Source organism: Triticum aestivum, chromosome 4A (assembly GCF_018294505.1).
Source record: "Triticum aestivum cultivar Chinese Spring chromosome 4A, IWGSC CS RefSeq v2.1, whole genome shotgun sequence".
NCBI lineage: Eukaryota > Viridiplantae > Streptophyta > Magnoliopsida > Poales > Poaceae > Triticum > Triticum aestivum.
Window position 1 is genome coordinate 20830230 of NC_057803.1, and position 72089 is coordinate 20902318.

At 47.9% G+C, this 72089-nt stretch overlaps 2 protein-coding genes across 3 annotated transcripts; both read left to right on the top strand.

The window, feature by feature from the left end:
* The first annotated feature begins 43170 nt into the window (after window positions 1-43170).
* LOC123081607 (uncharacterized) lies at window positions 43171-43862 on the top strand. The gene has a single exon (XM_044504154.1). It carries the CDS (start codon window positions 43311-43313, stop codon window positions 43518-43520), a length of 210 nt encoding a protein of 69 aa, XP_044360089.1. The 5' UTR covers window positions 43171-43310; the 3' UTR covers window positions 43521-43862.
* A 25460-nt stretch (window positions 43863-69322) lies between these two features.
* Window positions 69323-71666, top strand: LOC123081608 (protein IQ-DOMAIN 19). 2 transcript variants are annotated; one of them, XM_044504156.1, is made up of 5 exons: window positions 69323-69606; window positions 69705-70182; window positions 70252-70494; window positions 70586-71248; window positions 71356-71666. In XM_044504156.1, the coding sequence occupies exons 2-5, from the start codon at window positions 69742-69744 to the stop codon at window positions 71374-71376; spliced, it is 1368 nt and encodes a 455-aa protein (XP_044360091.1). In that variant the 5' UTR covers window positions 69323-69606; window positions 69705-69741; the 3' UTR covers window positions 71377-71666. The 2 variants fall into 2 exon arrangements, with proteins under 2 accessions (XP_044360091.1, XP_044360090.1); XM_044504155.1 differs by having other exon boundaries at window positions 69373-70182.
* The last annotated feature ends 423 nt before the right edge of the window (window positions 71667-72089 follow it).

Genomic DNA, 72089 nt, shown 5'->3' on the forward strand with positions numbered 1-72089 from the left:
ACACAACTCCAGCCCCCGAGCCTTCCAACTGTCTGGACCCATCAAAGTGAATCATCCAATATGTGTTGTCTGGTTTCTCCTCTGGCATCTGCATCTCTGTCCAGTCATTAATAAAGTCAACCAGCGCTTGAGATTTGATCGCAATACATGGTACATACTTCAACCCATGAGACCCAAGTTCAATGGCCCACTTGGCGACTCGTCCAGTAGCTTCTCTATTTTGAATGATGTCTCCCAAAGGAGCAGAGCTAACCATAGTGATTGGGTGACCCTGAAAGTAATGTTTGAGCTTCTGGCTTGCCATGAATACCCCATAAACGAGCTTCTGCCAATGTGGATATCTTTGTTTAGATTCAATCAACACCTCACTGACGTAGTAAACCAGCCGTTGGACCGGATGTTCCTTGCCAGCCTCCTTGCGTTCCACCACAATCGCCACACTAACAGCACATGAGTTAGCGGCTACATATAACAATAGCGGTTCCTTCTCAACCAGAGCAGCAAGAACCGGCGGCTCAGCAAGCTGTTTCTTCAGATCCTCAAAGGAAGAATTTGCAGCTTCACTCCAAACAAAGTCATCTGTATTTTTCATCATCTGATACAAAGGCATCACCTTCTCTCCTAACCGGCTTATGAACCGGCTCAGAGCAGCAACACGACCCGCCAGCCGTTGAACGTCATTGATGCATGCTGGTTTGGCCAAGGATGTGATTGCCTTAATTTTCTCCGGTTTAGCTTCAATACCTCGGTTGGACACCAAAAAACCGAAGAGTTTGCCAGCTGGGACTCTGAAAACACACTTGGCCGGGTTAAGCATCATCTTGTAGACCCGAAGGTTATCAAAGGTCTCCTTCAGATCAGTTACCAAGGTTTCCTCTTTTCTGGACTTCATCACTATATCATCCACATAAGCATGAACATTACGCCCAATCTGATTGTGAAGGAAATTCTGCACACACCGTTGATAAGTCGCCTGGGCACTCTTAAGCCCGAAAGGCATAGACACATAGCAGAAGGCTCCAAACGGAGTGATGAAAGCTATCTTCTCCTGGTCCTTGACTGCCATCTTAATCTGATGATAACCCGAATAAGCATCCAGAAAACTCAAACGCTCACAACCCGCCGTAGCATCAATGATCTAATCAATACGAGGGAGCGCAAAAGGGTCAGCTGGACAAGCTTTGTTTAAATCGGTGTAATCCACACACATACGCCAGGTGCCGTTCTTCTTGAGTACAAGCACCGGGTTAGCCAACCACTCTGGGTGAAAAACTTCCACAATGAACTCGGCCGCCAAGAGCCGGGCCACCTCTTCTCCAATGGCATTGCGCCTTTCCTCGTTAAACCATCGGAGAAACTGCCTGACCGGCTTAAACTTTGGATCAATATTAAGAGTGTGCTCAGCGAGTTCTCTCTGGACACCCGGCATGTCAGAAGGTTTCCATGCAAAGATGTCCCGGTTCTCACGGATGAACTCGATGAGCGCGCTTTCCTATTTTGGATCCAAGTTGGCACTGATGATGAACTTCTTGGATGAGTCACCAAGCACAAAATCAATCGTTTTGGTGTCATCAGCTGACTTGAATTTCAACACCGGTTCATGCTCCGTTGTTGGCTTTTTTAAGGACATCATGTCTGCCGGGTCAACATTATCTTTATAAAACTTTAACTCCTCTGTTGCACAAACAGACTCAGCATAAGCGGCATCTCCTTCTTCACATTCCAGGGCTATTTTCCGGCTTCCGTGAACTGTATGGTGCCTTTATAACCCGGCATCTTGAGCTGTAGATATACATAACACGGCCGAGCCATGAACTTGGCGTAAGCCGGCCGTCCAAACAAAGCATGATACGGGCTTTTGATCTTAACCACCTCAAAAGTTAACTTCTCAGCTTTGGAATCATATTCATCCCCAAAGGCTACTTTCAGTTCAATCTTACCAACTGGGTATGCCGACTTGCCAGGGACAACACCGTGAAAAACGGTGTTGGATTGCTTAAGACTCTTATCAGTCAACCCCATCCGACGGAACGTCTCATAGTAGAGGATGTTGATGCTACTGCCTCAATCCATGAGCACTTTAGTGAATTTATATCCACCAACCTGAGGTACCACCACCAAGGCTAAGTGACCCGGATTATCAACCCGAGGAGGATGATCTTCTCTGCTCCACACAATAGGCTGTTCTAACCACCTTAAATAACATGGAATCATCGTCTCAACGGCATTGACAACCCTCTTATGAAGCTTCTGGTCCCTCTTGCATAAACTAGTGGTAAATACATGGTATTGCCCACTATTCAACTGTTTTGGGTTGCTCTGATATTCGGACTATTGCTGCTGATTACCTTGGCCAGGTTGTGGATTATAACCTCCCTGGTTACCCGTATGGCCCTGACCGTGAAAACCGCCTCCACCTGAACCGGTGCCCGGGCCATGAAAGCTGCCTCCACCTGAACCGCCGCCAGGCCCGTGATTTCCATCAAATGTGTTTGAATTTTTAAATGCCTTCATGATTGTACAATCCTTCCACAAATGGGTGGCTGGCTTCTCCCAGGTGTCGTGTCTTGGGCAAGGTTCATTCAATAGTTTCTCAAGGGTGGGACCTGACCCACCGGACCAAGGGGGTTGCCTACCCTTGCGCCGTTGATTGTTGCCCTGTGCATTGGTGTTAGCCACAAATTCGTCATCCTTACGTTTATTACCTCCTTGATTCGCCAGGTTATGCTGGTGACCCTTGTCATTGTCATTCTTCTTTCCCTTCCCTGTCTTTTCTTCATCAGACACGGGGTCCTTGGTACTATCAGAATCAGCATAATTGAGCCGCCCCAGCTTCTGCTTCAGAGGTTCAAAACGGCAATTTTTCTCCAACATTAAGACTGTCGAGCCAACATCCATCTTATCAGATGAGTGTATTATCTCCGGCGCACCCAATGGATTGTGGACTCACCTTCCTCTTGCTTACAATTTGTCAGGTCCATGATTGACATAGGTTGTTTGCATGTGTCCTTGAAGTTCTGAATGAACCGGGCTTTTAATTCCGCCCATGAGCTGATGGAATTGGGGGCAATCCTTTTAACCAAGTGTGAGCCATTCCATCCAACATCATAGTGAAATACTTAGCCATTGCTGCATCGCTGACCTCCAACAGCTCCATTGCCATCTCATAACTCTCAATCAGGCCCTAGGCTGCAAATCGGTCGTGTAATTAGGCACCTTACAAGGACCCTTGAAGTCTTTTGGCAAGCGCTCATTACGTATGGCCGGCACTAGGCAAGGGACACCTCATGTTCTTGTGGCTACTCCTGCCTCAACAGAGGTTGCTGGATAAGATGGAAAAGTTTGATGAGCCGCCTGCTCAGCTGCCAGTTGAACCGCCCGCTCAGCTTCTTGTTGGATCCTCTCATGATCCACTAAGTTAAGGACTCTATCATGTACCGGCTCATGCCTGCGCGGTTGGTTGCGGCGTTGAGCGTTGCTTGACATATCAGCTGAGTCCATATGCATGTTGTAGCTCGGGCTCCGGCTCGGGCGAGGGGTTGAATGGATTCTATCTCGACTGTAAGAGTACGCATCCTGCTGTGCCAGAGCCGTCTAAAGAAGTTCTCTCACCCTTCGTGTTTCGATTGCTGTCGGAGAGTCACCTTCCATCGGGAGAGCCGCCAAACGAGCCGACGCAGCAATGAGGTTTTCCAAAGGATTGGATAAGTGACCCGGTGGTGTTGGCGCATAATGAGGCGGAGCGGTATACATGCGAGGTGGTTCCATGGCCCGCGGCTGAACCGGTGCTCCGGGTCTCGTGATCCGATTTGCCTCCGGCGGGTTACTTGGGCCAGCCCCGGGTGTATGAAAAAGGTTCCTAGGATCGAGCGTCAGAGGTAGACGTGACTGAGTTTTCTGATGCCTTCTCCTCATGACCTCGTTTGACGCGTTCAGATCCACCGAGAGCCGGAAAGTCTCTGCTTGAAGCTGCTGAGCACGAGCGTCCAAAGCCACCCGCTCCACGGCCATCATGACCTCTTATGCTGCTAAATTTTCCTCGGCTTGTGCCATCTCTTCGCGTACCCGTGCCACCTCCGCGTCATGCTGAACATTATTCGCCGACTCCAGCACGGTTGTCAACAAAGCTGTCAGCTTATCTGTGAGGTCCATTAGTATCTGAGCCTGGGGGCGCACGGGGTCTCCTGACCCGGCCGCTGCCGACCCGGTGGTGGTTGCTGCTGCTGCTGCCCTGGAGTTTTGCCCGGGCTGAGTGCCTACCATGAAGACTCCGACTCGATTCGGTGGCTCAAAGGGGTCCGGAATACTGCTGCCATCGGAACAGCCCCCAAGCATGCCATCCTGTAGCTGATACAAAGAATCTGTCTCACCTATTGATGACGTAGCATCGGAACAGATGGTCGTCTCCATCCACTGATCCTTCCGAGTATTCACCTCCATGGATGCAATCCACGAAGGCATGCTTTATGGCGGGTCGGGCCCGGGCGGGCCTCGCGCGCTGAGCCGTCTCGATGATGTTGGTGCAGATGTCTGGCTCAGGGCCCGATTCACCGATCTGGCCAATGAAGACATGAATCCCACCGAAGGGGACCCGGTACCCGTACTCAATTGAGCCGGCCTCGGGGCCCCAGCCTTCGTCGTTGATGTAGAGCTTGCCGCGACGACTCTTGGTCATCTGGCCCACAATGTATCCCTTGAGCCCTTCGAAGTTTCCCTTCAAGAACTCAAATCCACCGTGCGCTGGCCCCACGGTGGGCGCCAACTGTCGTGGAATTGTCACGGCGGATGTCCTAGCAAAAGGACTTAGTCGTAGGGCCATCGCAACTAGGATGCTTAAAGGGGTTAATCAGGACAAAGGACACGAGAGGTTTTATACTAGTTCGGCCCCTTACGATGAAGGTAAAAGCCTACGTCTAGTTGTGTTGGAATTGTTGGGGTTTCGATCACCAAGAGGCTAATCCGTCGGCTTGGTTATCGATCTCTTGTTTCTTGCCCTAAGCCGCTACCGGGTCGTCCCCTTATATACACGGGTTGACGCCTGGCGGCCTACAGAGTCCCGGACGGCTCATAAAACGTGTCTGGCTTGGTGACTTCTTTACATGCCTTTCATTACAAGTCTTTCCTTACACACGGCGGTTTACAATATTGGGCCTTAAGCCGCCTCTGGGCTTAGGCCTTCTACAAGTCTTAATAACTATCACCTTGAATACTACTGGGCTCCTTTTGTAACCCGTCGTTGGGGTTGACCCGGCCCCTCCTGGGCGGGTCTTTACCGGTTAGCTATATTCCCAAAACTTTTGGAGTCTATCTTTTTTCCTTGAGCTTTTGGTTCTCATCATATTCGCCGTTCCTCCTTTCTACTCGAGTGTTATCGACTTTGTTCTCCTTCTCTATTCAGCTCTTGTTTCACCTCATCCCCTTTTTTATTCCGTCTCGTTCCTAAGATCTCGAGACAAGATCTCTTGTTAGTGGAGGAGAGTTATAATGCCCTGAGCCTGATGCGCCAGGTGTCTTCCAGGTATTCGCTGTCGTTGCCATGTCATTTGCTTGCGTGTCGCATCTTTGCCATGTCATCATGTGCATTGCATCATCATGTTCTTCAAACTTGCATCCGGTCACTTTCTTCGTTGTCCGTTTCGCCATCCGACACTCTCTCTCGCACCCGTTGCACCTTCCAGATCTTGTTTCATGAGCAGGAGAAAAATGTTCTCGGAATTGGCCGAGATTTGTCGAGTGGCCTTGGTATATCACCGGTAGACCGCCTGTCAAATTTTGTTCCATTTGGAGGTCGCTTCATACCCCAACGGTTAACCATGTAACCGCAAAACCCCCTTCTCTTTGCAGCCCAGCACCCCTTCATAACATCCCACTAGCCCATCTAAACCCCATCCATGCTCTCCATCGTTGGATCACGATCGTGTGGGCAAAAACCGCACCTCATTTGGACTCTCCTAACTCCCTCTACCTGTTTAAACACCTCCCCCGTCCAAACTCGCGGTCCAAACCCTAGTCTTCTTCCTCCTCGCGCCGCCGGACGTGTCTGCTCCCCCGTCGGACATGTTCGCCACTGCCCCTCAGCCACTCGTGTCGCGACACATGTCCGCGCCGCGTCCCACTTCACCGCTGCGGCCCGCCGGGCCCCGGACAGGCCGCCAGCCCGCGCGAGCCCGAGCCTCCCTGGCGCCCGAGCGCTCGGCTCCTCGCAGCTCCCGCCTGAGCTCGCTCCCGAGCGCCCGACCCCGCCGCCTCGTCGCTGCCCGCCTCCAGCGACCGGACCTCGCCGGAGATGAGTTCTCCGCCGCCCTGCCCGTCGTCACCTTCCTCCCTCCGCTCATTCTTCTCTCCCTCACCTTCCTCGTCCTCTCCTGCTGGAGCTCCTGCCATGGTCGTCCCGCCGTCACCGCGACCGCATCTCGCCTCCACGAGCACCACCGTCGACCACCGCGGCCGGATCCGGGGTCCCCATGCCCGGATACACCCATTCCCGGCCTCCCCGACGCCTACCGGAGTCCCACGCCACCCCACCATCGTCGTTGACTTCTGTCGGAGCCGTCCTGTACGAGGAGTGCTGTTGGCCCGATCTAGATCTCATTTCTGCGCTGGGTAGTTTTTCCACTAAGTCCTTTTTTTAGCATCATATTGCATTTTGTGAGACATGTAACGTTGTGCATGCTTGTCCGAATGATATGATCCATATATGCAATTTGTTGTACTCTTCGTAAACTTCATGATGGTAGTGGTTGCATTCATATTAGAGTTTATATTGATGTCTTAATCATCGTTGCAAAAGTGTTATATGATGTTAACTGCTGAAACTTGTCATAACTTGTTGTTTTGTCTTTTTCATTGCATTTTGTGTGTGCGTCTTTTATGCATCAAGTCTATATGTTTTAGGAGAATTTTCATGCCATCTTTACAGTGGTGCAATCCATGTATTTTTATGTGCCTTGTGGTAACTAGCACAAGCTTGTGAAGTGTGCTACTTAATGTTGCTGATTTCTGAGACTAGGTGATCTTTGTCAAGTGTGTAACTGTTACATTGTGATGCCTTGTTAACTTGAAGCTAATATCATTTACATGCATAATCTAGAGGTGCCTACTTGACATGTTTTGATTTCCTTGTTATGATCGATCATGCCATGCCTTTGGATGCCTCATATATGTCCTGTAGCATATGTTTTCATTGCCATGAACATGCCTAAATGATGTTCCAGTTTTCTGTTAACTTCATGATGCCATGTTGTGAGCTTGTTATTGATTGATGTATGCCTCTTTTGGAGTTTCTCCAATTACATGTTTTGTAGTATGATATAAGTACTTTGTCCACATGCCAAGTTTGTTAATTTTAGACTTCCTATGACCTCTGTTCCAAGCTTGCAAACATGTTATGTTGTTGTTGCTGATTTACACTTGCTGCAACTGTTATAACATTCAATTTTGTCTTGATGGTTCCCACTAGTCCATGAGTCATATGTATATGATGCATTGATAATATTTTCTCTTCGTTATGTGTACTTTGGTTCCATGCCCTTGGTTATAATTATAACTTGTTGTAGCTTGTCTCTTTCTTGCTCTCAAGTTGCCTTCATGCTAAATCTGTCATCCTGTTGACAACATGTTCCTTTTTGCATGAATCATTGTGATTACTCCATGCTTCATATGAACTTGTGCCCATGGACTAAGTTGAAGTATATTACGTCTACTAAATGTCCATGTCTTTTGCATGTTTATTAAAGTTGCTATGCTTGCTGTTATGTGCCTCCAAAGTCAGCATCATAATGTTATGTTTTGCATTCCCAAATTTCTTCAAAGTCTGAGAATCAACTTATATCATGTTGCATCTTGTCTTGTTGATTGCTATTGATCTATGGGTCATATGGAGATGCTTAGTAATAATGTTTTGCCATGTTTAATCTGTGCTTGAGTGCCATGCGCTTGCTTGTTATGTTCTTGCACTATATCATCTCTGTTTTCATGTCTCCAACATGTCAATATGTTATTCCTGCTCACATGTATGCCATGTTTTTCACTAAGTCATAATCTGTGTTATCAAGTTGCTTTTTGCCTTGATCATCTTGGATTAATCTTGATGACTATGAACTTGAACCTTTAAGATATTTTGAAGCATGGTGTCTTTACTTTAAGTGCATGTCAAGTTTGTGCTTATATGTTTCTTGTAGCATGTTGTTTCCTTGTTTGCAAAGTGCTTAGTTGCTGTTTTGGGCAGATTGTGTTTGAATCTTGTGTTGACTGTATGTGTTGAACTGTTGCTCCATTTTGAGCATGCTCTATATGAAACTTGCTTAGTTTTGCATATAGTTTCATGTTACCTTGTTGCATCCATATTTTGAGTGTGTTTGCTTGATGTTTGTATGCCTTTTGCATCAATGCCATGTTTAACTTGTTGTGCTCATATCTTCTAGGCCGTAGCTCCGTATTAAATGAACTTTATATGTAACTTGACTAGAAACCATGTAGATCATCTTGGTGCATTTTGACTTGATGTTTAACAACTTCAACATTGTGTTCTAATCAAATATCTACCAATTTCGAAATTTGCATATGAGGACTTACCGGATTTGTTATATGTTGTTGTCGGCCTCATTTAAACTTGCTTTGATGTGTGGCTCTTGTATGCATCATCTCTTGCCATGAGTAGCATCACGTAGCATTGTCATGCATCATACTTGGTTGAGCATCATGTCTTGTCCATGCTTGTGTGTTTACCTTGTTGTTTGCTTCTTTCCGGTTGTGCTCCTTCTCGAGAGTTCCTGTTTTGTTGCAATTGTGAGGATTCGTTCGTCTACATGGCTTTGTCTTCTTCATGCAATCGTTCTCTTCCTAGCGGGATTTCAGGCAAGATGACCGTCACCTTGGATCTCACTACTATCTTTGTTGTGCTAGTTGTCTCGATGCTATCGCTATGTCACGCTACCTACCACTTGTTTATCAAGCCTCCAAAATTGCCATGATAGCCTCTAACCCTTTTCACCCTTCCTAGCAACACCGTTGTTTTGCTACGTTACCGCTTTGATCAGCCTCTCTTATAGCATTGCTACTTGCAGGTGCAGTTGCAGGTTGTTCCATGTTGGGACATGGATTTCATGGATATCATGGGATATCACAATATATCTTATTTAATTAATGCATCTATATACTTGGTAAAGGGTGGAAGGCTCGGCCTTATGCATGGTGTTTTGTTCCACTCTTGTCGCCCTAGTTTCCATCATACCAGTGTTATGTTCCTTGATTTTGCGTCCCTAATACAATGAGGGGTATGGGACCCTCTTGACAGTTCGCTTTGAATAAAACTCTTCTAGCAAGGCCCAACATTGGTTTTACCATTTGCCTAACACCACCTAAAACTTGCATAGGGACTTGCCGGCCCCCATGGATTTTTATTAGCCCCCCCCCCCCCCGGCCAGTGCTCCTCTAAGTGTTGGTTCGAACCGAGTAGACTGCGGGGCCACCTCGGGGAAACTTGAGGGTTGGTTTTACTCATAGGATGTTTCATCCAGTGTGCCCTGAGAACGAGATATGCGCTGCTCCTATCAGGATTTGTTGGCACATTCGGGCGGTCTTGCTAGTTTTGTTTTACCATTATCGAAATGTCTTGTGCACCTGGATTTCGAGTCTGATCGGGTGTCCCACGATGGAGGATTGTCTCTACGGATCGTGAGCTTGTCATGGGCTAAGTTGGGACACCCCTGCAGGGTTTAAAGTTTCGAGAGCCCTGCCCGCGTTTATGGGGCAGATGGGAATTTTTTAATATCCGGTTGTAGAAGACTTGAAGTAAAATCTTTCAAAATACACCAACCGCGTTGCGTAACTATGAAGGTCTCTTTTCGGGGAAGTTCGAGAAGAGAACATGGTTGAGTTATGTTTGGACATAAGTAGTTCAGGATCACTTCTTGATCATTTCTAGTTTGCGACCATTTGCGTAGTTTCTCATCTTACTCTTGTATTCGTAAGTTAGCCACCTTACTTTGCTTAGTAGCTGATGCAACCTCACCACTTTACCCCTTCCTTACCCATTAAGCTTTGCTAGTCTTCATACCCATGGTAATGGGATTGCCGAGTCCTAATGGATCACAAATTACTACACCAACAGTTGCAGGTACAGGTAACGTGATGTTCATGACGCGAGAGCGATGTTTTGCTTGCCTTGGAGTTCTTCTTCTTCGTCGATCTTGGGTTAGGTTCCTGATCGGCAGCCTGGCCTAGCAGGGTGGATATCGTTTAAGCTTTTGTTTTGTGTTTCATTCGTAGTCTGATGTCATTCTATGTATGATGTATTGATGTATTCTTGTGGCATATTGTATGTCTTGTATGTATCCCCATCTATTATGTAATTGATCGATGTAATGATATCCACCATGCAAAAGCGTGTCAATATGCGGTTCTATCCTTGGTGGGACCTTCGTGTATCTTTAGGATAGTGTCGCATATTGGGCGTGACAGCAGGCCTCCCTCTGCTACCTTCACCACCAAGAAGGAACGACGACCACCACCAGGTCGAGGGGGCTTGGGGCTTCCAGGAGCCTCGCAGCATCACCCGCATCTTGGGTGGCACTTAGGCCCCAGCCTCCCAGCGCATCTTCAAGCAGTTTGCTCGTGAGGTGAACGCGGCCCTCCCCAGGCTCGAGGCCACGCGTCTGCTCACGTGGTCCAAGTGCACTATCACCTTTAGCTCGTCCGACCAGCTCAAGTGCGCAGCAACTGCCGGCGCCCTCCTGATGCTTTTCTCGTCCGTCATCAGCAACGTCCTTGTCACCAAGACCCTCATCGATGGCGGATCGGGGCTCAATGTTCTTTCCATCGAGACGTTCGACCGCCTCCAAGTGCCATACGATCAGCTGCAGCCCACCAAGCCTTTCTCAGGAGTGACCGACGGCTCCACCACCCTGATAGGGCAGATCCGCCTCCCTATCACCTTCTTTCAACACGACAACTATCGCACCAAGCTCATCGACTTTGACGTCGCCCACATCCGCCTTCCGTACAATGCCATCCCTGGATATCTGGCCCTGGCAAAGTTCATGGCGGTGACCCACCATGGCTACAACGTCCTCAAGATGCCAGGGAACTGCGACATCATCACGATCGCCTGTGAGGAGAAGGACGCGGTGTGCTCCCTTGAGCGCGCCTACCAGGCTGCGATGGTCGAAGACCCAGACAACGAAGGCGCCATCTACCCTCTTGAGGCTGTCCCAAGAAGAAGAAGTAGTTGCTCCGCCAAGAGCCTCAGGAGAGCGGTGTCTCCAGCCGCACCACCTTAGGACCTACGCCCACGGATGGGGCGCCTCCCTCCCTTGCATAGGAAGGTGTGCCTGGCACCCTCCTCAGGCTGGGCTCGGGGGCTCTCTTCTAGAGGGCCTCTGACTTAGCCAATGTCACGAGGGAGGCGCTCGGGCACCACATGGAGGCATGCTTCATCGCACGCTTCCCTCACAAGGGCACAAGGCACGGGGTGCCAGGTGCTCAGGAGTTCATCACCAAGGCGATCGAGGATCTTCAAGAGGCGAGAGCCATGCGCGGCGACCGCCACCTACCACCTGGCACGGCCCCTTGTCCTGGCGAGGACAATGAGCTATGTGTCTGCGTCAACATTCCAGGGCTCAACAGAGCCACATCCCAGGAGTGCTTCCGGCCTTCACGCGTTGGTCGGTGTGAGGGTCCACCTCACAGCTGCGTTCGCATGCCCTTTGGCATGCCGAGCACGGCTGCTACCTTATAGCGCCACCTACGAAGCGTCATGGCGGCTCAGGAGGCCAGGCACCACGCGGTCCTGGCGGATATGGCGACGGTTCTTCACGAGCCTCCAGAGATTCCAGAGCCTCCCAAGGTTCAGGACCCACGCGGCTCATGAGGAGGAACCTCTTTAGCACGCATCTTTAGCTACTTCAACATCTCTTCAGCAATGGTGCCAGGTAATATTTTCCGGTTTATTCAGTTGGGGGCTGATACGTCTCTGTCGTATCTATCATTTTTGATTGTGCCATGCCATTATTATACAACTTTCATATACTTTTGGCAACTTTTTATACTATTTTTTGGGACTAACATATTGATCCAGTGCCCAGTGCCAGTTCCTATTTGTTGCATGTTTTTTGTTTCGCAGAAAATCCATATCAAATGGAGTCCAAATGGGATAAAACTGATGGAGATTTTTTTGGAATATATGTGAATTTTGGGAAGAAGAATCAACGAGAGACGATGCCCGAGGGGGCCGCGAGGCAGGTGCACGCCCCAGGGGGTCAGGCGTGCACTGGGCCCTCGTGGCCACCCCGTAAGGCAGTTGGTGCCCTTATTTCGCCGCAAGAAAGCTAATATTTGGATAAAAATCATGTCCAAATTTCAGCCTAATCGGAGTTATGGATCTTCGGGAATTTAAGAAACGGTGAAAGGGCAGAATCTGAAACGCGGAAACAGAGAGAGATAGAGAGACAAATCCAATTTTGGAGGGGCTCTCGCCCCTCCGCCGCCATTGAGGCCTTGGACCAGAGTGGAAACCCTTCTCCCATCTAGGGAGAAGGTCAAGGAAGAAGAAGAAGAAGAAGGGGGCCCTCTCCCCCTCTCTCCCGGTGGCGCCGGAACGCCACCGGGGCCATCATCGTGTGACGGCGATCTACACCAACACCTCCGTCATCTTCACCAACATCTTCATCACCTTTCCGCATCTATCTATAGTGGTCCACTCTCCCGCAACCCGCTGTACCCTCTACTTGAACATGGTGCTTTATGCTTCATATTATTATCCAATGATGTGTTGCCATCCTATGATGTATGAGTAGATTTTCACTGTCCTATCGGTAATTGGTGAATTGCTATGATTGATTTAATTTGCTTGTGCATATGTTGTTGTCCTTTGGTGCCCATCATATGAGCGCGCGCGTGGATCACACCATAGGGTTAGTTGTGTGTTGATAGGACTATGCATTGGAGTGCAAGAGTGACAGAAACTTCAACCTAGCATAGAAATTGATGCATACGGGGTTGAAGGGGGGCCGATATATCTTAATGCTATGGTTGGGTTTTACCTTAATGAACGTTAGTAGTTGTGGATGCTTGCTAATAGTTCCAATCATAAGTGCATAGAATTCCAAGTCAGGAGTGACATGCTAGCAGTGGCCTCTCCCACATAAAACTTGCTATCGGTCTAGTAAAGTAGTCAATTGCTTAAGGACAATTTCACAACTCCTACCACCACTTTTCCACACTCGCGATACTAACTTTATTGCTTCTTTACCTAAAACAGCCCCTAGTTTTTATTTACGTGCTCTTTATATTCTTGCAAACCTATCCCGTTACACCTACAAAGTACTTCTAGTTTTATACTTGTTCTAGGTAAAGCGAACGTCAAGCGTGCGTAGAGTTGTATCGGTGGTCGATAGAACTTAAGGGAATATTTGTTCTACCTTTAGCTCCTTGTTGGGTTCGACACTCTTACTTATCTAAAGAGGCTACAATTGATCCCCTATACTTGTGGGTCATCAAGACCTTTTCCTGGCGCCGTTTCCCGGGAGTTATAGTGTGGGGTGAATATTCTTGTGTGTGCTTGTTTGCTTTATCACTAAGTAATTTTTATTTGTTGTTCTAAGTTGTTCTCTATCTTTAGTTATGGATATGGAACACGAAATACCCAAAAAATTAGGTTCACTTGCTACTCATGGAGATGGGGAACCTCCTAAAACCCTCGATGCTCATTATGTGAAAGATATTATGTACTACTTTGATAATCCTGAGAAAACCCCATTCAACTTTATAATGGGAGTAACGTTGGATAAACGTGAATACTTTAGGGATTATCACTTGACTCAAAAAGGGAAACTATTATGGGATCAAATTTATATGTTGCATTGGTATGCTCGGCAACTATGCTTGAGATATGATTATACTTGTTGCTCTAGGATGAAGGCTCCACACCTTCCCTTTTCATGTGAATTTAATGATTATGAAACCTTGGCTTCTTATGCTAATGGTATATATAATTATTATGATGTGGAACAAATAGAAGAATTCGTTGCTTTTATGGGTGCTTATGAAATTGAATCTTTGTTTAAAGAGGTTGAAGATTTTGATGATTCAGTTTATAGACCTAAAAATTTAGCCATCCTTAAATATTGCTATGAGAACTATAAATACAATTATGATATTGATGAATTTATTGAGAAAGTATCCGCTGTCCGAGAAGAGACTAATATTTTGCATGAGTCTATGGACGAAGAAATTGATGAAACTATGAGCTCATTGGATGAAAAAGATGATGAGGAGAGCGAAGAACAAAAGGAGGAAGATCGGATTAGCTACCCGTGCCCACCTTCTATTGAGAGTAACTCTTCAACTCATACATTGTTTAATTTCCCTTCATTCTTACCGAAGGATGGTTGTTATGATCCCATTGATTCTTTTGAAATATCCCTTTTTGATGATGCTTGCTATGCTTGTGGCCAAGATGCCAATATGAATTATGCTTATGGAGATTAACTTGCTATAGTTCCTTATGTTAAACATGAAATTATTACTATTGCACCCACGCATGATAGTCCTATTATCTATTTGAATTCTCCCGACTACACTATATCGCAGAAGTTTGCCCTTATTAAGGATTATATTGATGGGTTGCGTTTCACTACTACACATGATGATTTTGATAGATATAATATGCATGTGCTTTCTGCTCCTACTTGCAATTATTATGAGAGAGGAACTACATCTCCGCCTTTCCATGTTTCCAATATTATAAAATTGCAAGAAATTGTTTATACTATGCATTGGCATTTACTATGTGTGCATGAATTGTTCTTTTATGACATGCCGATGGATAGGAAGAGAGTTAGACTTCGTCATTACATGATATATGTTGCTTTGTGCTCACTACTAAATCACAAATCATTGTTAATTAAAATTGGCTTTGATATACCTTGGGATCCGGGTGGATTCATTACTTAAGCACCTTATACCTAGCTTAATGGCTTTAAAGAAAGCGCTGCCAGGGAGACAACCTGGAAGTTTTAGAGACTCATTTATTTCTGTTGAGTGCTTTTATATAGTTTAAAAAAATAGGGGAACCCAAAACTTTTCAAAAAGGAAAGTGAAAGTGAGAGAGACAAGCATTGTTGAAAGTGGGGGAGCTCCTTGAACTTTGTTCATGCTCATGGAAACTTTGTGAATCTTGATTACAGAAACTTTTCATCAAAAATAATTACCCCCTTGTACAATTCCATTGTATTACAAGAATAATGTTCCAAGATTTGCCTTTAGGATGTTTACATTGCTTGTTGGTTTGTGCGGTGCAAGACAGAAACTTTGGCTGTAGTGCATGATTTTACATTTTTTACTAAAATGTCAAACGGTTCTGAAACATTTTGCACTATCTTTCTATACAAATTTTTATTTTTTCCTAATTGTTTCAGAATTTTTGGAGTACCATAGGTATGGTGAATGTTCAGATTACTACAGACTATCCTGTTTAAGACAGATTCTGTTTTTGATGCATAGTTTGCTTGTTTTGATGAAACTATCGATTTCTATCACTGAATTAAGCCATGGAAAAGTTATATTAAATTATCTACAGTGCAAAAATAAAATATGAATTGGTTTGCAACAGTACTTAGAGTAGTGATTTGCTTCATTATACTAACGGATCTTACCGAGCTTTCTGTTGAGTTTTGTGTGGATGAAGTGTTCGAAGATCGAGGAGGTCTTGATGTGAGGAGAAGGAGGAGGGGCAAGAGCTCAAGCTTGGGGATGCCCAAGGCACCCCAAATAAATATTCAAGGAGACTCAAGCGTCTAAGCTTGGGGATGCCCCGGAAGGCATCCCATCTTTCTTCAACAAGTATCGGTATGTTTTCGGATTCATTTCGTTCATGCGATATGTGCAAATCTTGGAGCGTCTTTTGCATTTAATTTTCACTTTTCTGTGATGCACCATGCTGTTATGAGATAGTCCTTGGTTGATTTATAGAATGCTCATTACACTTCACTTATATCTTTTGAGTATGGCTTTATAGAACGCTTCATGTGCTTCACTTATATCATTTGAAGTTTGGATTGCATGTTTCTCTTCACACAGAAAACCGCCATTTGTAGAATGCTCTTTTGCTTCACTTATATTTGTTAGAGCATGGGCATATCTTTTGTAGAAACAATAAAGCTCTCTTACTTCACTTATATCTATTTAGAGAGATGACATGAATTGGTCATTCACATGGTTAGTCATAAAATCCTACATAGAACTTGTAGATCAGTGAATATGATATGTTTGATTCCTTGCAATAGTTTTGCGATATAAAGATGGTGATATTAGAGTCATGCTAGTGGGTAGTTGTGGATTGTAGAAATACTTGTGTTGAAGTTTGTGATTCCCGTAGCATGCACGTATGGTGAACCGTTATGTAACGAAGTTGGAGCATGAGGTATTTATTGATTGTCTTCCTTATGAGTGGCGGTCGGGGACGAGCGATGGTATTTTCCTACCAACCTATCCCCCTAGGAGCATGCGCGTAGTACTTTGTTTCGATGACTAATAGATTTTTGCAATAAGTATGTGAGTTCTTTATGACTAATGTTGAGTCCATGGATTATACGCACTCTCACCCTTCCATCATTGCTAGCCTCTTCGGTACCGTGCATTGCCCTTTCTCACCTCGAGAGTTGGTGCAAACTTCGCCGGTGCATCCAAACCCCGTGATATGATACGCTCTATCACACATAAGCCTCCTTATATCTTCCTCAAAGCAGCCACCATACCTACCTATCATGTCATTTCCATAGCCATTCTGAGATATATTTCCATGCAACTTCCATCATCATCATATACATGATTTGAGTATTTATTGTCATATTGATTTGCATGATTGTAAGATAGCTAGCATGATGTTTTCATGGCTTGTCTGTTTTTTTATGTCATTGCTACGCTAGATCATTGCACATCCCGGTACACCGCCGGAGGCGTTCACATAGAGTCATACTTTCTTCTAGTATTGATTTGTATGTAAATAAAAGTGTGATGATCATCATTATTAGAACATTGTCCCATGTGAGGTTATCAAAATAAAAGTGGCCAAATAAGCCCCCCCCCCCAAAAAAAGAGAGAGCGGCCAAAGAAGCCTACAAAAAAAATAAAAAAAAGAGAAAAAAAGAAAAAAAATGAGAGAAAAGAGAGAAGGGACAATGTTACTATCCTTTTAGCACACTTGTGCTTTAGAGTAGCACCATGTTCTTCATATAGAGAGTCTCTTGAGTTATCACTTTCATATACTAGTGGGAATTTTCATTATAGAACTTGGCTTGTATATTCCAACGATGGTCTTCCTCAAATGCCCTAGGTCTTCATGAGCAAGCAAGTTGGATGCACACCCACTTAGTTTCATTTTGAGCTTTCATACACTTATAGCTCTTAGTGCATCCATTGCATGGCAATCCCTACTCCTCGCATTGACATCAATTGATGAGCATCTCCATAGCCCATTGATTAGTTACGTCGATGTGAGACTTTCTCCTTTTTGTCTTCTCCACACAACCTCCACCATCATATTCTATTCCACCTATAGTGTTATGTCCATGGCTCACGCTCATGTATTGCGTGAAAGTTGAAAAGGTTTGAGAACATCAAAAGTATGAAACAATTGCTTGGCTTGTCATTGGGGTTGTGCATAATTTGAATATTTTGTGTGGTGAAGATGGAGCATAGCCAGACCATATGATTTTGTAGGGATAACTTTCTTTGGCCATGTTATTTTGAAAAGACATGATTACTTTATTAGTATGCTTGAAGTATTATTATCCTAATGTCAAATGATAGACTATTGCTTTGAATCACTTGTGTCTTAATATTCATGCCATGATTAGATTACATGATCAAGATTATGCTAGGTAGCATTCCACATCAAAAATTATCTATTTTATCATTTACCTACTCGAGGACGAGCAGGAATTAAGCTTCGGGATGCTGATACGTCTTCGTCGTATCTATAATTTTTGATTGTTCCATGCCAATATTATACAACTTTCATATACTTTTGGCAACTTTTTATACTATTTTTGGGACTAACATATTGATCCAGTGCCCAGTGCCAGTTCCTGTTTGTTGCATGTTTTTTGTTTCGCAGAAAATCCATATCAAACGGAGTCCAAATAGGATAAAAATGACAGGGATTTTTTTTGGAATATATGTGAATTTTGGGAAGAAGAATCAACGTGAGACGATGCCCGAGGGGGCCACGAGGCAGGGGGCACGCCCCAGGGGGTCAGGCGTGCCCTGGGCCCTTGTGGCCACCCCGTAAGGCGGTTTTGCCCTTCTTTTGCCGCCAGAAAGCTAATATCCGGATTAAAATCGTGTCCAAATTTCAGCCCAATCAGAGTTATGAATCTCCAGGAATTTCAGAAACGGTGAAAGGGCAGAATCTGAAACACAAAAACAGAGAGAGACAGAGAGACAGATCCAATCTCGGAGGGGCTCTCACCCATCCGCTGCCATGGAGGTCATGGACCAGAGGGGAAACCCTTCTCCCATCTAGGGAGAAGGTCAAGGAAGAAGAAGAAGAAGAAGAAGAAGGGGGCCCTCTCCCCCTCTCTCCCGGTGGCGCCGGAACGCCGCCGGGGCCATCATCGTGTGACGGCGATCTACACCAACACCTCCATCATCTTCACCAACATCTTCATCACCTTCCCCCATCTATCTACAGCGGTCCACTCTCCCGCAACCCGTTGTACCCTCTACTTGAACATGGTCCTTTATACTTCATATTATTATCCAATGATGTGTTGCCATCCTATGATATCTGAGTAGATTTTCATTGTCCTATCGGTAATTCGTGAATTGCTACGATTGATTTAATTTGCTTGTGGTTATGTTGCTGTCCTTTGGTGCCCATCATATGAGTGTGCACGTGGATCACCCCATTGGGTTAGTTGTATGTTGATAGGACTATGTATTGGAGGGCAAGAGTGATAGAAGCTTCAACCTAGCATAGAAATTGATGCATACGGGATTGAAGGGGGGTCAATATATCTTAATGCTATGGTTGGGTTTTACCTTAATGAACGTTAGTAGTTGCAGATGCTTGCTAATAGTTCCAATCATAAGTGCATAGAATTCCAAGTCAGGGATGACATGCTAGCATTGGCCTCTCCCACATAAAACTTGCTATCGGTCTAGTAAAGTAGTCAATTGCTTAAGGACAATTTCACAACTCCTACCACCACTTTTCCACACTCGCTATACTAACTCTATTGCTTCTTTACCTAAAACAGCCCCTAGTTTTTATTTACGTGCTCTTTATATTCTTGCAAACCTACCCCGTTACACCTACAAAGTACTTCTAGTTTTATACTTGTTCTAGGTAAAGCGAACGTCAAGCGTGCGTAGAGTTGTATCGGTGGTCGATAGAACTTGAGGGAATATTTGTTCTACCTTTAGCTCCTTGTTGGGTTCGACACTCTTATTATCGAAAGAGGCTACAATTGATCCCCTATACTTGTGGGTTATCAGGGGCGCCCCTCGGGCTGCATTATCCCCAGAGCGCATGGGCCTGTCCCTGCGGCATTTATATTTCTTGCATCTTCCAGCCGCTCTATTGGGGGTGCCCCTTGGGCTGCATCATCCCCAGGCCGCGTTGATCTACCCTACAGTATGTATCGTTCTTGCATCTATCTGAACTAGCTTTACCTCCTCCCATAAGATGATTTATGTTGTCACCTGCTCTCCTGTCACCCTTCACGGCCTCCCGCGTTGCTGGTCGGACATCCTGCTCATCCTGCAATGGGGGTTGCACATGCTGGCACGACGCTTGTGCTCGGGTCCATCCCTACAACTCTGATAAACCTGAGAGATCGAGCTTTGGCTCGCGGCCCGTCTCGCGCACGTCACCTCACCAGATCCTCGGTGCCTTCATCTTCTTGTAGAAAGATCGGAGGTAGGGCAGCAAATGCGATTATGAGTTATGATCTCCCTCCGGACTAACCCATAGGAACCTCCAGAGCTTAGCTACAGGTGGCCCCGCCAGCTGCCCCTTTTTCACGCGATTCGCTTGCACGTTAAAGGGGGGCTCCCGAGCATCGCACCTCAGGAGCTCCTACTGACTCTCCAGCCCTCACCCCTGGCCTTGACCACCGCATCGTGACCTAGCATACCAGCGGCGGTAGAGATTCGCTCGAGGGTCGGGACCCATGGACGTAGAGCACTTAGATGAGCGAGTAAAGGGGACGTTGGCGTAAGCCTACCTGGTAGCACTATCACTGAAACGCAAATCGGGCGATGCACAAGGAATCGCCTCGGGCTAGTTAAGATAAGTCAGCTGTTCATGTTAATGCGACGCCATTGTCTGGAATTTTTGACTCTTGCAGCCTTGCTCCGGCAATGCCGCGTTCCTTTCCAGCCTTCAGGAAGCTACTTGCACGCCAAAGGGGACCTCTTGAGCATCGCACCTCAGGAGCTCTTACCAGACCTTTGGCCGCTCACCTCCTAGCCTTGACCACGGCATCGCGACCTGGCATACCAGGGACGGTCGAAGCTTGCCTGTGGACTGGGACCTGCCGGCGTAGAACGCTAAGCTACCGCGAGGATGAAAAGGGGGACAATGTTGAAGCAAGATACGCAGCCGCAATGTTATAACGGGAATAATAAACATTGGAGCAAAAGCATTACAGGTTCTTTACATACCCCCATGGGGTTGTGTCTCAATTCCTCGCAGGGAACAAAAGAAGAAAAACCTCAAGGGGCCCTAACTACGGGCATCGCCATCGACACCATCATCGACATTGGGCCACGAGAGTGTAACGCCCCGAACACACCCGCCGGTGGTCGTTACTCCTGGCGGGATCTAGACTGGCCCCACAGATCAATACTAGTCTTTTCTGCGCACTTTGTCCTCACTCATGCGCACCCGGAAGCAACTTCTCGGTCGGTCACCCATCCTGACACTACTCCAAGCTGAGCACGCTTAACTTTGGATTTCTGTCCGAATGGGCTACCAGAAAAGAAGGAATTCCTTATTGATATGGCTAGTCTATCATCCCTAATAAGCCAGGCCATCACATACACCCCCACTCAGAGGAACCGACGTCCTCGTCGGGCCACAGGAACATTTCCTCTTGGCACAAACGTCTGTGCATCTAGTCTGGTACATGTACCATGCCGTGTGCCACGACGGGTCACAAACGTCATGAACAACATGACCGCGCACCTGTCCGCAAACATCCGTGTAACCGCAAGGGTCGGCTCTGATACCAACTTGTAACGCCCCGGACACACCCGCCGGTGGTCGTTACTCCTGGCGGGATCTAGACTGGCCCCACAGATCAATACTAGTCTTTTCTGTGCACTTTGTCCTCACTCGTGCGCACCCGGAAGCAACTTCTCGGTCGGTCACCCATCCTGACACTACTGCAAGCTGAGCGCACTTAACTTTGGAGTTCTGTCCGAATGGGCTACCAGAAAAGAAGGAATTCCTTATTGATATGAGTAGTCTATCATCCCTAATAAGCCAGGCCATCACAGAGAGGCTGATGCCAACCCCGTCCAGGTCATCGACGATGCCGAGCGGATGTCACAACCGCGCTCCGGGCACGACGGGAGCTCGGAGGCACATAGCTGTTGTCGCTTGACTCTAGGGACTCGCTAGGCTCGGGAGAGTCACTGAACTCCCAGGAGTCGTTGCTGCTAATGGAGAAGCTAGCGGCAGGACCGGGAGTAGGCTCAATGCCCATTATCGCGCCATGTTGGCGGCTTCCTCCGGGGCAGCACTCCAGGCGGCGGCCTTCCTCGTCGAAGACCTTGAAGAACAGCATGGAGGCGCCGTCATACTCGGAATGGATGGTGAGGGCCCCCTCCGCGCGGCAAGTGCGGGCAACCTCACCCCATCCTCGGGTCATAAAGATTTTACCCGGGGAGACGATGTCAACCTCCGCCCCCGTGGCCAGACTGCAGAACCCGGCGTGTTGCAGCCAAAGCTCAAGTGGCCCCCTCGGCGGCATCTCCTCGGCGAAGAACCGCGGGAACCGGATCCAAGTGCGCGGCGGCATCGTCGCCCACATCACAAACTCACGTGAGGAGCCTTCGGCGTGGGTTCATGGGCCGGTCGGCCGCATAGCCCCAGCCTGGTCGCCACGGTCGTGGCTCGCGTGGTGTGGGGCGCTACCGCCCTCTCCTCAGCCTTGCGCCTGGGCATACAGAGGGAGTGGAAAACCAGGCGGTGGCCGCTCGTACCAGGGTCGCGTCACTTCCTGCCTCTCCCCGGCATCATGAGGACGCCTGGACCTTTTCTTCGATGGGAGCGGTTCATGCTCCTCGCGGGGGGCCTTCCCCTTCTCCGCCGCGGAAAACCTCCTAATCGGCACCATGGAAGCTACAGAAAGATGGCGAGGCAAAGAGGGAGAAGAGAGAGCGGGTGAGGGAGTCCTGGATTAGGGGGTCTCCGGACATCCGGACTATATCCTTTGGCCGGACTGTTGGACTATGAAGATACAAGATTGAAGACTTTGTCCTGTGTCCGGATGGGACTCTACTTGGCGTGGAAGGCAAGCTAGGCAATACAGATATGTATATCTCCTCCTTTGTAACCGACCTTGTGTAACCCTAGCCCCCTCTGATGTCTATATAAACTGGAGGGTTTAGTCCGTAGGACAACATACAATCATACCATAGGCTAGCTTCTAGGGTTTAGCCTCCCTGATCTCGTGGTAGATCTACTCTTGTACTACCCATATCATCAATATTAATCAAGCAGGACGTAGGGTTTTACCTCCATCAAGAGGGCCCGAACCTGGGTAAAACATTGTGTCCCCTGCCTCCTGTTACCATCCGCCTTAGACGCACAGTTCGGGACCCCCTACCCGAGATCCGCCGGTTTTGACACCGACATTGGTGCTTTCATTGAGAGTTCCTCTATGTCGTCGCCGTTAGGCTTGATGGCTCCTACTATCATCAATAGCGATGCAGTCCAGGGTGAGACTTTTCTCCCCGGACAGATCTTCGTGTTTGGCGGCTTTGCACTGCGGACCAATTCGATTGGCCATCTGGAGAAGATTGAAAGTTACGCCCCTGGCCCCCAGGTCAGGTTTGGAAGCTTAGACTACACGGCCGATATCCGCGGAGACTTGATCTTCGACAGATTCGAGCCTCTGCCTTGTGCGTCACGCGGTCACGATGAGTACGATTTAGCTCTACCATCGGACAGTGTTGAGATCGCACCGGCAGCCGCTCCGAGCCTCAATTCGGGGCCAGCTGCGCCTTCCGCGGACGGGTGGATGGACCCCGCCACAGAGGCCTCATCCTTAGCGGCGATTGAGCAGAACGTCGACCTTACCTTGCACGAGAGCCGTGTTGTTAAACTGTTGGATCCTTCTCCGGCCGCGGACTCCGAACCGCCTGCGCCCGTTCCTATCGAATCCGATTGGGCGCCGATCATGGAGTTTACCTCCACGGATATTTTTCAGCACTCACCCTTTGGCGACATACTGAACTCATTAAGGTCTCTCTCCTTGTCAGGAGGATCCTGGCCGAACTATGTCCGGCAGGACTGGGATGCGGACGACGAAGAAATTCGCGGCCCACCCACCACCCACTTAGTAGCCACTGTCGATGACTTAACCGACATGCTCGACTTCGACTCCGAAGACATCGACGGTATGGACGACGATGCGGGAGACAAAGAGGAACCACTGCCCACAGGGCACTGGACAGCCACCTCATCATACGATATACACATGGTGGATACACCCAAAGAAGGCAATGGCGACGAGATAGTGGAGGATGACCCCTCCAAGAAGCAACCCAACCGCCGACGTTAGCGGCGCCGCTCTAAATCCCGCCAAAGCAAAAGTGGTGATACCGGCACAGGAGGTAATAACACTCCGGATAGTGCCGAAGACAACAACAGCCCCCTCCAGCAAGATTTAGAGCAGGAGGACGGAGGAGCTAGCCCTCCTAAGAGAGCGGCATACGGAGAGGCGGAGGATGATAATTACACGCCCCCTCCGAAGACGAGGCAAGCCTCGGCGATGACGAATTCGCCGTGCTAGAGGATCCCGTCGAACAAGAGCGCTTCAAGCGCCAGCTTATGGCCACGACAAATAGCCTTAAGAAAAAGCAGCAGCAACTTCAAGCTGATCAAGATCTGCTAGCTGACAGATGGACTGAAGTCCTCGCGGTCGAGGAATATAAACTCGAGCGCCCCTCCAAGAGTTACCCAAAATGCAGGCTGCTACCTCGACTGGAGGAAGAAGCGTATGATGCGGCTGATCGGCCACCTCATGGCCGTGATAGAGAGGCATTCCAGCCAAAAGCTCAGCCCACACCCCGACGCCATTCAAATAAAAAAGCATGGGGAAACACGCCAGACCTGCGAGAAGTATTGGAGGACAAAGCAAAACATGCAAGATTGATCTACGGATCACGAGGGCGCGCCACTATGCGAGACGATAAACATCACGCCGGATACAGTAAAAGTAAATCCGGCCGGGCCGAACACAACGGGCAAGACCCATTTGAGCTATGTCGCGATATAGCCCAATACACAGGTGTCGCACACCCCTTATGCTTCACAGACGAAGTAATGGATCATCAAATCCCAGAAGGTTTCAAACCTGTAAATATTGAATCATACGACGGCACAACAGATCCGGTGGTATGGATCGAGGATTTCCTCCTCCACATCCACATGGACCGCGGTGATGACTAACACACCATCAAATACCTCCCACTAAAGCTCAAAGGACCAGCGCGGCATTGGCTTAACAGCTTGCCAGCAGAGTCCATCAGCTGTTGGGAAGATCTGGAGGCCGCATTCCTCGACAACTTTCAGGGCACTTATGTGCGACCACCAGATGCCGATGACTTGAGCCACATAATTCAGCAGCCAGAAGAATCGGCCAGGCAATTCTGGACTCGGTTCCTAACAAAGAAAAATCAAATCGTCGACTGTCCGGATGCAGAGGCCCTAGCGGCTTTCAAACATAACATCCGCGACAAGTGGCTAGCCCGGCACCTTGGTCAGGAAAAGCCGAAATCTATGGCAGCCCTCACAACACTCATGACCCGCTTTTGTGCGGGAGAAGACAGCTGGCTGGCTCGCAGTAACAATATGTCAAAGAACCATGGTACCTCGGATACCAAGGACGGTAATAGCAGGTCCCGTCGCAACAAACATAAGCGCCGCATTAACAGCGATAATACTGAGGATACAGCAGTCAATGCCAGATTCAAAGGCTCTAAACCTGGTCAGCAGAAAAAGCCATCTAAACAAAGTACGCTGGGCCCGTCTAGTTTGGACCGCATTCTCGATCGCTCGTGTCAAATACACGGCACCCCAGACAAGCCAGCCAATCACACCAACAGGGATTGTTGGGTGTTCAAGCAGGCCGGCAAGTTAATTGCCGAAAACAAGGATAAGGGGTCATATAGCAATGACGAGGAGGAGCCCCGGCAGCCACACACCGGAGGACAGAAGAGGTTTCCCTCACAAGTGCGGACGGTGAACATGATATACGCAACCCACATCCCTAAGAGGGAGCGGAGCGTGCGCTCAGGGACGTATATGCGTTGGAGCCAGTCGCCCCAAAGATCAACCCATGGTCCTCCTATCCGATCACTTTCGATCGCAGGGACCACCCCACTAGTATCCGTCATGGCGGATTCGCTGCACTGGTTCTAGACCCAATCATTGACGGATTTCACCTCACTCGAGTCCTTATGGATGGCGGCAGCAGCCTAAACCTGCTTTATTAGGACACAGTGCGCAAAATGGGTATCGACCCCTCAAGGATCAAACCCACAAAAACGACCTTTAAAGGCGTTATTCTAGGTGTAGAGGCCCATTGCATAGGCTCAATTACACTGGAAGTGGTCTTCGGATCCCCGGATAACTTCCGAAGCGAAGAGTTAATCTTCGATATAGTCCCGTTCCGCAGTGGTTATCATGCACTCCTCGGGCGAACTGCATTTGCGAGATTCAATGCGTTACCGCATTATGCATACCTCAATCTCAAGATGCCAGGACCCCGTGGGGTTATTATAGTCAATGGAAACACAGAGCGCTCTCTCCGAACGGAGGAGTACACTGCGGCCCTCGCAGCAGAAGCGCAAAGCAGCCTCTCAAGGCAATCCACCAGTTCGGTGTTTCAAGACCCAGACACCTTCAAGCGCGCTCGGAGCAATCGGCAACTAGACCGCCTAGCATGATCTGAGCTCGCGTAGCAATGCGGCCCCCACCCCAGTCCTAGCCAAGCGGTGAAACTCGTGCCACGCGTAGATAATTACGCATTAAAAATACCATGGGCACAGGCAGGGAGGGGGCACAACTACGGCACGCCCCAAGACGCGGCTTAAACCGCACTAGGGGCTTCCCGCTTGGTTATTTTTCTCTTTTTCAGGACATTAATCTCTAGAAACACTGTCCGGCAGCACTATTGCCGAACACATGATGCAGCAACCAAGGAGGTAGAAAGCTATGTCACACCATGGAATTCCCAGGTGGATTACAGTAACGAGCGAAATATTTGATTTAACACTATTCCTCAGCTTGCCCTTGGAAGGGACATAGTCCTACTCTTTGCTTATCGCACTATCTGTATCATTCTGCTTTAACGCACCTTTTTGAATAAACAATGCATAACATTACAACTATTATTGCATTCATGTTTTATACATGTGTTCATTAATGACGCCTTGCAACCGTACACTTTGGTACGCCCAATACACCAGGGGCTTACATACCCCACAATATGGTGTGAAAAGTCTGAACACTTTCACAAGTGCGGCACCCCGAACTTATAGCATTATATGCATCAGCTCTGAATCATGTCTTTGGTCAAATGTTGGGTTTGCCCGGCTCCTATGTTTTGGTACCTTACGTTCCGCTCTATCAGCTAAGGTAGCGCTAGGAGAACTACTGCGATTGTGCCCCGGTTCTGCTGGGTTAAGCACCTCAGTAGAGAAAGCTAAAACTGACTGTCATGATAAGGCGAGAGACTGGTCGCTGTTCGGCGAGGTTTCGAGTCCCTAAAGACTTATGCCACTTAGAGCGAGGGGCCGGCCCTATCCGGCTTAAAGGCGTGTATCGCGCCCCGAATTCGGCCTTCCGAATACCAGGGGATTCACCGAAATTTAAAATTATAGAATTCTATGGCTAAGTGAGAGTGATAAAGCATTATTAGTCCGGTTGCCTTGTTCGTTGTGCTGAGCACCTCCCTCGAAGGACCCAAAAATGGGAACAAGAGTGCTCAGGTTTATCCCGAACACCCCAGCACTCGCGGCATGGGGGCAGAAGCCGAGGACTAGCCATCTCTCGGATTGGATAAACAGCCAAACAGAAGGTAATATTTTAAATTCAAACAAGCGTTGCATAGCGCATATGAAACAAGTTTTCATCATACATGATCACACGAGCAAGTTCATTCAAACATTACATCCTTGGAACACTCGTCCACTACAAGACGGGCACCCTTCAGGACACCCTCGTAATAAATTTCGGGGGTGCGATGCTCCTTGCCCTGCGGCGGTCCTTCCTTGATCAGCTTCACGGCGTCTAGCTTGGCCCATTGCGCCTTCACACGGGCGAAAGCTCGGCGTGCACCTTCGATGTAGACGGACCGCTTGACGACCTCCAGCCGTGGGCAGGCATCCACAAGCCACCTCACCGGGCCGAAGTAGCTGTTCGGAAGGACGTCGCCAGGCCACAGCCGAACTATAAAGCCCTTCGTGGCCTGTTCGGCCACCTTGTGTAGTTCGACCAGCTGCTTCAGCTGCTCGCTCACAAACACTGGGTGTTCGGTCCCAGTATACTGGGCCCAGAACAACTTCTCCGTCGAGCTTCCATCCTCGGCCCAGTAAAACTTCGCGGCATCGGACACGCTGCGGGGCAAATCTGCGAATGCTCCTGGAGAGCTCCGAATTCGGGTAAGTATCGATAATTTACTTTTGCATGCTTGCTTTGCATATAGAATGCCTTACCTGCCGCTATCTTCTTCATTGCATCGATCTCCTGGAGGGCCTTTTGGGCTTCGGCCTTGGCACTTTTTGAGCTCTCAAGGGCCGCGGCAAGCTCAGACTCTCGCGTCTTCGAGTCAAGCTCCAACGCCTCGTGCTTCATCATGAGAGCCTGGAGCTCTTGCTGCACCTCGCCCACCCAAGCCTCTTGCTTTTCTTGCTCGGTGCGCTCCTTGGCCGCTTTATCTTCGGCCTCGGACAACGCTTGCTTTAGGGTCGCCACTTCGGTCATGGCCCCTGGTAAATTTATGATGATCCTGTCATTTTGCAATCGCATTCCTTTTCATACATACCCATAGACTAGGTACTACTTACCTTTGTTCTCCTCGAGCTGCCTCTTGGCAAGGCCGAGCTCCTGGGACCCTTTAAGGTCCTGCTTCAGTACGGCGACCTCCGCAGTCAGTACGGCAGACGCCAGCAGCGAAGCCTGCATATGCATATTGACATCTTATATTAGACTCCTGCGATATTGTTTGATCCTCTGTCCGGCTTTTCTTTATGAACACCGAACAGAGCATCAGGGGCTACTGTCTATGCGGTAATATTTTTCCTGTATTTTAAATACTTACCTCAAAGCCTATTAGAAGGCTGGCACAGGCTTTATTCAATCCGCTCTTAGCGGACTGAACCTTCTGGATCACCGCACTCATAATAGTGCGGTGCTCCTCATCGATGGAAGCGCTGTGAAGCGCTTCCAGCAGATTGTCCGGTGCCTCTGGATGGACAGAGGTCACCGGTGCAGGCATCTCGCCCCTCTTAGAAGGAGGCCGCCTGCCCGAGTCCGGAACCACTCGAGGTTACGGCACGGTGTTCGGTTGAGGGCCGAACTCAGAGCCCTCAGGGGCCTTGTCCCCTCTGCTCCCGGAGTCCGGGAGGCCGCCTTGAGGCGCCTCCGGGACTGTCTCCCCTCAACCCGGTGCCTCTTGAGATAGCACCTCGGTGTTGTCCGCGGTATGGGGGGAGGTGGCAGTCGGAACTGGATCGCTATCCATATCGGACGATCCCAGGGAGCCGTCCGATGATACATCGATACGGGCTCGGGGCGGCATGCATTATCACATTCGGTGTTAGGTAAAGTAGTGCGAAAAAGGGGTGCTATGAGTGACTCTGGTATCCGAATACTTACGACTTCCTCTACGGTTTGACCCTGGGCAGCCACTCGTCTTCACCGTCGGCGGCGGTGGTAGAGCTGTCCGGAAGGAGAGTCCTTCCCTTCTTGGACCCTTCGGCCTCCCCAGTTGGGGCGGCCTTCCTTTTCTTGTCTCCCCCGTCTGGAGGGGGAGCATCTTCTTCTGCCCCCTCGTCTTCGGGGGAGGATTGCGCCGTGGAGTCCTCGGAGGGTGAGTCCGATGACGCCTGGCGCCGGGAACTCTTTCGGGTTCCCTTGGCCTTCTTGGTCTTCTCTGGCACCGTATAAGGAGCCGGGGTCAGCATCTTCATTAGAAGAGCATTTGCTGGGCCTTCGGGCAAAGGAGACGGACAGTCGATCTGTCCGGCCGTCTCCTGCCAGTCCTGTCAAAGGTACGGGAGTTTAGATCCCGCATGGAGTAAAGCTATGAAAGACAAGTATCCTGTAAGAGGTAAAGCAGCTTACCGCACTGGCTTGGCGCTTCGCGCTGAATCCGCGATCCTCGGTAGTGGGAGGGGGACCTCGGCGCTCTTGAAAAGCACCCTCCAGGCATCTTCGTGAGTTGTGTCGAAGAGCCTGTTCAGAGTTCGGTGCTGCACCGGGTCGAACTCCCACAAGTTGAAGGCCCGTTGTTGGCACGGGAGGATCCGGCGGATGAGCATGACATGTACTATGTTGATGAGTTTGAGCTTCTTGTTGACCATGTTTTGAATACATGTTTGGAGTCCGGTCAGCTCTCCCAAACTACCCCAGGACAGGCCCTTCTCTTGCCAGGAGGTGAGCCATGTGGGGAAGCCAGATCGGAACTCGGGGGCCGCTACCCATGTAGGGTCACGCGGCTCGGTGATGTAGAACCACCCCGACTGCCACCCCTTTATTGTCTCCAAGAAGGAGCCCTCAAGCCATGTGACGTTGGGCATCTTGCCCACCATGGCGCCTCCGCACTCCGCCTAGCGGCCGCTCACTACCTTCGGCTTGACATTGAAAGTCTTCAGCCATAAGCCGAAGTGGGGCTTGATGCGGAGGAAGGCCTCGCACACGACGATAAACGCCAAGATGTTGAGGATGAAGTTCGGGGCCAGATCGTGAAAATCCAGGCCGTAGTAGAACATGAGCCCCTGGACAAATGGGTGGAGAGGAAATCCCAGTCCGCGGAGGAAATGTGTAAGGAACACCACCCTCTCATGGGGCCTGGGGGTGGGGATGAGCTGCCCCTCCTCTGGGAGCCAGTGCGTGATGTCGTCGGGCAAGTACTCCGCTCTCCTCAGCTTCTTGACGTGTCCCTCCATGACGGAGGAGACCATCCACCTGCCTCCCGCTCAGGACATGGTTGGAGAAGGTCGAGGTGGGGAATGCGAACTTGGGCGTTGGGGCTCGAGTGTGCGAAGGTGGATGAGCAAAGGAGGAAGAAGGCGTGGATGAGAAGGTAAATCATTATCCCTTTATATGGACGGACGAAACTATGCGTCCCCACTAGCCTGGTAAAACTTGCTTGTCCCGCAAGCGCCGCAATCGATGGCGCGGTTGGGTTACCCACACCTGTATTGATGAGAATCCCGTGATAAGGGGAAACAATCTCTGCTTTGACAAGACGTGTCAAAAAACCGCCTCGCATTATGTGGCCGTGACATAATGTCGTCTTGCCAAAACAAGTCAGCAAATTAGATTTGTGGAAATACTATTCTCTCTATGGTGGTATGTGGAACTTATTTTGCAGGGTCGGACACTATCCTTGTATTCAAATTCTTCCGTGGTGTATTCAGAGGAGGAACCCGCCTTGCAATGCCGAAGACAACACTGCGCACCGGACTCATCGTCATTGAAAGCCTGGTTCAGGGGCTACTGAGGGAGTCCTGGATTAGGGGGTCTCCGGACATCCGGACTATATCCTTTGGCCGGACTGTTGGACTATGAAGATACAAGATTGAAGACTTTGTCCTATGTCCGGATGGGACTCTACTTGGCGTGGAAGGCAAGCTAGGCAATACGGATATGTATATCTCCTCCTTTGTAACCGACCTTGTGTAACCCTAGCCCCCTCCGGTGTCTGTATAAACCGGAGGGTTTAGTCCGTAGGACAACATACAATCATACCATAGGCTAGCTTCTAGGGTTTAGCCTCTCTGATCTCGTGGTAGATCTACTCTTGTACTACCCATATCATCAATATTAATCAAGCAGGACGTAGGGTTTTACCTCCATCAAGAGGGCCCGGACCTAGGTAAAACATTGTGTCCTCTGCCTCCTGTTACCATCCGCCTTAGACGCACAGTTCGGGACCCCCTACCCGAGATCTGCCGGTTTTGACACCGACAGCGGGCGACGGGAAGAAGGAGATGAGCAAGGGGGGATCTGCCCCTCTCCTCATTTATAGCCAGGCGGAGGCCAACCGCCAGCCTCCACGATCGCACGTAATGATGGCTTATCTTTGCATGCAGTAGAGTCTCGTCAAGTCGAACGGTTGTCGAAGCAACATGGGGAAGCGGAGGCACCCATGCCCCATCAATCACCACGCGTCGACCGAGGCCGCATGCGGTTGGGGCCTGTAGCGCTCCATCCTTGCCCTTTGGCTTTGCCTCGAAGCCAAGTTCGAGCATGCCTTGGGCCCGGGGGCTACTGTCGGTGTCCTGGGAACGGGGGTGCCCAGACTTGCTTGCCTGCGACCCACGGCGTGGCTCCGTTGACGGCCCGGTATGGTCCAGCTTCAGCAACAACAACCCAAGACCCTCGCGAGGGGCCAAGCTTCGCGAGGCGGATGACACCAAGACCTCCCTGGGGCGGCTTCACTAGGCTGGCTCCCGAGAAGCAGAGATATCAATGCAAGGTGCACCTCACGAGGTTCACATGACTTGAGCCATGACGACCAAGGCCAGGCGGGCGCCAGCGGGCGCAGTGTACCAGTTTCCTCTTTGGTGCTAAGGAGGCAAGCGCAGGCGAAGGGTCCTAGGAATCAACTAATGTTTCCATATCGGTGCAACAAGACCAAGACCATCAAGACGACAGGACGGAGGTCATCACGGATCCCACTGCAGCGTCATCACTAGAGCCTTTTGCAGGCGAAGACTACTTTTGTCAGGAAAGCTTGTACTAGTTGTCCCCCTTTAAATTTGGCCGTTGGATCCCTTCCCGCCTACATTTTGGAAGAGGACCAAGGCCACTATAAATAGGACTTAGCCACCACCATAGAGGGCGACGGATCGTTCAGATCATCCACACACCCACCAGCTCATCGAGCTCAAGAACACCTCACCTCCTGAGGTTGTTCATCCACTGTATTAGTTCATCCTCAGCCCCTCGAGGCAATCCACCACAAAGCTGGAGTAGGGTATTACACCGCAAGGTGGCCCGAACCAGGATAAATTGTTGTGTCTCTTGTCCCTTTGGTTCGTCGAGCTAGGACATGGAATCGTTGAGCAGGCAGACTGGGAAGAGGGAGTTCGTTGCACGCACCCCAGAGTTCGAACGTCTCAAGGGTCTGCGGAACCTCGAATCCGACAACAAGATTGACACCTTAATGTAAATATCGTAGATATAGGTTACATGTGATAGTGGCAAGACGTACACGGAGGACCCCGAGGAGAAGGTGTACCAAGGTGCAGGACAAGGAGCAATAATTTCGTGTCATGATGGAATTTCAGATTTCTGGTGTCACGGCAACCTTTCCTGAGACGGTCGTCGTGGCAACATTTTCCGAGATTGCCGCCAGGTACCTTTTTTGAAACAGTTGCCACAAGAACGGAATATTGGCCATCATGTCGCTTCAACTGGAGATTGAAGACGATCACGGAAAACTCCCGGCGCCCAGAGCTATACCATATCATGCTATTATGAATTGCCTTAGATGTTTATCCCTTTATTGTTTGCACCCTTTGATTGCACGGTATTCAATTATTAGGGTGATATCTCATAGTAAATATCAAGTTAAAAGGTGCTCTTCTCAATGTTGCAACCGTCTATAACACGCAGCGTTCCGGAGTGTGTCATGTCCACATGAGTACAAATGGGACATGAGGTATAAGATGGACATGGTCAGGCCATGTATGCAGATAGCACTTGGTTGTCTTGAAGTTCTAGGAGAATCATTCTGAGCTCGGATCACAAAGCATTGAAAGATGAACAGGAGTCATATGGAGATGATCGGCAAAAATTTGCCGACCGGTCAAAATTATTTTCATCAGTGGCTGAGAACTAGATTTGGATCTTGGATCACTCACTATCAATTATGAGAGATATTGATTTGAGCGGGAGCATAATTAATGTATTAATTAAGTTTAATAACTAGTTCAGATTAATTATGAACAATGACTATGTGTACTTTGCATTATAGTTGTACAATTATGGCTCATGGTTTCACCTTTGTTGTTGAAATTGATTGACTGTAATTTATCTAGTTGAAACTTTATGTTTGAGAGGATCATCCTCTAAAAGTGCCATGAAGTATTTTTGTCCTACTGCATGTCTACAATACTTTCTCGCTGATGTTGTGGATGACGAGACTCGCGTCCTTTGATCCAAAAGCTAGAATTTCATTACGGTCTGCTTGCTTCCAAGAAACCTAAACTTCATAATGTTTGGGATAGTTATGTGATATTCTTGGAACTAAAAATTGTTTTCAGAAACAAACAAAGGCTAAAAGGATATGCGATATCTAAATAAGTGTTTTATTTGCAAATTCTAGTGAAGTTTTCAACTATGTTTAAGACTGGAATGCTTAAGATCCAGAAGAAAGCCAGTCATGCGTTGATGGTGAAAACTTGTAGAGAAAGAACAAAACCAAAGGATGTAATGAGACTTACAGACGTAGGGAAGTTCAGGGCTCACGCCACTCTTAAAGTTGTTGTTTCTTCTAAGAGTAAGAGAAATATTGAAGTAAAACTATAAGTAAAAGCCAGAAAGAAAAGAAGATTGGAATGTCTAGCTCGGGTATGAATGTCATACAAGTTATGAGATGTATAGGTGGTTGGTCAAGTAAAGTGTAGTTCTTGGGAAACATGATCAATTTGTTGATCACTGATTCTTTGGTATTGTGGTTAAAAGGTTAATCACAAGGATATCGACTCAATTACATATTATTGCAAATCATTGCAAAGAAACTTCGAACAACCTAAAAGACCAACATATAATGAGGTTAAAATATTTTGATGGACTATAAAAGGTTATAGTATTTATATCGGTGTATTTTCTCTGTATTTATTATCATAATTCATTTTAGAGTTTTTGTACACTCTAGCCCATTGCATAGAAGTTGCAAGGAGGTTGTTCATGAAACAACAATAGTTGTTCGATGTTATGAAGGAGGTTGTTCATGAGAGAACAATACTTGTTCGATGTTATGAACAAAAGGGCATACTCTTATTTTGAATAAGATGTATATTATGAATATGGATAATAAATTGAACATACATAACACTAACGGTAAATGTCGTAAGACTAAAAGAATACCACATCTGTGTGACACTCCATTTAGTCACATTGGAGAAACCAGCATGGAGAAATTTCATAGTGATGAATTTTGAAGTCATCTGATTGAGAATCATCTGACACTTGCAAGTTTCATCCAATTAGTGAAGTAAACTAAAATACCGTTCACAGGACATAAAGAACGAGTAACAAAAATAATTGGAGGTATGCATATTGATGTATGTAATCCAATAAGTGTTGTTGCAAGCAGTGGATTTATCTATCTTCAAGATGACTCTAGTAGATATTTATATTTACTAATTGAGACATAAATCTAGATCTTTTGAACTGTTTCAAAAGTTTTCAGAATGAAGTAGAAATTATTGTAACAAGATATTATGTTTCTACAGTTGGATTGCAGAAAAGAATATTTGAGTTACAAATTTAGCGAATGTCTAATGAGCTATAAAAGAATTTTATAGCTTGCACCTCCTAGAAACACTACTGAGAGTAGATTGTTTTAAGTAGATGCAATCAAACTATGTATGACATGATGAGATTAAAGATGACATTAATTATTTCACCAATATGCTTTCAAAAGTGATGCTTTAGGGACCGTGGCTTTGACAATGAAAAAGGAGCGCCATCAAATTTATTGAAATACGTGCTACTTTGTAGGTTATTCCAAATAGTTGGATATTCCTCTATCACTACGCCGAGGCAAAGTGTTGCCACAAAGTGCGGAAGTTTTGAAGAAAAATATTTTCTACAAAAGAGTGAGTGGGAGGACAGTGCAACTCGACAAGATTGCATAATCTTCGTAATCAGCTCAAAGAAAAGAAACACTGGAAGTAATTCTAGAATTTCTTACTCCGATTGATACAAAATCCTCTACATGAGATATAAAGGCATGGTCAAACTTGCAGCTGAACTATATAGGTTGGGAAAATTCGTGCAGACCTTTCTGGTACGCAGGCAAAATATTGTTGGGAAAACAATGAACCTATAAATCACAGAGAAGCGTTGATGGGCCCTGACTCCAGAAATTGGCTATATGCCAACATAATCCGAGATAGTATCCATTCACATAATTCAAGCTTAGAAATAGATGAACCCTTCGAAATACTTAGAGTCTAAAGACTAGTAATCATCTATAAACTAACAAAGATAAAAAATGCTTTATAATACTTGACTTGTTACGAATAATTTATGACGAGATCAAAGAATTGACTATGACGAGATTGTCTCATCATAGCAATACTTAAAGTCAGTTCAGGTTAAATAGAAATTATTAAATATTTCAATTATGAGATAAAGATGGATGTCAAAATGATTCCAATGAGATGGAAATAGAACAAAGGTTGTATGTTTGATATGATCCAAGGGAATTTTGTCGATCCATAGGATGCTAGTAAGTATACAAACTTCAAGAGATCCTATAATGGTCTGAAGCAAGCATAGTGGAGTTGGAATCTTTGTACTGATGAAATTGTCAAATAAATTGACTTCATTGAGTAAAGTGAAGATGCTTGTATTTAAAAGAAAGTAAGTGGGAGCATGATAATATTTCTAAACACTATATGTACATGACATATTGTTGATTGGAAGTTATGTAAATTTCTTGACATGGATTAAGACTTTATTGAAAATAGTTTTTTAGTAAAGTACTCAGGCAATATAGTCATTGTATTAGACATAATAATCTATGGGATAGTAGTGTCTAATCGAGCTTAGCCAAAATACATATTTAGAAAAGTACTAAAGTAGTTTAGTAATAAAAATGTCAAGAAGATTTTCTTATCAATGTCACATGGAAGGAGTCGGTATACTGAACTAATAATGAGCGAAATATGATTTCAACCAAACTTGTGTTTCATGGTATGTAAAAAAACCAGATATTTTCAATACTCTAAGTTAGTTGTAAGTAAAACTTACTAGTATGGTCAAATTGTTGATCATAGGACAACAATGAAAATGTCGTTAAAGATTAACGACATGTTTCTCACACACGAAGAAAAATGAAGAGATTGTTGTAAGGAGTTACATCAATGAAGGCTCGTTGTAGGTAGTACATCGATAAAATCTTCATATGTGCTCCAAGTGATTTTTGATTTCAAATTAAAAGTGATTTATGGTGGCACAGTAAGTTGGAATTGGTCCAAGAAAGTTACTATGGTGAATTCTATAACAGAAGGTTGAGTATATTATTGCTTCAGAAGCAAAAATGAAGGGTGATGAATCAAAAATTCATTTATGAGCTTGGTATGGTTTCTAGACGATTGTATCATTGGAACACTATTCTTAATAGTGGTTCCATAACTCAGTCTAAAGAATCAAAGGTTCTACCAGTGATTCAATATATATACAAAACCGGTTTCACACAAATTATGAATTCTTGTGAAAGCATGATAGATGCATAGAAATGCAAATGATACACGCGGATTTGAATCTGTCAGATTTGATAGGACGAAGTCTATACCACAAGCAAAGCATGGACTGACACCGGATTGCCATTGGTGTAAAAGTGAAAAGTTCTAACTAGATTATTGACTCTAGTGCAAGTGGGAGACTGTCCGAAATATGCCCTGGAGGCAATAATATTATATTATTATTTTTCCATATTCATAGTTAAGTGTTTATATTTCATGCTATAACTGCTATGATTCTGGAATATGTGATTCAGTCGACAACTCATATGCACATGTGGAATGATAAACAGTAAAGAATAGGTTCCCGGTCTCGCCTCTAAGACCGGCTCAAGGGTTGTTGGTGATCATGTTTTCCAGATCTTAGGATATCGTTAAGCGTAACAATAGTCCTAAAACAACATTGAGGGTATGACGTTAGAAGAACGACCATATTGAATCGACACAATACTTGTCTGTTATACATACTATGCTATTATATCGTCTGAAATCATCTTGTATAACATGGAGTGTTAGCATGTGTTTTAGTTCCTTAGACCATGAGAGTGTCTTGGTCAGTACAAATGGATGGTGGGCTTTGGGATTTCTCAAATGCCATCTGTAACAAAGGTGATCATAATGACAACTTTCAAGCTCACCAGAAAGTTTGACAAGTGACCGGACAACTCGAGAGTGGGATTTGCTCCTCCGACGATGGAGAGATATTCTTAGGGACCTCTCGGTGTGATGGCATCCATCATCATCTGGCCAGACACAGGTGACTACGTCACAGGGATGCCGGAACACGTCAAGAAGAAAGAAGAACAAAACCGGTAACGGGACCAACGGTATAGTGATCATGGTGATGACTCAGGAGGATACCGATGTACACCGGGTTTTGTAAAGTATTGCAAAGCAAAGGGAACATCACATGATAACCAAAGGTTCACTCGAATATCATTCGTGTAATCATAGGGACCGATATGGATGTACACGGTTCCGCTATCGGTCATTGAACGAAGGGGTTTCGTTCATGTATATGGTTCATCGAACCTACGGGGTCACAAGCTTAAGGTAATCACGATCTACTGAGTGTTAGTGGGACGGGATGATAAGAATATATTTGTGGAATTGTTTCATTAATATCCGGAATAGTTCCAAGAGGTTTCGGAAGCGTTTTGGGGTCACCGGAAGGGTTTGGTGAATATCGGGTAATATTGGGCATTACTGATTAAATATATATATAGGTGAAAAATGTTTTCAGGGATGTTAAATTATATATATAATGCTCTGGAAATGTGTAGAACATTTTATATTTAATTTAAATATTAGTGGGCCTTAAAAGGCCAAGAGGTGGAAGGCAACTTGGGCCACAAGGGCCCAAGTAGGAAGGCACACACTTTCCTTGTGGGGAGGGGGGCGGATTGGACTAGGGGATGGAGTCCTACTCCCTCTCCCTAGGCCAACACCCCAAGGGGGACTTTCCCCCTTGGTGGTTGGCCTCTCTCTCCCCTCTGACCTATATATACTAGAGGATTTTCACACTATGGATATACAAGTTTTGGAGCCTCCTCTAGTTGATCTAGTGCACGTTCTAGCTAGTCCTAGTTGACCAATTAGAGAGAGCCCTAGCCACCTCTAATCTTCATAATTATAAACCCCGTGTTGTTCTTATATCCTCCCTCTAATTCTCTGGCGACGATTAGCTCTGGTTGATGAAGCGCTGTCAGATAGTGAAGACCGTACACTTGCAACCAAGTAGCTAGAGAGGCCGTGATTTTGGTCTTCCGTACGAGGGCGGTACGCGGGATCGTCATCGAAGTTCAAGGGACTCCAAGTACGATCTACACCGACTCGTCTACTTCCGCTGCACTCCCGGAGTCGGTAACGATTGTTGATCACAACCCGTTATGCATCTTCATATTGTTCTTGGGTGATCATAGGGCGACTTTTTTTTGTTTTCTACAACATTTCTCAACACGGACATTCTTAACATCTTTGATTAAAGATTTTTTAGCTCTTGATATTTAATTATGGTTGTAGTTATATCCATTCATCACCATGAGAAACATTTTTGTTGGGAGAAAAAAAGGAGTGTGATTTACCGGTAAAAAAGAAGCAACCAAGGCAGTCTGGTGTGCAAGAAGATTTTGAATATGTACGCAAGATCCAATTAATGTGAGGAAGAAATGAGTTTTCAACCTTGGAGACGACCTTTATCGTTTGTTTGATTCATTTATATGCATTGTAACCCATAGCAATGCACGATCATTCTACTAGTTAGTCATTTGTGGCAATATCAGAACATCACCTCTCAATGAACGAACATTATCAGAAAGCCTAAAATAAATTCAACAATAGCAAGCACTTGTGCCAAGTTTAGGACTTACCCTAGTGGGCTGGTTCCACCAAAGAAAACCTAACCATCTAAATTAGGCTCAGTCCGCTAGCAATTATCTATTTTATATTTTTTTGAAACAATGCAATTCTCTATTTGTAGCGGGGCAAATCACCGTCTTGTAGAGTGGCAGTTTTCTATATTTGAGCATGGTAAATTTTCTAGACATGCGTGCCAATTTTTTCTGTGTGTATCATGGCGATCTTTTTGTTTTCTAGCATGGCAATTTTCTCCGCTTAACACTTTTTTGCCACGTTCTGTTTAACCCAAATTTGCATGCACTTTTTGATGCAATGGGTTGTCTGGTCATAGATTTAACTAGTTCTCTTGGCATCTGTCGGCGCTGCTATCGACCTACCTCATCTTCTGTGTCCTAAGGGCCATTGATATGAACTAGGGCCCGGTCTTTTGATGGAAGGGAAATAACTACGATTTTAGATGGGATTTGATCCTTACGATCCGGCTACCAACCGTACAAGAAGAACCATACACGGCTGATATCCACGGCAATCGCTGAACCAACTCCACAGTGTTATCGACCGAGCCAACGGCGTGATCGACCTATCCACGAAGGATTTTTCCTACAAGCAAATAGAAGAACATGTAAGAAAATAATAGTCAAGCAATCTAAAAATTGCGGATATGCTAGATAAATAAATCTCACAAATTAGGATTCCAATAAGATGTCTTGACGGTCGCACTAGCCGCTACGAGCAAAGACAAATAAAAACAGCAATAGCTAAACTTCTTTAAACAAAACCCGCATCTAAACCTAATAGATGACGACTATTTATTAACAGTCAATACGGCCGAGTACGTCGGCGGAACGATCGGCGGCCGAGTACGCCGTTACGTGGGCAGAGTCCCAGGCCTTGAGTACGCTTCATGAGAAATACTTGGTGCAGCCCAAATCATATGGCCCACGTGGCTGATCTTGAACCATTGAGTAAAAAGAAGTTCCTTTGGCCCATGTGCACGTGACATGGTGTTGGGTTGAAAAGTGATTTTCTTCTAGGCTCTGTCAATGGTTGCATATACTTCATCTTCACACGTGCCTTGGAAAAATATTGGATGATTCTGCAGATAATAAAACAAAGTGTTGTACTTTCTTCTTGAATAACAAAATTATATAAATTATTATTATTATTTGAAATCACCTGGAAAATATATATTCTTGAAATACTTTGGGTCACATCCGCGATAGTCATGTCCATATCAGCCATGGAGGCGCGGTAGATCTTGATTCTTGCCAGGGAAAGGCTATTGCTCCCTTTTTAGTTATTTTTTAGTTTGTTTATAATTTGTGTCATGCTCAGGAAGATGAGGCGGAAGCGGCTCCCTGAAGATGGAATAAAATTCTCCCTGCCTAAGCACCGTCTCGATGGTTTGTGTAGCATCGTTAGAGGGCGGGTGAAGGTGAGTCTCTCGAGGATCACGTCGATTTCGGGCGGTGTTTGTCTACAATGGATCTGATTTGATTCAGTTTTTGTTCGTCTGCTTTCGTGTGTCCAGATGTTGGATCCTTCCGATCTACGTGTCTCCTTTTTGGTGACGGTTGTTGTTCAGGGGTGCTGGTCCTTTGGGACCTTAACAGGCCCGGTCCTGATGGGGGGCAGGGGGGCGACCGCCGCGGGCCCCAAGAACAGAGGGGCCCCCAGGTACGTGCACTTAATATAGATTAAGCCTGTTAGAGAAGAAAAATAATGCAATGTTGTATGTGTTGTCGTGTTGAACCTGGCCTGGTCAAAATAGCAATTGGATATAACTGAACGTCCAAGATTCCAGCCCCATCACGCGCGTACGAGTCGCACGACGCTCGCAGATGGCACGGGACAGAATGATTTCTCGCCTGATTGGTCTGATTGCCTTCAGTTTTACCTAATCCCAGATCACCTAGCGACGCCATCGCCTTTGACAACCGCATGGACTTATCCCTAACCTTGACTTCATCACCTCTTGTCCTCGTAGCGCCTGCAACCGCTGCGGCCGCTAGGAACAGATCGAACAACAGCAAGGAGGCCACGGGAACGGCCAGTGGCAATCGGCAGTCTCCGCTGTCCACGCGGCCACACACGAATCCCAGTAGAAAAGGTAGCCTACAAGCCTATGCCTTAGTGATTTCTACAAAGTTACAGATCATGACCGTGTTATCATTATTACAACAGGACATTGACGATCATCGACTGATTGGACACTGTTAAGTGACATATTATTGGGCTTTATGCACTTGTAATTTGTGAGCGCTCGACTTTACAATCGGTAAGATTTTATTAACTGATTTAGTATTTTTGTAGTTTCCAGCTAGTTTTGAATTACCAATTATTTCTTTAAATTTCAGCACCTCATGTCGCCTAGTAAAAGGCATGCATCCAGCAACTACAATTACTAGATGAGATTGATAATGATGCATCGCAGAATGTTGTAAGAAATTTCTAAGATGTGCATACGTAATTTGATATGAGTACTGCCTTTCAGTGCACATGAAATAATGTTTGGTACATCTCATATATAGACATATTGATTATTATGTCCCTGTTGATACTAAAGGGCCCCGAGTTCTAGATTCGCCCCGGGCCCCCGAAAACTCAGGACCGGCCCTGGACCCTAACATAACCGCTTTTCAACTGTCTACTACAACAAGATTTGCCCGACTCTGATGAAAGAGGGGGCGCTATGACGACGACACACCTTCTTCGTTTTTCCAAATTGGGCAAGTTACCAACTGCATATTGGCACTTAGCGAGCTCGCTTTGGTGCTTGTAGTCGTCGTTGTGTGCTTTACATATATGAATGTAATTTATTGTATTTTTGGTGTGTGTTTTTTACCGTAATGATGTTTGATGAATTGAGTGGAGGTTTTTTTTTTGTCAATTGGGTGTGAGTGGACCCATGTTCACCAAAGTATCAAATTTCAACAGACAACATCAAGGTATGACCATCCAAAATCTGGCGAACAGTTTATGGATCAATGGATAGGTGGTTCCGATGTGCATGGTTGCTAGTGCTACCCAAAAAAAACAACATGAGTAGCCACGGCATGAGGTAACTAAAAATGCCAGATGGTGTCGGTCCTTTCTTTGCGGAACAAATGGTGTCGGTATGGTAACATGTCCCAGTCATTCCTTTCGTGCTTCTGTTGGGAAAGATATTCTTTCCTGCATTGTGTAGAGAAACGGGAAGTATATGTGTGTGTGTATGTGTTTTTTTTTTCCTCTTTCCGCACGGAAACTTCCCGCTTTCTTCACATCCCCTGCAAAAGCACCGCACAATGAAAAGAAAAGAAAAGAAAACATTTCTGCTCGTTCATGGCTTCATTGTCAGACCCCTCTTCTTCTTGTGATCCTTTTCTTTATCGAACTCCCCTGCCTGTTACCAAGCAGAGAACGTGCACGAGCGACAGATTTTGGATTTCGCCGACTCGACAGCACACGAGAACTAGTGGACAGTGATGGCAGATACTACTTCTACTACCACCATCACGTGAATCTACAGCCTTGTTTGCGCGAGGTCCGAGGTCAGATCGTCGAGAAGCAAAATAGTGTAGTGCTGCGTACTAGCGCTTGGATCCAAGCCGACGACTGGCGGATTTGGATCCTACTCACCGGAGATGTTCACGTGGCGGTGCGCACCGCCCTTTCCCCCCGCGAGAGATAGAGATAGAGAGCCTTTCCACCCACTGCATCTACACGACGTGTATGACACTACGGGAGCCCGCGCGGCTCACTGGAGCAGGTTCGCGTGCCGCTGTGTGCCTCCGTGAGCGCTCCGCGTGGCCCGCCGACCGTTTACTCCTTTCCCCAAGCCCAAGCCCAAGCCCAAGCCTGCCTATTAAAACCCAGCGCTACTCATCCTCTGCCTCCCTGCCAGTTCATTACTCTTCTCCTCGCTCCCAGTTTTGAATCGAGAGAGAGAGAGAGAGAGAGGTGTTGGGTGCAGCTAGTAGCTAGGAGCAAGCAAGCAGATCCAGGAGGAGCAGAGCGGAGCGGAGATGGCGGACTGGGGGCCGGTCGTGGTCGCGACGGTGCTCTTCGTGCTGCTGACGCCGGGGCTGCTGTTCCAGCTGCCGGCGCAGGGCCGGATCGTGGCCTTCGGCAGCATGCACACCGGCGGCCTCGCCATCCTCATCCACGCCGTCATCTACTTCGCCCTCATCACCATCTTCCTCATCGCCATCGGGGTCCACATCTACGCCGGCTAGACCCCACACCCACTCCTCTTCGCCGCACATCTCCGCCGTGCGTGCCTATGAAGCTTTGCTGTCCCGGAGGCGGCTTCTCTTACTATTACCGCTTGTATTGTACTTACTGTGTAGTGGGTACCTTCTATTATTGTCTTCTTCATTTAGGTGGCCAGAGAAACAAATATGGTTTGTTGTTTGCCTGGCTGGGATTTCGTTTGAGATGGCTGCCAGTGGCATGGCGCTCTCCGTCTCTGGGATGAAAATTTATCCAGAAAGGCTGGCTGGTGTTGCTGCTGCCGTTGCCCTTGTGATTCCTCTCTTGAGTTAACCTTGGACATGTTAATTTATCCATCTTTTTCACGCTGCTCTTCTTCAAATCATACTGTATCTTTCTTCTTCCTTGGAGAAAGTTGTGTGTTCGAGTTACCTGAACGAACGCACGTCATTCAGAATATAAGCTAAAGAACAAGAACCCATTCCAGCTCTGCTGCGTGCACTGTGCAGTTGTACTGAACTCCTCCCGGTTACCTTCAGAGTCTGCCCGTAGCTTGCACCAGTAGGTCTTGTCACTCCCTTTGCGCACTTCGCGGATCGTTTCGTTTGGGTGGGTGTGAAGGTCTTGCTCGCCCCTGCTCCCCTGCCGCATATGCTGCGCTGGACCAAATCGGTTCATGTGCCATTTCAAAAAAAAAAAAAGGATCGGTTCATGTGCAGATGTGCTCCCACCGACCGGATCACCTTTGCTCCCATCGGCCGTAAGCAACTTGGGGGCTATTAAGCGGCTTCGAATCGGATTCTACTCCGCTGAAAAGTCACATCGAACCGACACACACCGAGGCCGGACTTAGACAAATCCGTCCCTGCGCGTATGCGGACATTAACGTCTCAAGTATTTGATTTTATAATTAGATAACTTAAATTAGAAACCTCAGCACATCCGGTTTCGCCGTGTCCATGTCTGGTGGTCGGTTATGCTCCTCAGAATGTTGGTTTGGTCACCGGCAAGATAGAGTAGGGCACGGGACATGTGCCGGTTCAGGAGACTTAAAGCGCCGCCGTCTTACATGTCCTACTCTTTCTTATCATAGCCCGGACCCCGAACAATGCTGGAGGAGTCAGATCGATTATGGATCCGTTTTGGGATGAGCTAATGACATTCACCATGACGCGATTACGGCGTCCGAACTGCTTCATCATACGGGACGCTGGAAAATGCAAATCCGCCTCGTTGACGTCCACCGTTGTGAAGGCTGTCGTTGCCTCCCACGCCCGCTGCCTCGCACGGCGGGTACGTGTGTCATGTTCGGACGACGCTCATGATGCGTCCATGGCCTCGGTGGGAGGGGTTGCGCGTTCGTCACCATGTTCAAACGTTAGACGGACACATCATCTCGGTGAGGCATCAACGACACATCTAGCGCCGGATTCATGCAACATTTGGACGGACACAACGAATTTTCGGCGGAAGGAGTCCTAGCACTGTCTCGCATGGGCCTGTTTTCAAAAACGGCTAGGGTGATGAAGAGAAGTGAAGTGAAGTAAAGTGGTTAGAGTTTGATCTAGAAAGCGAACGAAGAGGAATATATGTGGGTCAGGTATGCCAGCGTAGACGGCTTCGATATGGCGGACGTCCGTCAGGGCGGCTCATATTTAAGCCGGATATAAGCCATGCCGGTCACTTCAGACATTTAAGGCCTGTTCTTTTGGGCGTTTGAGACGAGTTTGCCGCGTTTGTGCTCTTAAGCAATAAAGTGTTCCAGCCGGATACACCATGAAAAATGATCTTTGGGCACCTTCAAACCCCGACCCTCAAACTGCATGGTTTGGATATGTTTTATCATCTAACACGGTTTTATGTCAGTTTACTCAATGATGGTTTTTTTCCGTAGACCGGTAGACAGATAAACCTGAGAGACAGCAACATGGGGCATAGGCGATTAAGCAGCTTCGAATCGGATTCTACTCCGCTGTAAAGTCACTTCGAACCAACACACGCTATAGTTCAAACCGGACCTCCTATTGAAAAGTCAATTTGGACAGGACAAACTACTCAGGTTAAGCTGACTACACGGCTATTTCTACTCCTAATTTCTCAGTGTTTCGTTCGCTTGTTCCCTCCCCATCCATCGAACAAGAGGACCACCCCTTGATCCCATCCCACTACCAGCGATTCTCCCTAATTTTTTTACTAACCGAGCAATGCCCAAAAAAACCCCATAAAGACCAAACTATAGCATCCTTTCCATGCCACACCTCCCTTGCATAAAAAAAAAACTTACATACGATAGGATCCTTTCCATCTCACATCTCCATGCCCAAAAATAGTTTCCATAAACAACATCAATCAAATCGCCTTGCAATTAGATATACAATGACAATTAATCAATCTTTTCGCTCTTTCCATCTTGCACCTACAATGCCCAAAAATAAACCGACAATCAATCAAAGTCGTTTGGTTCGTTAGCAGCCCCTCCCATCGATCAAACGAATGGCTTCAATCCCACGCGATTTTTAATTTCAAAAAAAAAATCCCACACGATTTTTTTTCTAACCGAGATCTCCTCCCGTATCTGGTTCTTAATACCTGTTTCCTTAGCCATACCAATCTATATCATGCATGTAGAAGGTTCAAAAAAAATCATGCATGTAGAGGCCAGATCGCGCAATTAAAAGACGCATTTGCATGAAATCCCATCTAATCAATCTCCTCGATCCAAAATCCTGAAATATCTTAGCGCTAGACTCTCTAGCCTCTCTTCTTGTTCCTCTGGAGTCCTGGACAATCTAGACCTAAACCTGCCACCGATCCGTCATCCGTGATGGAGCCCAGGAGTTGGAAGGGCATGTGATCGATCTGAACTACGATCTCAGGAGTCGCCGTTGTGTAAATGAGAGCATGTGGTGGAGGTGGCTACAGCATGACTGAGGAAGGAGGAAGGAGGCGATGCGGCTGGGTGCGCTCCTACTTATGGCCGGCGCCGTTTAGATTGTGTTGCTCTCCTGCCGCCAACCCTCACTTGGCGGCGCCTATGGTCGAGATCGGCGAGAGAATAGGACGGCTACGAGTGTGTGAAGCCCTGCAGATGCAGGGAGTAACCTAGAGGATTGCGTCCGCACGGGTGAGGAGACGATCGTTTGCTGCTGCAAGGACAGGAGCGTCGGTTCCTACGCCATGTACGCCCCCGCTAGGAGATCTCTTGTGACGCCCCGGTACGTTGTGTGCTCGCTACTGGTTTTTGCCATCTTCGACCTTCTCCTCTGGTGCCGCCTTGGGCCTTGGGCGACGACCATCGCCTCCCATCTGAGTCACTCCAGGTACCGCCGCCCTCCGCTCTTGTAGGTTTCCATCTTTACCCATCCTAACCCTCTCAGTAGCTTTTTAAACACTAATCTTGCATTGCTAATCTCGTTCCCTCCGGGACGAACGGGTGCTTTGTGGTTGCATTGCGGAGCCGGCTGCAGCGAGTTCATCAGTAGCGTGCACCAGTCGTGTTGTTGGTAGTGGGACTGCGGAGAGGACTTATATCTTCCCTTAATGAAATTTAATATGTATTAACCCTGCTAGCTGGGTCTCTGATGATTTCGGTTGTGCATTTGCAGATGACGAGTCAGAGAGTCGTGAGGAAGATTTCTAGGAAGATCACAATGTCCCTAGAGGTTCCAAGAATGAGAAGAAAATGCAAGAGAGAGGCGTGCAGTGTTAGGTTGCACTGCCGCGTCCTTTTATAATGGGAGCAGTATTTGTACCGCTGAACTTGAACGTCCCAATGTATTATTGATCGGCAGCATGAATGGGCCGATCAGGTGAGGTTTGCCATAATATTCATATTTTGCACCAAAAAGGGAAAGTAGTGGCACCCAACTTCGTGGATGTGATTACAAGCTAATATTTTAGTAGCTTGCAAAGTTTGGTCACCAAAAAACAAGAAATGATCTCCATACAAAACAAAATACAGATGATACTCTGCACCGAGGTTACTGATCACATTTTTTCACCATAAACTTTGTTTTTTTTTGTAGAGCTACTCGGATATCATTTCGCCACCAAATTTTGCAGGGACCTAAACATTTGGTCAAAATCGCATCCACAAAGTTTCAGAATTTTTTTTAAAATGTGTTGCTAAGTTTTCGATCGTGGGTGCACCAGAGGTGCAATTTCCGTGGGTTCTCATCCGTGAATTTTTTTAGCATATGGTTTGTTTCTTTGGTAACTTGTATAGCTATGCTCTGATATGTAATATAGATAAAAACTATGTATTGATATTCTATCCCGACCTGCTTGGATGTTGTTATGAAAAAAATTGGTCTAGATGAAAGCAATAAAAATATATAGCATCAATGGCATTAAAAATGGAATATGAAATCTATAGTTCGATATTGTTGTTTGTTGGAAAGGTTTCTCATCCATGATTTTTCTGCATATGGTTTGCTGCTTTTGAAACTTCTATAACTATGCACTGCATATAGATAAGAATTACATATTGATATTCTATCAAGGCCTGCTTGATGTCGTTATGAAAGTCATTTCTGGTGCGGATGAAAGGAAGTGACTGGATATCATCATTGTGCCTAACAACATAGTGATCTTCAACTCCCAACCTGTCTAATGTTTCCATGCGGAATATTCAGCAAAATGCCTCAGATAATAAAATAGCTCTCGCCTTCAGTGGATACCCTAGAGAAATTGGTGTTGTTGTGTTTTGAATGATGCCTCTAGCTGTGGTAGAACAGTATTCATGATACATGGAAGTGTAAATGCATGTCATGGTCATACTATGAGAGGAGAAATCGAGCAAATATCCTATATGAGCTTTATGGCATACAAATCTTTTTTTGTTGTTTCTGTGCTCTTGATAGTTGGTTGTGGTTGTTTCATAAATGGGTCCAGTTTGGCTATTTTTCATGATCTTATCAAGATATTGCGCACTATACAGATTAATTATTGACAACTTTAGTAAATTACGCCTGATATTTATCTTTCGGTGGTTATCGATCCTTATATGACATGCAACTATAAGGATAAACTGGATTCTGAACTCCTATTTCTTGATGTGTGACATTTAAAACGTCCATTTCTAAGATATTAGAATAACAATGATAAGCTTAAGTCGTCATGTCAGCCTCATGAAGCCTGATTCCCTCGGGTGTGCGATTTAAATTTTCTCTTTGTTCGTTATATTTTCTTGATTTTCATATCTATATTTCAGCTAGATTTTTGTCTATTAGGTTTCACATGTTTTTAGGGCATTTGATCTGCCTTCTTGATTGGGGGCGGGGGCATCACGGGTGGCCCATGCCTCCTCCTCCTTGATGGTGGTGGCAGAGCAGTATGAACACCAGAGGAGGGGGTCAGGGTGTAGAGTGGGGCAGTTGGCGGTGGACTCCTCCTTGGTGGTCTGTGGGGAAGTACGGTGCGAAGGATAGAGGGCGTCATAGCAAAGGTGAGGTGGCCGTCATCCATTCTTAAAAGAGAGGCCTCCAGCGAGAAACATGCCGCTACGGTAGGAAATCTAGAGGAAAGGGAAGGTTCCGCCGGGAAAAGGGAATGATGGGTCGTGGGGTGGGGTTTTTCTTCTGGGACCGCATGTTGGAGATAACATGACATATAGTCTAGACAACCACATTTGTCCCCCACCTATGGGCTAGATTTAGGTGAGCTCAGACTGTCCGTTGAATTTTGGGGAACTCGTTGGGTGCTCGTTTGATTTCCGAACACGCCTGGACGTATAAGGGAGAAATTTGCTTCAACCTTGAAGATGACCTTAATCATTTATTTGATTCGATTGTCGCCCGTAGCAACGCACGGACATTCTACTAGTATACATAGGATATGGCTAGCGAGCGCCCGAGCGTCCACTGGTAGGAATTAGCATTCATCCAAATATGGAAAAGAACAGCTGACGCAGACGGCCGCAATTCACTAAAAAAGAAACCATGTCCTCGCGTGTATTTATTTAGGGATCCAAAAGGTTTAAAAAACTTTAACTTCTGATTTAAGTGTCGAAATTCAATTTTGTTTTCACAGTTGGCTTTCTCGCGACAAGTTCTTTGAAACTAGATCTCATATAGATAGATTTCGTCGAACTTTTTTTGAGGCAACTTTGGATACGATGGAGGCAACTTTAGTGTTATAGAAAAGCAATTTCATTTCTTCCCAGTAAGACTGCCTATTAGGTTGGTTTGTGTAAAAAATGAGAAAACCACAGACACAACATGATGCACCTTTAGTGCTACATATGTAAAAGTCTAAGTTCACCACTGGTGGGGCTATTGGAGGCAAAACAAGGACAATAACTTTCATATTGTTATGCACTTGGGTCTCACATAAATAAATTAGCAATTTTTGGGGTGTTTTTGTGCAATTCTAGTGCATTCAACAAGCAACTCATGTGTGTTTCCTATTGGTTGGTTTGTGTAAAATGAGAAAATCAAGAAAATGTGTGCAAGTCCAACTCATCTTGTGTGTGTATGAAACTATATACATCTGCATATAGCAATTGTTCTAGCAAACTCTAAGCAACTGCCCCCCTAGCAGAAATCCACACAACTGGTCTAGCAAGATCCCAAGCCACTATTCCTAGCAAAAAATCCAAGCAATTGTCCTAGCAAATCCAAGCAATTGTAATACCAAAATGCAATGCAAAATTGTTTATAGCAAAACCAAGCAAATGTATTACCAAACAGCAATGCAAAATTATTCTAGCATAACCGAGCAACTATCCTACAAAACCAAGCAACTATACCATCCAATTCAAGCAACTGCATTACTAAATAACAACCATGAAAAAAATGTCCTAGCAAAACCAAGCAACTGTCCCTAGCATTCCTATTTAGATTGTCTACTTTAGGCAGAAAAAACGTATGGCCAACTTGAATATCCTTTGTGGACAGCTATCTTACCCCCCCTCCCCTCCCCATGCAACTTATCTATTCTAACAAAAATCCAAAACAAGTTAATTACAAAGAAGACACAAAATGAAAAATTTTCTAGCAAAATAATCCAAGCAATTGTCTACCAAAACAAAGCAACTATATTACAAAAAACACAAATGCAAAAACCTGTTCAAAATGAATCTTGGCAATTGTCCCAAAAAATCACGAGAACTTGACAATGATAATTACTTGTTGTCGGTGTCAAAACCGGCGGATCTCGGGTAGGGGGTCCCGAATTGTGCGTCTAGGCCGGATGATAACAGGAGGCAGGGGACACAATGTTTTACCCAGGTTCGGGCCCTCTTGATGGAGGTAAAACCCTACGTCCTGCTTGATTAATATTGATGATATGGGTAGTACAAGAGTAGATCTACCACCAGATCAGAGAGGCTAAACCCTAGAAGCTAGCCTATGGTATGATTGTCTGTTGTCCTACGGACTAAAACCCTCCGATTTATATAGACACCGGAGAGGGTTAGGGTTACACAAGGTCGGTTACAAAGGAGGAGATATCCATATCCATATTGCCTAGCTTGCCTTCCACGCCAAGTAGAGTCCTATCCGGACACGACACGAAGTCTTCAATCTTGTACCTTCATAGTCCAACAGTCCGGCCAAAGGATATAGTCCGGCTGTCCGGAGACCCCCTAATCCAGGACTCCCTCAGTAGCCCCTGAACCAGGCTTCAATGACAATGAGTCCGGCGCGTAGTATTGTCTTCGGCATTGCAAGGCGGGTTCCTCTCCAAATTCCGTGTACCTGTTGAAATAGTGTTCGGCCTCTTGTGAATGTTGCGCTCCTTGGCCTCCACGCCCAATAATGGCCACTTTCCACGTGTTGAGCGAATGTGAAGAGCCAGGGTGTGTTTACATTTACCCCCCTAGCTGTGTGAATGAGCTGCCTATTAAAAAGACGAGAATTCAGATCCAAATCACACCATACTCCCTTGGCGAGCCTTCATCGGAGCGCATCCGACAGAGATCCATTCCATCATGGCCGGTCGATGCAGCTCCTCCTCTCGCTCCCCTAGCCCCAATCCTGGAGATTGGGAGAGATATTCCGTCCCGCACAGCAAATTAGTGATGCTTCAAACTAAGGGATTTCTTCCCCCAGCGTACATCGTCCCGGTTCGAGCCGGGCTCGCCACCTATAATGGCGGAGAGCAAGCGGAGAGCCTTCCCAATCCCTCCAAGGGAGAGCGGGTATGCCTTGTCCCTCATTTGGTAAGAGGGCTCGGATTTCCAATTCATCCGTTTCTCCGGGGGCTCCTGGAGTTCTACGGCCTCCAGTTGCACAACCTTACGCCTGCCTCCATATTGCATATCGCGGGATTCATAGCCCTTTGCGAGCTGTCTTTGGGCTATGAGGCTCATTGCGCGCTGTGGAAGAAGCTGTTCTGCCTTGTGCCCCGTTCTCAGAAGGGGTCAATATATCAAGTGGGCAGAGCCGAAGTGTGGCGTATTGCCGGGACCGAATATCTGTCTGGAACCCCAAAGAAGACGTCCGAAGACTGGCCTTTAGAATGGTTTTATATAGAAGACGTCCCCCTCCTGGATCCTATTCGAATCGGCCTCCCTGAGTTCGGCAACGCTCCTTTGAAGAAGCGCCGAAGCTGGCGTCCACGGAGCTCCCTGGAGGAAGACGACATGGACGTTCTTTACATGATGAGTCGGATAAGTTTGTTAGCTCGATCCGAATTGACCATGATCAAGGTCATGGCCACATGTATTATGCGGGGGGTGCAGCCGCTTCAGTATAGAGGCCACCCCATGTGGGATTTCAACGGGGAGGATGACGCCACCCGCTACGGTTGTAAAAGGCCGGGATCGGTTGCTGATTTAATAAAGATCTTATCCACTTTGTACAAGGGAGAAGAGGAGGAATTTCTCCGTGTCAACCCGCAGGGCGGATTTTCTATGTACAATCCTCCGAGCTGGGTAAGCGGAGACTTTTTCTCGCCCATCCGTTTCATATTCCCATAGTTAAGTATTCAGCCTAGCGATTTCAATGCAGGAGCTACGCCAGGCTGTAAGGGAGATAAACAACCCCCCTCCACAGCCCGAGGACCCGGAACGGTCCCTTGACCCGGCCTCCCAGGAGGATCCGGACATATCTGTGGAGCTGATCAATAGGGTATTTTACCAATTGAGCAATGACAACGCCTTGGTGGCCATTACGGCCGATTACTCTGGGCTACTTCCAGCCTCACAGGTAACTGAGACCGAAGTCCCAATACTTTGAAAAGGGATCCGTCCCTGCGTGTTTTTGATTACCGTATAACAACCGTGTTTTGCAGGGGAGGTCCTCGAGGTGGAAGGCCGAGCCTGCGGCGACTAGCCAACAAGGGGCCGCGAGGCCAGGCGGGCTGAAAAGACACGCGGTCTGGATTGAGACACCGGCGAAGCGGTACGGCGCGCCGTCTTTATTCCAAGACATTATTCTCAGAGGCATACTAACGCCCATGCCTTCTTTTTAGGAAAAAGAGCGCTCGCCGGACTATACCCGGAGAGGCTACTAATCGCGCCTCCATCAGCCAGGCTCCAAGGCCGGATTCGGAGGCGGGAACGAATACGAGGCGTGCGTCGGGCGCTCCTCCGACAGAGGATGCGGATAGACTGTCCGCCACCAATTCCGAGGTGGAAAGTGCCATGAACCACAGGCGTCGTAGGACTGTTCTTCGTGACGCTTGTTCTCCCAAGAGGCATTGGATGCCTTCAACTCGGGAGATGCGTACCTCCGTGCCTCTCAAAATGGTCTAGCCAGAGCCACAGAGCAGTATGTAAAAGACATACGGGTGAGAAAATTTGGTGGTTATATATATCAGTAGCCCCTGAGACTTGAAACAGTTAGAATAACTGATTTAAGGATCATTTGTTATGCAGGTTCTTACAGAAAAGAATACCCAACTGTCCCAGGAGCTAGAAGAGTGCAAAGCCCAACTTCAGGCCGCACTGGCCGCAGCAGGGGAGCCCAAAGAGACCCCCTCTGGTAATATATCCTTCGAATGATAAGTATCATATAGAGTGCGGCGTATATGCAGATCTGACGATAAAATTGCAGATGACGCTGGAGTAAATCCGGATAAGCAACAGCTCCTACGCCAGCTGAAGGCCGGTGAGAGCGTGCTTACGAGGGTGAGGCAGGAGAAGAATGATCTCCTAGATGCCAACACCAAGCTGGGCGTGGAACTAAAAGATGTTTGTGCCCAACTGTCGGACTCTGTTAAGGAGAATCAGCGGCTTCGACGCGGCATATTTAGTAAGTGCTTGAACGAACTTTGAAAAAGAGTTCGGCGAGGAAGTTGGCTGACAGAGTTATGTCTGTAGGTATGCTAACAGGTCGTCCTACAGAGGAAATGCCCGGTTCTATGGGTGACCTTCTTCCCGAGCTCTCACAACTGCACGAACGAGTTCGGCAGGTGATGCAAGGCGTCGCCCAGGCCTTGTGGCCATCCGTCTCCATGCCCGAAGGCCTTGGAGAGCTTGCAGAGAAGCTGAAGGGAGCACGGCGGCGCTTCCGATTATGGAAGATATCGGCCTGCCGTCAGGGCGCCAGAAAAGCCTGGGCAATGGTGAAGACGCGGTACACGAAGGCTGACCCGAACCACATGGCCGAGGTCGGACCTGTGGGGCCCGATGGGAAGGAGATCCATGTGATCTTAGTGTACGGCCAAGTAGAATTGGCCGCAAAGTATTCCTAACAGGACTGTAGACTAGACAGCCTATTGGATGATACTGAAGAGGAATTCAACCAGTCAAATTTATGTAATTTAAAGTGACATGTGTAATGCCTTCTAGCCGGATTGTAGATCATTTGTCGTGGCAGACCTTTTCGCTTCAACCTCGGGACCCGACGGTCCGGAGTGTATCCGAATACCCTCTCGGTTATGTAAGAACCGGGGCATGCGTGGAGACCAGGCGTAGGGGTTATTAGTGCTTTAACGGACAAGTGCCCAACTAGTTATGTTATATTACATGGTTAGTAAGAAATATCTTCCAGAAAGAATAGTTCTGTTAGGGGTTCCTTTCCCTGGGAGGCATGCCCTAAAGTGCATGTCCGGACTGCGAGAAGAGATGCAGAAAAAACATCTGAGGGCGCATAAATAAATAAGTGAAAAATCATCTTTAGTTCACCGATCGAATATTTCCTTAAGAACGCTAGTTTTCGGCTTCACCCAGTCTGAGGTACACATCCGGCTGACCCGGCAGTAACAATCGCAGAGGTGCTCCCCTTATGCCCTAGCCAAATTAACGGGAACGTAGGGCATAAATACAAGAGCCAGGCAACCCAGCTTGGCCAAAACTTAAGTCATATTGATGCATATAATGGTGAATAAAGGGTACATGCGGAAGGATAACACATGTGTTGGGCATAAAGCCCGTATGAATAAGCTTTTGTTAAAGAAGCCCCCAGGTATGATGAGCATGGATAGCGCGTCAGTTGCGTGCAAACAAGGCACGAATGGGCCCCTAAAGGCTGTGAGAGAAAAGAAAAAGAGAAGGAGAAAAATATAAGACAGATAGTGTATAAAAATGGACAGAGGAAGGAGACAAACATGGAGTCCGGCGTTTGGCGTAGAATCTTCGAAGTCGGGTTGCGTTCCATGGGTTCGGCTCGAGTCGATTATCCGATGCATCCCGCAGACGGTACGCTCCACCAGTCAGGACTTGGTCAATGATGAAGGGACCTTCCCATTTGGGCTTGAGTTTGTCCTTTTTCTTATCCGGCAGGCGTAGAACTAACTCGCCAATATTGTAAGTTTTGGTCCGTACTTCTCTGCTTTGGTATATTCGAGCCTGCTGTTGATAGAATGCGGAACGGGCTTTTGCCACGTCACGCTCCTCCTCCAAGGCGTCCAAACGGCCGTGCCGATCGAGCTCGGCTTCTCTTTCTTCGTACATGTGCACTTGAGGTGAGTCATGAATAATGTCGCAGGGCAGAACCGCCTCTACGCCGTATACCATAAAGAATGGTGTGTATCCGGTAGTGCGATTCAGCGTGGTCCGCAGCCCCCGGAGTACGGAGTCGAGTTCCTCTACCCAATGTGTGTTAGATTCCTTGAGGGACCGCACTAATCTAGGTTTGATGCCGCTCATGATAAGACCATTTGCTCGCTCGACCTGACCGTTAGTTTGTGGGTGATAGACTGAATCATAATCAAGCTTGATGCCCATGTTTTTGCAGCAGAGTTTTACCTCGTCTGCCGTAAAGTTTGTGCCATTATCAGTGATGATGTTGTGGGGGATGCCATAACGGTGTACGACCCCGGATATGAAGTCTATCACCGGTCCGGATTCGGCCGTCTTAACAGGCTTGGCTTCTATCCATTTGGTGAACTTATCCACCATGATCAGTAAGTATTTTTGCTTGTGGGTTCCTCCTTTAAGGGGTCCAACCATGTCAAGCCCTCAGACCACGAAGGGCCAGGTGATGGGGATAGTTTGGAGGGCGGTGGGTGGCATATGGCTTTGGTTAGCAAAAAGCTGGCAACCAACACATCGTTGGACTAAGTCCTGAGCGTCTGCCCGGGCCGTCGGCCAATAGAAGCCTGTACGGAAAGCCTTGCTTACAAGGTCCCGGGCCGCCGCGTGGTGACCACCGAGTCCGGCATGAATTTCAGCCAGAAGATTCCGCCCTTCCTCTTCGGAGATGCACCTTTGAAAGACTCCGGTGGTGCTTTTCTTATAAAGCTCTTCCTCATGCACTTTATAGGCTTTAGATCGCCGCACTATGCAGCGTGCCTCGTTTTGGTCCGCAGGAAGTTCCTGCTTAGTTAGGTAGGCTAGGAATGGTTCTGTCCACGGGACGATGACTGCCATTATTACGTGGGCTGAAGATGTTATTTTGTTGGCAGAGCCTCCAATTATGTCAGAATAGTCGATGTCAGGCAGTGCGGTTGGGTCCGGGCTGTTATTTCCGGGTTCCCCTTCCCATACTACGGATGGCTTGAACAGCCTCTCCAAGAAGATGTTTGGAGGGACAGCATCGCGTTTTGCGCCGATGCATGCCAGGACGTCTGCTGCCTGATTGTTTTCCCGGGCTATATGGTGAAATTCGAGCCCCTCGAACCGAGCTGACATTTTTAGGACGGCATTGCGATAAGCTGCCATTTTCGGATTCTTGGCATCAAAGTCTCCATTTATTTGGGATATCACGAGGTTCGGATCCCCGCGCACCTCTAGGCGTTGAATGCCCATGGATACTGCCATCCGGAGACCATGTAGAAGGGCCTCATATTCGGCTGCATTGTTGGAGTCCGTATACATTATATTTAGTACGTATTGAACTGTATCTTCTGTTGGGGACGTCAAAACGACGCCAGCCCCCAGACCAGCCAACATTTTGGAGCCGTCGAAGTGCATGATCCAGTTTGAATATGTGCCGTACTCTTTAGGGAGTTCGGCTTCCGTCCACTCGGCGACGAAGTCGGCCAAAACTTGCGACTTAATAGCTCGCTGTGGCTTGTAAGTTATGTCGAACGGGAGGAGCTCAATGGCCCATTTGGCAATCCGGCCCGTCGCATCGCGGTTGTTTATAATATCGCTAAGTGGTACTTCTGAGGCTACCGTTATCGAACACTCTTGAAAGTAGTGTCGCAGCTTCCGGGATGCCATAAATACCGCGTACGCTATCTTTTAATAATGAGGGTACCGCGACTTGCATGGAGTAAGGACAGTGGACACATAGTAAACCGGCTTTTGAAGGGGGAATTTGTGTCCGTCCGTTTCTCGTTCAACGACGAGCACTGCGCTTACTACTTGATGAGTTGCCGCAATGTATAATAGCATTGGTTCGCCAATGTTTGGCGCGGCCAGGACTGGGTTTGTTGCCAATATGGCTTTTATTTCGTCGAGTCCGGCCGTGGCGGCATCCGTCCACTCGAAGTGTTCGGTGCGCCGGAGGAGGCGATAAAGGGGTAATGCCTTTTCTCCCAAGCGGGAGATGAAGCGGCTTAGAGCCGCCACACATCCGGTCAATTTTTGTATTTGTTTGAGGTCCTTTGGGATGTCCAATTGTGACAGAGCTCGGATCTTGTCTGGATTTGCTTCAATTCCTCTACCGGATACAATGAAGCCCAAGAGCTTTCTGGCTGGTACGCCGAAAACGCATTTTTCCGGGTTGAGCTTGATGTCGTATGTTCGGAGGTTATCGAATGTGAGCCTCAAGTCATCTACTAGAGATTCGACATGCTTGGTTTTGACGACCACGGCATCTATGTATGCCTCCACTGTTTTGCCGATCTGGTTTGCCAGACATGTCTGAATCATGCGCTGATATGTTGCGCCGGCGTTTTTGAGCCCGAAGGGCATTGTGTTGAAGCAGAATGGGTCGTACGGTGTGATGAATGCCGTTGCGGCTTGGTCTGGCTCTGCCATTTTAATTTGATGGTAGCCGGAGTATGCGTCGAGAAAACACAATGAATCGTGTCCTGCGGTAGCATCGATGATTTGATCGATGCGGGGGAGGGGAAAGGGATCCTTTGGACAGGCCTTGTTAAGGTCCTTAAAATCGACGCACAAGCGCCAGGATTTGTCCTTCTTTGGTACCATCACCAGGTTTGCTAGCCAGTCCGGATGTTTTATGTCTCTGATGAATCCGGCCTCCAATAGCTTGGCTAGTTCCTCTCCCATGGCTTGTCTTTTAGGTTCGGAGAAACCCCGAAGAGCCTGCTTGACTGGCTTGAATCTTTTTAGGATATTTAGGCTATGCTCGGCCAGCCTACGTGGATTCCTTGGGATGTCTGAAGGGTGCCAAGCAAAAATGTCCCAGTTCTCGCGTAGGAACTCTCGTAGTGCGGCGTCGACATCAGGGTTTAATTGTGCCCCGATGGAAGTTATTTTTATAGGGTCCGTTGGATGGACTTGGAATTTGACTATTTTGTCCGCCGGTTTAAAGGAGGTGGACTTCGATATTTTATCGAATATCACGTCGTCCCTGTTCACCGTGGAGCGCAGCGCAGTCAGTTCCTCGGCCGCTAGGGCTTCGGATAGTGCCTCGAGGGCCAGTGCGGCTGTCTTATTTTCCGCGCGGAGTGCTATGTCCGGATCACTAGCAAGGGTGATGATTCCGTTGGGCCCGGGCATTTTGAGCTTCATGTACCCGTAATGGGGTATGGCTTGGAAGATCGTAAACGCCTCCCGCCCTAATAGAGCGTGGTATCCGCTACTGAACGGGGCCACTTGGAACGTGACCTCTTCGGACCTGTAATTATCCGGCGTGCCGAACACCACATCTAGTGTGATTTTTCTGTACAGCGCGCTTCCTGACTGGGGATTATTCCTCTAAAGGTTGTGCTGCTTCGCTCGATGCGGTTCCAGTCTATTTCCATTTTTCGAAGGGTTTTCTCATAAATGAGGTTCAATCCGCTGCCACCGTCCATGAGTACCTTGGTGAGTCAAAAGCCGTCCACTATTGGACTGAGGACCAATGCGGCTGGTGCTCGGGCTATTCGGAATTTAGGTTCGTCACTGGCATTAAAAGTAATAGCCGTGTCACTCCATGGATTTATTGTTGCCGCGTGGTAGACCTCGGTAAGGCTGCGGAGTGTTCGTTTTCGCATATTATTTGATGCGAAAGTCTCGAAGACTGTTAATACCGTACTGGTATCCCTGGGCTGGTGCTCTGTGGCTTCTGGGGTTAGAAGATCTTCGCCACTTTTGGCCACCTGCCGGAGTATCCAACATGCTCTAAGGCTATGAGTTGGTGTGGCGCCCTCTGTACTATGAATTTTACAGGGTCCATTGAGCCATCCCTCCAGTACAGTTCCATGCCCTGTAGAGGGCTTTTGCTTTTTGGTGTTTAACCCGGGTGTCTGGCAATATTGCACCCTTTTATTTTGGACTGAGTTTGTATTCAGAGCCGGATTATCCCAAAATTTTATTTTGGTTTTCCAGGCGTTTTCCATCGCACAGTACTTTCGTACTATGGACACCAAGTCGGCAAAGCGTGTAATTTCGCGGTGACTTATGGCGTTGAGGATTCCCTTGTCCGTGCAATTATTGCAGAATAATGAAATTGCGTCTCCCTCGCGGCAGTCCTTTATCCTGTTCATGACCAGGAGTAATCTGGCCCAGTAATGGTGTATTGTTTCTTCGGGCTCTTGCCTAATTTGGGATATATCGCTTATGTTTGGGTGGGTGGGTGGAATTGAATCCGAATCCTCACCCAATCTGAGGCTCAGGGGCCAAGGAGTTTCCGAACTCGGAAGTTTGGATTCTTGGATGTTTTCCAATGAATCTAGCCCGCTGCCTGGCTCTAGGTTCAAGTCTTCAGTGACGTCCTCCCCTCCGCGGGTATACAGCTTGGAGGGATCGGGAATCCGAACATAGCTAGTCCTTAAGATAGATGAAGGGTTGCCGCATTGTTCCTCCACCACTGCAACGTGATGGGTGACCTGAGAAGAGTTGATCTCTCTCAGATCGGGTTTAGGCCCAATCTGATTGTAGTCTGTAGCGACTCCCAGGGCAGTGATGCGATCCAAGAGCTCGTTTAGGGAAGAGAGCTCCATTGGATCTAACTACTCGGTGAGTTCCGAGTTGACGTGAAGATTGCTTTCGATAACCCGAGAAGTCATCGTCGGCGCAGCGGCCGAACGGGTGGTCATAAGAAAACCACCTAGCCGGAGAGTTTGGCCGACAGCCAAAGCTCCCTTGACAACAGTGTCGTCTCTAAAGACGGGATAAGGCATCCTTCCTGATGGCGACGGCACAGCGGAACTCTCAATGAAAGCATCAATGTCGGTGTCAAAACCGACGGATCTCGGGTAGGGGGTCCCAAACTATGCGTCTAGGTCGGATGGTAACAGGAGGCAGGGGACACAATGTTTTACCCAGGTTCGGGCCCTCTTGATGGAGGTAAAACCCTACGTCCTGCTTGATTAATATTGATGATATGGGTAGACAAGAGTAGATCTACCACGAGATCAGAGAGGCTAAACCCTAGAAGCTAGCCTATGGTATGATTGTCTGTTGTCCTATGGACTAAAACCCTTCGGTTTATATAGACACCGGAGAGGGTTAGGGTTACACAAGGTCGGTTACAAAGGAGGAGATATCCATATCCGTATTGCCTAGCTTGCCTTCCATGCCAAGTAGAGTCCTATCCGGACACAAGACGAAGTCTTCAATCTTGTACCTTCATAGTCCAACAGTCCGGCCAAAGGATATAGTCTTGCTGTCCGGAGACCCCCTAATCCAGGACTCCCTCACTTGCCTAACAATGATTCCTGGTTTGCATGTCGTCACTAATTAGTTGGCTACGATACTAGGACAAGTTGTCTGTCGGTGTAGCTCATGCAACATGTACTCTGAAACATAGTGTTGGCATACTCGATTGTGTGGTAGACAACTTATATGTGAATTTAGTGAACATCATGGTCATGGGAGGCAACTTATTAAGGACTTCTCCTTGAAAGGCAATTATAGTAGAGGCAAACTAAGAAGAGTTGCTTTCCTATAACACTAAAGTTGCCTCTTCAGCACCCAAAGTTGCTCAGAAAAAAAGTTCATCGAAATATACCCATATGGGATCTAGTTTTGAAGAACTCGCCATGAAAAACCCAATGGTGAAAACGAATCTAAATGATACTCGAATCAAAAGTTATGACTTTTTAAATTTTGTAAAACCCAAATAAATGCACGTATTTTTTCTTTCTTGACTTGTGTTCGGATGGGATGAGGACTAGATAGTTTCTTTTTTTGTACTGTAATGATGACACACACCCTTTATGGCAGGTCTGCTCAGATGCAATATGATTTTTTTTGTCGCATAGCGTGTGCGTTTCGGAAGCCCAATTAGTGCAGCTGCACTGATAAGTATTTGGGATATATATATACATATGTAGCATGTAGGGTAATATACGAGGAAAGAAATATTGAATACAATAGGATGTCGCAGTCGGGCGAACGTGCCACGAAAACACGACTCTGGACGACGACGTGGTAACGGAGATCCTGCTGAGGCTGTCGTCTGCCTCCGTGTTCCGCTCCTGGGCCGTCTGCAAAGCGTGGCGCCGCATCACCACGGACCCCTCGTTCCTCGCCGCCCACGCCGACCGGCGCCCAACCGAGCTGCTCGTCGTGTCAAGAGGGGAACCATCTTTTCTAGACACCATCCCACTGTCTCTGCAAGTCGACGACTGACGAGGCACCGGAGCCAACTCCATCACCCCGAGGGCTGTGAGATCGGTGTCCTGCTGGGTTGCTGCAACAAGATCATGTTGTTCCGAAAATCCCCTAAAAATTTGTTAAGCATGTTAGAGTTGTGTCGAATATTATTGTACAAGTTAGGTTACAGTTGGACTTGATTTTGGACTGTGTGTAGACAGGATAGGAGTCGTGTCCAAGTAGGACACTTGTATCCTAGACCTCTCATATATAGCGGGGGTTGACACACGATGTAACCTATGCCAACATAATAGCACGGGCACGCGGGGGAGCCGGCGGCGTGTGCCGGCGCCCGGGAGGCCGGAGTGCGGTATTGTAGCGGTGTCATGGGGAGGAGCACCCATAGTCAGGCCCCGGGGACGTAGCCCCGATGATGAACCTCGTTAACAAATCTCGGTGTCATGCTTGAGTGATTGCTTGGTCCTTGGTAGATCGACGATGGCCTTGGATTTATTGTAACAAGTGGTATCAGAGCTAGGTTGTTCCGAGGTTGTGGATTGTTGATCTAGAGGAAGTATCGAATTTGAGATGCAGCCGGCTACGGCGTGGTTCTTGACGAGATTGGAAGAAGCAATCGAGAGGCAGAAGCTCGCATGGCAACAGCGGAAGCAGATATGTGGCAGGCCAGCAAATAGGTCTTGGCGTGGATGCGTCAAGGGCGGCGGCGGCGGCTGCGTACAGATCAATTCGGTCGATCGGATCGATCCGGAGCTGGGTGCTCTATGCGAGACGGACCAGGCTGGAAGTGCACGCGCGGCGTGCTTGTAGGCCCATGTCGCAGGATTTATTCCTGTGTGGGTAGGACGGCACGTGCGGCTGGCTGGGGTTGGCTTGTTCAATGGTGGCGCCGGCACACGCTAACGTGCTAGCTCCAATCCTGGCCTCACATACAGCCACGTACCTCTGCCTTACTGCGCGGACGTCCCTCGGCCTCGGCCTGCAAGACCAGCTGCCACCTGGGCCTCTGCGCCTCGGCCCATTAGCACGTACGGAGGTTCAGCCAGAACCGTGGCATCGTCAGAGATTTGTTTGGCGGAAAAAAAATACGGCACAAGGACAGAGTCTGGTCATGATTTGTTTGCAATCAAGAAAGGTTTTTTTGTCCTATTATGCTAAGGGGACATAGAAGGCTGCAATGAAAAGGGACAAGTTCTGGATTAGAGGTCCACATGTACACAGGAGTTACTAGCAAATGGCAACAAGAAAAATTATGCAGAAAGTATCCGTGGGGTCAAGTTTGCATGGAGATTTTTTTCCGGTGGGTCATGTTTGCGGGAAGTGCTTAGAGTGTGTACGACAAAGGATGAAAGACGTGCGTAAAAGGTGCAGCAGGAATCTGGAGTGCGTCGTGACAGGATCATGCAAACACAGGGCGTCAAGGCAATGCACAGATGTGCGAGGCGAACACGATGCAGGGTGGAGCATGGTGCAGTCAGATAATTCAGCTGGGTCGGACTGGACTGTCTGACGGATCGACGGGGATGTCGGTCAAAGTAGAAGACGGTGGTGATTTCAGCGACAATGACATAGGAGCGTGATGCTGATGGTGGCCGACTTCTGGGGCGTGGAAACACGTGGTGCAGGCCTGACGGCTTGTGCGGCTTCGACGAGACTATGGCGCAGGGTTGATTCAAGGTTCTGTACACATGAGAGCTTGAAGTCAGACAGGGCGCGGGGTAGCTAGCGCAGCTACATGGAGTCATGTTGAAGGTGGAGCTGGAGTCTAGCGAAAGACTTCACTCTGTGTTGATGGAGGGGCTACGGCGTAAGGATCCGGAGAATCGTAGCCTATTTCAGCAGGAAGGCGAGAGACACGTGGGTCGGACTAGGTACCAGTGGTCTGATGGAGACGTGATACTCGGCATCGGTCGATGATGATCGGTGGTTCTCTGTAGTGGGGGTTGAGGCAGTGGGGGCTAGCTACTCGGGAGACTCGACCAGGACAGCAGAGGCTCGACGCGATAATAGCGGCGAGGCGTGCGGTAAGCACGGGACACAGCAACAGGCCAAGGCACTAGCGGTCAGACGTGTGGTCAGACAAATTGTGCAGGGGGTGCTGAAGCGGTGTTGACGAGTACTGGATTCAAGTTGGTGACTGGGTCTAACGGTGCCGGAAGATGGACAGGAGTTGACCATGAAGAATCTGAGAAAGCGGCGGGAAGTCTAAAATTGTCAAAAGCTGAGAGAGTACATGGCCGTATATTTTGTGGTGTTCAGTGCACATGGCAAAGTGCGGATGACAAGGCAGAAGGAGGCGCAGTGCTATAGCGGTGGGACATGTCAGAGACTATCCGGAAGAAGGGTGAGACAACTGTGAATTTGACTCAGGGTGACACAGGGCGACGGTGAAATTCCTTCAAGTTTCAGACAAGCAGTACAGAAAGAGCTGTGACGTTGAGTTCACGTAACTCTTATATGTGGCGTCCAATATGTGAGTTGTTCATTTTTTCACGTAGACAGTGATCGGTGTGTAATGTCGTTGAACGGATACTCCGGAAGTTGGAAGCACAAGGTAGAGTAATGAGGAACTTAATTTTGCTCGAGGGTTGACTGTGAAGAAGACGAGAAGGGACTACAGTTGCAGGTGGAGTCACATGGAGTCTGAGAGTAGCTGCGGTGCTCATGGTGTATCTCAAGTCCAATGTACATGAAGGTTCGACGCACGGATGAATCCAAGGTGGTGGAGAATATTCGCCAAGGTGGAATTTGTTAGAGTTGTGTCGAATATTATTGTACAAGTTAGGTTATAGTTGGACTTAATTTTGGACTGTGTGTAGACAAGATAGGAGTCGTGTCCAAGTAGGACACTTGTATCCTAGACCTCTCATATATAGCGGGGGTAGACATACGATGTAACCTATGCCAACATAATAGCACGGGCACGCGGGGGAGCCGGCGGCGTGTGCCGGTGCCCGGGAGGCCGGAGTGCGGTATTGTAGCGGTGTCATGGGGAGGAGCGCCCGTAGTCAGGCCCCGAGGACGTAGCCCCGATGGTGAACCTCGTTAACAAATCTCGGTGTCATGCTTGAGTGATTGCTTGGTCTTCGATAGATCGACGATGGCCTTGGATTTATTGTAACAAAGCAACGATGTCTTCTTGTGCAACCCGGTGACCAGGCAGTGGGCGAGGTTGGACGTGACGCCACCTTCTTGCCGCGGCTTGGCCAGGCCGTGCTGCTTCTACATGCACGGCCCATCAGGCGAGCACCGGCTTCTCGTTCTCGTCAATGGCTCTGTTTGGATACTATAACTCAGTTAGAGGTTAGAGTTAGATTCTAACCCTGAATTAATCCTGAACTAACTCTAGCCAAAAAGGTGTTTGGATGGCAGGGTTAGATAGAGCACGGATACGTCGAGGCGCCTTCACGGACGATGCGAGAGGGAGGAAGGAAGAGGACGAGAAGCTTCGAGAAAGTGGGGAGGGATCTACTGCGGGGAGAGCGAGAGAAAAATGTGTTTTTAGTGGTCCCGAGAAGAACTAGCCCAAATAAACACTTATTGGATGGGTTAGATTTTTTAGATGGGTTAGATGCATCTAACCCAAACTAATTCTCCTGATTGGATATATTTAGGTTAGTTGAGTCCAAACTAACCCAAACTAACTCTAACCTATAGATTCAAACAGGGCCAATGAACCAGAACCTAGGTTGGCGGCGCACTACAGGTTAGTTTGGTTTGTGACCTGGTGTTTTTTTTTTTTTGTCTGGCCTGGAACGTGCCTGGGAACTTCTTTAAACTAAAACGACGATAAGTAATTTGAAACGAAGGGAGTAGCTGTTTGGATGTTGTCCTGAAAGTGCCTGAGTTGGCCTGGCCTGAAATTGCTTGGAGGTGGTTAACCTGATAGAGAAGCCAGGCAAAATGTGTTAGCCTGGTCCAGGCGTGGGATTAAATGCATGGGGCTGCCTGGGACGTTAAGTACAGAAAAAGCTACTAGCCAAGCCTGTAGATGGCCCCATAAAATGAATTTTTTTTAATTCTAACAACAGCCCCAGGCCAGGCCAAGAAGCAAACATCTATTAGGCCAGGCTGCCTGACCAGGCAGCAACATACCTGATGTACACGTCCACGCCAAGCAGCATGTTTGCCCAGGCATGTAGCTATGGACACAATCCAAACTAGCTTTACGTCTACACGCTCGCCGCCGCCGCCTCGCAACCTCCTCGCCGTCTCGGACCCGTGGCCGACGGTGTAGTCGTAGACTGGTTCACCTATTTCGACCACTACGCTCACCACAGGGGCAAAATTCACTGGACGGTCCATCCCCTGGCAAGTAGCTTCGAGAAGATCCTGGCGTTCGACACGGTGTCGGAGGATTTCCGGCTGATGTCGCGCCCACCCTGGCCGAGGGATCACTACGACGACGAAGACCTCTGCCTCCTGGAGTTGGACGGTAGGCTAGCCGTGACGGCCCCTGAACTCCGTGGAGATTCCGTGGAGCTCTGGGTGACGCCGACCAAAGCTGGTCACGCCGCTTCCGGATCGTCCTGCCGCCGCGGTTCTGTCCACATTGGTGGACGGGCACCGCCGTCCCCAACGTCGTTTTCGTGGCAAGCTACACACATGATGTCAAGGCGCTGTACCATCTTACCGAGAAGAGGATCGTCAAGCAGATAAAGTTTGTCAATAGCCCATCCGGTTTCTGCTACCTCTTCAAGGATAGCCTCGTGCCGCACGCCTTTTTTTTAAACTAGTCAAAAGATTTACCATTTTCATTGATTAAAAGAGAAGTTTTAGAGGTTAAGGCCAAGGTCCGAATTACAACAATCACTCTCGCGGCATTATGTTATTCAAATGCCTTGCTCCCGCAATGCTCCAAAGTGAGGTCTCATCTTTAATCCTAACAACGATGACTCACATCGGAACGCCTTCTTGAATCTTGAATCCGTATTAAGTTTCCGCATGAATTTGACGCGACGAATCGATGTACGCGACTCATAACTCCCGCCGTTCCTAAAGGAGTATAAGCCTTTTTAGACATTGCAATGTGAACTACATATACGAGGCAAAAATAAGTAAATCTATACTATAAAATACGTCTATATACATTTGTATGTAGTTTATATTAAAATTTCTAAAAATGCTCATATTTAGAAGCAGTGAGAGTAGATTGCCTCCGATTATACTTGATCAACATGCATGTACTTTGTATACATTTTCTTGCTCTTCCAGTGTATATACGAGATGACAGGAACTTTCGGTAAAAAGAAAATTGTTTTTCTTTTCAGAAGTCAACGCTAGAGTGTGTATGCACCCCAGACCAGACGTCCGCTGGTGTTCAGAAAACTTCTAAACTTTTTTGACTTTTCTTAATTATTAATTTTTTTCTCATATCAGGTGTATGTACACCGAGTACCAAAGGGTACTTCCTATAATCCTGTTCTTCTGCTATGTAAAACGGAGTACATATCAAATGGGGTCAAAGTCCGGCTCAGTTTTCAAAGGTACTCATAAGAATAATGTCCTCCGTTTCAAAAAAAAAAGAATAATGTGTGCGTGCATGTGGGTGAGTGTATTACATTTATGTGAGCGTCTATCTTTGTACCTCTCTATCATGTTTTAAAAAAAAGTTATTACTATCTTGCGGCCTTCTCCTCCCCCTCTCCCCTCCTTAATAAATGCACATAAAAGAAAATATCTTCTTGATAGAAATGATATGGAGTTGGCGTTTGTTGTGAACGCTTTTCAGGCAACACCATGTCGTCCATCATACCGGAGGGGAAGGACACGATCGCTGTCATCAATCCCCTACAACAACGTACACCGTGGTGTGGTGAATCGTCGTAGAAAACAAAAACAAAATCGTCCTACAAATCAAGAATCAAGATCACTATGAAGATGTATACAAGGTTAGATGGTTAGATCTGATCGTTACCAAATTCAACTTGCAGCGGGAGAAGAGTTGGTGTAGATCTTAAAGTCCTTCGAACCGTCCCTCGAATGAATATCCAAAGCACGATCTCTCTACGGATTGCACAAATACGAGATAGACGACCCGACTTCGCCTTCCAGGGATAGGTGTCGCCAGAGAACTAGAGGAGGGAGAAGCAGCCTTGTGGCATCTCATAATTTTCTGAAAAACTAGAGGGAGAGAAGAGGCACCCGAGATTACACAAGAACTTGTGTCGGGGGGGGGGGGGGGGGGGGGGCTAAGGAGGTGGACCCATTCCTTGAACCTAGTCGCACCAACTCCTGCCTTGGGGGGCTAAGGAAAGGGGGGGGGGGCACCCTAACGGGCCTTAAGGCCCATATAACTGCCCCCTAATAGGCCTAGCCTATTTGGGCAGCCCGGAGTGCTTCCTATAATTCCAGAGGGCTCCTGGTAATCGCAAAGCCCTCCTATATAATTATAATCAATTTCAAAACTTTCTCACCTATCTAGAAAAAATTCCAAAAGCGATTAGATTCATGATTGGTAAACTGCGGCAATGACCATCTTCACACTAACCATGTCATGAGACCACACGGACGACGAGATTCTTCAACAGCAACGCCTTCAAAAAGGGAGCGAAGCTAAAGCAACGCCACACATCCAGCCACGAATGTCCGAATCTAGGTTTTCATCCTGCAAAAGCAGTCCGAACATATCCGAGGCATGCTAGAACTAAGAAACACAAAGACAATGTAACAACGCAAAAAATATTGTCGCCGAGGCCTGAAACATGAAACTTGGTGGCAGCTAGGGTTAGAAAGGAGAGAGGAAAAAGGTTTCGTTGAGTGTACGCGGTTTCATGTTGAGGAAAATTAACTATGAAAATAGGAAAACATTTTTGCCTCCAGAACACCAGCCAACGACATATACGGACGCGAGCGGTATACCTCGGTATATACACCTCATGTGCATGCAGATGCAGATGGAGTTGGCTGGAAGACGTGCACCGCCGGCCGGAGGCCCAGCACCAGCCGGCTGCTGGAAGTGCGAAGAGCCCTATAGGTCCGTGCGGTCATTAAAGACGAACGAGCAAGCAGGCCAAACCACACCAACGCCGGGGCCTATCTATCATGATGTTGCCGTCTCCTGCGTGCTCCGGCCATCCAGCTAAGACAGCAAGCAGCACAGTGCCGGGCAGTGGCCGTACTCTCCGGTTCTGCATTGTCGCCGTCACCCTCGCAAGGCAAGGCAAGGCATTACTCCAAATCCAGATGTATCATCTGCATTACACGCCATGATCCGTAGTTCCAGCGGCAGCTACGTACCACCAGCTCCCGCCTCCCGATGATTAGTGCGAGTACTGACGCCGTACTCGGGTTCGGGTTCGGTGGATGGATGCGTGGTGAACAGGGAGGGGTGGGGCGCATGCACCGTTGTCACAGGGGCAAGGAAATGCTTGGATTGTCCTTGTGGCCTAATTAAAATCCAAACAGTGATCGCGTAAATAAAATCCAGAAATCCAGCACATGTGAGCTCTCCTTCTTTTGGCCTCGGGCCGACCGGTGAGCGCCGCACAAAATCCAACCCTGACATGACATCCGTACGGAACATGCACAGACACAAGCATCTGATCTGCAGTATAAAATCCATCCATGTAGTAGTTCGTGGTTTTGTCTTCGCAGCTCGTGGATTCTACTAGGTCTTTGACATGTCAAACTTGTGCAGGCTTTCTGTCGAGCGAACTAACGCCATTAAAGAAACAGAGGGGGTACTTAGCTTGAGATTCTCTTCCGGCCGGGGACGAACCTGAGGACAGAGACCAGCTAGGAACGGCGAGCTGCCGAGCAGGGCAGCCGCTCACGAGGGCTAACCAACCGATCGATCGACCCAACCGATCCATGATTGACATGACATGGACCCGGCCGTGTACCGTGTACGTGCGTGCACCCTCCTGCGGTCCTTCCCGTCCGATATTAAAATGGTTCTGACAGCCATGGAGGTGATCCACGCCATGTTCTCCGCGGGCCGCTTCACGTGGCCGCTCGCGCGCGCCTCGCCGCGGTTGACTGCTGCGTTGGAGTAGAGTAGCTCGGCGGTGGTGGTTGGCCGCCGCCGCGTGCTCGGAACCTGTTAGGTGCTAACCATAGATTACGCGCTGAATTACGGTTGGCATCGCTTCGTCCATGGCGTCCATGCAAGTAGGGTGATGTGTGCATGCACGTTGCGTTTCAGTTTTGCAGAGCAGCGGAGGTCGGTTGGCTAAGGAGCGATGGGGAGGGCGGGGAGGTGGCTCAGGAACTTCTTGGCCGGCGGCAGGAAGGATGGGAAGAGGGACAGGCCAAACGCCGAGGCCACGCCTGGACCGGGACCGGGGGCGACGCCCAAGGAGAAGAGGTGGAGCTTCCGGCGGCCGGTGGCGCTGGCGCCGGAGCAGCCGGGGTGCGGCGTCGTGCCGCGTGAGTCCGCCGACGGCGTTGGCGCGTCTCGGTCGTCAGCGACGTCGGAGGCGGGGTTCGACGAGAAGAAGCGCGCCGTGGCAGTGGCTGTGGCGACTGCGACCGCGGCAGACGTGGCGGGCGCCGCGGCGCAGGCGGCGGCCACTGTGGCACGGTTGTCTTCCCGCAAGGTGCCGCACCTGACGCCGCCGGCGAGCCTCCTCGCCGAGGGGGCGGCGGCTGTCAGGATTCAGGCATCCTTCAGAGGCTATCTGGTATAATTCGGACCAAACACTTCGTTTTCTGCTCGCGTTCTTGGGACCGACTGACGTGCATGCGCGCAGGCGAGAACGGCGCTGTGCGCGCTGAGGGGCATCGTGAAGCTGCAGGCGCTGGTGCGGGGGCAGCTGGTGAGGAAGCAGGCCAAGGCCACGCTCCGGTGCATGCAGGCCCTGCTCGCGGCGCAGTCCCAGCTGCGCGCGCAGCGCATGCGCTTCCTCCAAGTCCAAGACCACCACCCCCACCACACACCGCCGCCCAGGCCACGACCGTCGTCGCAGCACTCGAGGCACCGCCTATCGTCCTACGTAAGCTCACCTTCTTCACTCGCAGCAGCCGGCGGTGCCAAGCGGAACTTGACACGATATTAATCCTTGAATTTGGGCTTGGAACATGCAGGAGATGGACCGGTCGAGCGAGGAGAATGTGAAGATCGTGGAGATGGACAGCGGCGACCAGCCGGCGCGGCGCGGCGGGGCGAGGGGCGGTGACAGGCAGTACTCTTCCGTCGAGTACCACCACGGCGGCGGCAGGTGCTCGCCGGCGCCGTCGGCCATGACGGAGCTGAGCCCGAGGGCGAGCAGCTGGCACGTGGAGGACCACCTGTCCTTCGGGACGGCGCACAGCAGCCCGCGCTCCCACTCCCACAACGCGTCGGCGGCCATGGCGGAGCCGGCGGCGTCGGACCTGGCGTTCCCGAGCTACATGAGCAACACCGAGTCGTCGAGGGCCAAGGCGCGGTCCCAGAGCGCGCCGAAGCAGCGCGCCGCCGCCGAGGCGCTGGAGAGGCAGCCGAGCGGCAGGCGGAAGGGGGCGGAGCACAGGAGCGTGCCGCGGGGCGCCCGGATGCAGCGGTCGTCGTCGCAGCAGCAGGCCGGGTCGGCGCCGCGGCAGTCGCCCTTCTTCCACCGGCCGTGGTCGTCGTCGACGTCGGTCAGGCTGGACACGTCGACGGCGTCGCTCAAGGACAGCGAGTGCGGGTCCACCACCAGCTCCGTGGTGACCGCGGCCACCACCGTGTCCACCGTCTACAGCCGGACCCGCTCGCTCGTCGGATTCGAGGTGACAATTCTACACTCAAGCATCTAACAGATCGATCAACTGCTGTTATTACTTAGTACTCCATCTTATTTTACCGTGACATATCTTGCTTTTCTTTGTTTTTTCAGGTGCGCAGGGCCCTGTATTAATATTAGTGAATTGCTGGGTTGAACCGCCGGAAACTTCATGAAATGTTGCTTGATAGTCTCGTTCGTGTGTGTTGATGAGAGTTCAGAGCCTAGTAGAGTGTTGTACATACGTCCGAGTCAAGCACTCCTCTTTTTTATTTTGGCTATTCGAGTCAAGTACCAAGTGTACATTTTTTTAATATATAGGGCATATCTGTGACGGGATGGCTGCGGGGTACTAAGTGTAATTAGAAATGTACTATACTGGTTTACCACTAGTGGCACAGTGTAATAAGCTCGTAATTTGCTCAGTCAGGGCTCAAGAGTTCCAACGCACTCACCCAACATACTACTCCCTCAGTTTTTATTTACTCTACATATTAGATTTGACTGAAATCAAATTTCATAAAATTTGACCAAATTCATAAAGAAAAATATGAACATTTATCATAACAAACCTATATGATGTGAAAGTACATTCAATAATAGATGGGTGTGTCTAGGGCACATCTAGATGTGCTTTAGCAAAACTGATAATAAATCTAATGATATCGATTCATTATTGTATATGTTAGTACTTTTGTTTATAAATTTTGTCAAAATTTATAAAGCTTGACTTTGACCAAAGCTAATACATGATCTAAATCTATTTACCTACTAATAAAGCAAGGTGATATTTTTGGTTTCGTCCCGCAATTAATTTTTTCCGTTAGTTTGGGTCACGTTCTAGCAGT

What these genes read in the sequence shown, in the direction of transcription:
- LOC123081607 (XM_044504154.1), top strand. Translation starts at nt 43,311, where the DNA reads ATGGCGGACTGGGGGCCGGTCGTGGTCGCGACGGTGCTCTTCGTGCTG.
- LOC123081608 (XM_044504156.1), top strand. Translation starts at nt 69,742, where the DNA reads ATGGGGAGGGCGGGGAGGTGGCTCAGGAACTTCTTGGCCGGCGGCAGG. An exon ending in CATCCTTCAGAGGCTATCTG is followed by an intron (nt 70,183 to 70,251) that starts GTATAATTCGGA and finishes GCATGCGCGCAG; the next exon opens with GCGAGAACGGCGCTGTGCGC. An exon ending in GGCACCGCCTATCGTCCTAC is followed by an intron (nt 70,495 to 70,585) that starts GTAAGCTCACCT and finishes TGGAACATGCAG; the next exon opens with GAGATGGACCGGTCGAGCGA.